This window comes from Molossus molossus, unplaced genomic scaffold (assembly GCF_014108415.1).
Source record: "Molossus molossus isolate mMolMol1 unplaced genomic scaffold, mMolMol1.p scaffold_m16_p_14, whole genome shotgun sequence".
In the NCBI taxonomy this organism is placed as follows: Eukaryota; Metazoa; Chordata; class Mammalia; order Chiroptera; family Molossidae; genus Molossus; species Molossus molossus.
In genome coordinates, this window is record NW_023425349.1 from 57,825,189 (window position 1) to 57,897,277 (window position 72,089).

General features: G+C 38.5%; 1 protein-coding gene and 1 pseudogene across 2 annotated transcripts; one reads left to right on the top strand and one right to left on the bottom strand.

The window, feature by feature from the left end:
• Window positions 1-29,824: 29,824 nt before the first annotated feature.
• Window positions 29,825-49,581, top strand: IL33 (interleukin 33). Of its 2 annotated transcripts, XM_036261281.1 has the most exons (7): window positions 29,825-29,917; window positions 38,929-39,048; window positions 39,792-39,935; window positions 41,748-41,855; window positions 42,631-42,681; window positions 47,318-47,415; window positions 48,806-49,581. In XM_036261281.1, exons 1-7 carry the CDS (start codon window positions 29,833-29,835, stop codon window positions 49,004-49,006), a joined length of 807 nt encoding a protein of 268 aa, XP_036117174.1. In that variant the 5' UTR covers window positions 29,825-29,832; the 3' UTR covers window positions 49,007-49,581. The 2 variants fall into 2 exon arrangements, with proteins under 2 accessions (XP_036117174.1, XP_036117175.1); XM_036261282.1 differs by lacking the exon at window positions 39,792-39,935.
• On the bottom strand, window positions 34,869-37,563 carry LOC118629947 (annotated as a pseudogene).
• Window positions 49,582-72,089: the final 22,508 nt, after the last annotated feature.

Here is a 72,089-nt window from a genome sequence, read left to right on the forward strand (position 1 = left end):
GCAGGGTTGAAGTTTGAGCAGTTTTTTTGTTGTTTTGTTTCTAGTCTTTACTGAGGAGACAGTAGTTATAGTGCATGACAGCTAGGAGAAAATTTCATAATTTTAAAAATGGATTTATCCAGCAGATGCAAGAAAAGAAAGAAAATAAAGCATAAACCAGGGAGACAAAATAGAAGTGGGGGAGCAAGATAGTAGAAATAAATTCAAATATCTCAATAATTCACAATAAATGTAAATATACTATTCCAATTCAAAGACAAATGATAGTCAAACTGGTGGTGTTGTTGTTTTTTTAAACCAATCATATACTGATTATAAGAGACACTTCTTAAATAAATAGTGTTATTTTATAGTAATGAAGAGTTCAGCATACATGATGAAGCCACACTATTTATCCCTTCTGATCTCAGTATTTGTAAAAATTCCCAGAGTAGAGTATGCTGACATTCCTTTCCTTGTTACTTGTAACCTCTCCCTCCCATTTACCTCCCACAGTTCAATTTCTTATCAGCACTGGTCATCTTGGCTTCCTGCCTGCTGCTGTTCTGTCCGCTCGCTCTGCTTTATCCCGAGAGGAGAGTAGACACAGCCCTCTTTCTTCATTCCTGACAAACACAGCACTATGGCTCGTAGCAGATAATTGCTCAGGTTTGGACTTTACTACACAGAAGAGGAAATGCTTTAAAATGGATAATATATTTCAGTGTTCCTCATTTTCTCAGTTGTTTTTACCAAAGGAACTCGATCACAGTGAGTTTCCCAACTCCCAATTAGCAACCTGTTGCTATCTCATCTCCATTTTTCCCTGGATTCTAGAACCCTAAAGTTTTATTTGTCAGTGTGCCGGAGTAAAATATTCCTTTTATTTATGTATGTATGTATGTATGTATGTATGTATGTATTTATTTTTGGTACGTGCCTTTAGAGGGAACCAAACCCTGGACTCTCTGGTCCGCAGGCTGATGCTCCAACCGCTGAGCCAAACTGGCCAGGGCAAGATTCCTGTTATTTAAATTTACAGAACATTTTTTTCTGCCCCTTTGTTTCAAGTTCACCCTTTTAAACTTGTGGTTGGATGCCTGCATGTATTTAACAAATAGCCCCATCACAATATCCTTCTAAGTACAATAGCAGTCTTTCTTCTGACATATGATATTAGAATGCAGAAACGGCCCAAGTTTTTAAAAAGCATCTCTTCACACCATTTATTTCCTGCTATGGTTCTATTACATATGCCAAAAGAGAGGGAGAGTGGGCATGTAGGAGCAAAATTTCTCATGAGGTAATTAGAGCTAGGATCTACAGTTCAGTATTTCCTTTTGCAACAAAAAAACACAACATCTTCTGTGAGATTTGGGGGATAAATGGAAATGGGGAGCAGAGAGGCAGGTCTGGTATGTTAAGATGCACGAAGTATCTAAGAACTTTTATTTACAGATGAGCTACATATTACTGATATACAGTTGAGGATGACTCTATACATAATGGAGTTTGGAAAATAAACTGACCTCTCAGTGAAGGTTGCAAATGAAGAAGCCAATTGCCAAAAGTGAAAATATAAATGGCAAAGAGTTTCAAAATAAACAGCACTGAAGGTGAAGTTGTGAAGTTGAACTATGAAGGGAGCCAAGTTGAAATTGGGGGGCAGAGGAAGATTGTATATTGGACATGAGATGAGGGTTGCATGTGAAATGATTCTGATGCAAGTTGAAAGTAAAAAGACAAACAAAACAAAACAAAAAGCAACAAACATAAAATCCATAATTGCTGTATTAATTTTAAGATGAAGATGGAGAGAAAGCAGTGACTCTTAGATGTTAACAGGATTGATCACTCTGCTGGCTCTTTAAATGCAATTCAAAACCTAAAATCTCACCACTCAGATGAGATTTGCGGCAATTTGGTTCTCTGCCAAATGTTGAGTAATATATAGTCTGCAAGCTCTCTGAACACAGAGCTGCAGCTTCTCAGAGGGGAAATCAAAACAGGATCAGAAGGTAAGAATGAAACCACTATTTTGATAGATTTTTGTCAGCTTTGCAAAATACGGTCTTCGGAACCATGAAGAACCGTTTTATATTTGTATAAAATAAATTAGGCTGATTTGCTATTATTATTGCAAATAGCAGTATAAGTTGATGGTGATAGTTGCTACCAATTTATAATTCCATTTTAATTAGCTTTGGGTGCTTTGGAAAATTAACTAATTGTTAAAATAGATTGTAATAGTCTGTATAGTAAATGTTCCCCTCCCCTACCACAGAACTTCACAAAGGAAGTTAATAATTCTATTTCATACTCTTAATGCTTATTTAAGACAAACTTACAGTTGTTTAGTGCCATCTTCTCCAAATCATCTGCTAAAAATTAAACCATCTGTGGAAAAAATAAGGAATTGTCATCCCAACAGAGTAAAAGCCAAAGCTCATTAGTTTTCTACTTTTCTTCATTTAGATTTTCCTTTAAAGTTTGTTTTGCTCTCTTTATTTCTTGCTGTATGTCTCTTAGCACTTTTTTCCTCCTTGTCCTTTTCTCTGCCTTATCTTTCCATGCATAAATATATGCCTCCAGCATATTTTAATAATGAAGGTAAAACAAGTCAGAAGCAGTCACTGAAGGAAACTTTTATTAAGCACTGAGCATGTACTGAATGTGAGATATGTTTTCCATATTATCCCATTTAATCCTTATAGCACTTCTGTAACATAAGTATTATCTTTTCCAGTTATAAAATAAACAAGCAAGATTTAGAAAGATTGTACTAACCCAGGATGACATATCAGTAAATTTTAGACCAGAAATTAAAACCCAGATTCAAGTCTCACGAAGGAAAAAGAACCATGAAGGAAACTGAATTCCAAACCACTTCATTTTATGCATCTCTAATCCTATTTGAGAAGCCATCATCTATTCAAAGTTCCCATCATTCTCAAAATAAAAATATTAGTGAGATGACATTAAAACCTGACACCTATTTTCTTTTTTTTTTAATCCTCACGTGAGAATATTTTTCTATTTATCTTCAGATAGAGTGAGTAGAAGAGAGAGAGGAAGAAAGAGGGAGAGAGAGAGAAATATCAACGTGGGAGGGACACATCAATGGGCTGCCTCCCATGAGACTCCAACCCAGGCCAGGGACGAAGTGCAACTGAGGTACCTGCCCTTGACCGGAATTGAATCAGTGACTCATTGGTCCACAGGCTGAGACAAACCGGCCAGGGCTGACATCTGTTTTCTTCAGGGCTAATTTCATTGCCATCTGAAGGAAAGGGTACCCTGCCAGCCACCATTCTCGTAAGTAATTTGCATTTGCCATTTCCATTGGTACTGGCAGATCTAAGAGGAGTCCACCCACAAAATTGGCTGGGTGCTTCACTTTAAATCAGCACGCTAGTCTACATCTAATTTCCCTTCACTTGGAACACTTTATAAATTGGATGGTTGTCACAATTTTCTCTAGCAATACTAGTGCATTTGAGACCTTTAGCAATTGTACAAATATTTTGCTCATTACATCTTAGGATTTCCTAGCAAAGATTCAATATTTTGTGGTTTTTTTTTTTTTCGGTATGTGCCCCTAGTGGGAACCGAACCCCAGCCTCTCCAGTCCACGGGCCGACATTCTAACTGCTGAGTCAAACCAGCCAGGGTTTGTTTTGTTTTTTAAATCCACACCAGAGGACATGCTTAGAAGCTTAGAGAGAGGAAGGAGAGAGAGAGATAGGAGAGGGAGGGAGGGAGAGAGAGAGAGAGAGAGAGAGAGAGAGAGAGAGAGAGAGAGATGAGAGAGAAACATGATCGGCTGCCTTCTAGATGTGCCCTGACCGGGGATCAAACCTGCAAACCGGGTATGTGCCCTGGCCAGGAATTGAACCATCAACCTTTCCGTGCACAGGACAACACTTAACCAACTGAGACGACTCCAGCAGAGTTCAATATTTTCTTAAAGAGTTTGACAGAACTACATAGTTTTTCATGTTTGCTGGGTTCAAATCTAAACCACTTTAACTTCTTAGCCTGCAGGCTCTATCAATGGCAGTTGTTTACGAAATACTATTTAAGCAGTTCTATTTTCTTTAAAAAGAGATTATATGCCTTTACCATCTACATGAGAATGTCCATACCTGTAAAAATGAATTCAATTATTTATATATACATATACATATACATACATATATATATATATATAGAGAGAGAGAGAGAGAGAGAGAGGAAGGGGGAAAGAGAGAAACATTGATTTGTTGTTCCACTTTTTTATGCAGTCATTAATTGATTCTCTTCTGTGCCCTGACCCTTGTAAAGGATTTTTACAACCATTTAATTAAACCAAAATGATAACAATGCCCAGAAGCAAGATCTCAAATGCTCCAAAGAATGTTTTGCAATTTCCTTTGTACCTTTGGAATTAAGGAAGGAATTTGAGGAAGATTACAACATGAAGCTGGAAGAAAGCCAGTGGGGATTGAATTACAGAATAGTTAACAAGATTATATGCTCCCCTGAGGGTAGTTACACCTTGAGAAGGGTGTTACTTCTGGCATTTCTAAAGTGTGTTACCCTAACTGCCTAAGAACAATGGACAGAGCTGGTTTAAAACTTTCATTAAAGAAGTTCTAGGCCTGGATGAGACTACCCACCATGACCTACCTTGTTAGGAATTTATAATCACATCACCCTATGAGGTTACTTTAGGTTACATTTATTATAGCTCTCCTTTTTTTTTGTCCACACCCCCCATGTTCTTTCATTTGGAGGGCTTATTACACCCAAACATGAATTTTTCTCTAACCTGAATTTATTAGTTCTAAAGTTTTCCCTCCTGAGATTTTATATTTTCCATTATTTTTTATACATATATCATGTATTATTTTCCACATTTTTTAGCAATCTTGTTTAAACAATACTTTATCAGTAGTCAACATGATTGCTTCACAGCAGTAAATTAGTAATACAGTCGGCCCTCACATATCGCGGTTAATCAGTTCCAGACTCTACTGCGATAAATGAATTTCCGCGAAGTAGGATTCTTTCTTTATATACAGTCGTCCCTTACCACTTCGCACTTCCACTTTCGTGGCTTCACTCTATCGTGGTATTTTTCAAATACTATACTGGAAAAACCACGGTAGAGTGAAGCGGCGAAGGACGACTGTAGTATTGTTATTTTGGGTAATATTTCCTTCTATTTTTAAAAGTTTCAGTCACAGACATAGGTGCCAGCATTCATTCTAATATAATTTTGTGTCTATCTTTAGCTTCCTCGTTTAAAAAAATTTACAATGACTTGTATAAGATCCATAATACCTGAATGTATATGTAGTATTACTTCATCAAAGAGGGTGCATATTTTTCTTCACTGACTTACTCAAGAGCCATATGGTTTGTGAAACCATAATTGTAATTGTCATTATGTGGTGGCTGTTTAATAGAACAAAGTAGATGTCTTCAACTCAAAGAAACATAAGCTGTTTTACTAAGAAGTTTTGGAGGGTTCCATGCCTAGGATCTGACACGTAATATTTACATGTGGCTGACCAATTATTACCATTTATTATGTCAAGTGGATATATTTGTCCTCAGTAGTATGGAGTCCATGAGATCAGACTCAGCATTTAGAAGCATTCAAATCATTTGCATTGTGGGGGGAGGGGGGATTTATAAATCCTTATATCTCTTAATTTATTATAGTATAAAAATTAGATAGAAGTCCATTATTCAGCAGCATTCAATTTTTTTTTTTTTCTGGTTATTTGTGGCAAATGCTCCTAAAAGAGCATCTGGGTTTAGACTCATTGACTCTCCCTACTATTTAGACAGAACCACACAGTGACTACTATAGCCTCTAGAGTAGTAGTTCATTGTTAGTTCCAGATCATTTTCATACCTATAGATAACTTGTATTCCTTCTTGGCAAAGGAAGAGACACTAGTTACATTCTTTTGCTGTGCATTATTTGGTATACTCAGGAAGAGGTCTGTTCAGAGGAGGAAAATGATTTAAGTCTTGCCTAGCCAGTGTGGCTCAGTGGTTGAGCATCGACCCATGCACCAAGAGGTTGCCAGTTCCATTCCCAGTCAGGGCACATGCCCAGGTTGTAGGCCCAATCCCCAGTGGGGGGCGTGAAGGAGGCGGCTAATCGACGTTTCTATTTCTCTCTCCCTCTCCCTCTTTCTCTAAAAATCAATAAAGAAAAAAAATTAAAGAAAATGATTAAGTCTTATCTTGGAGAAAAATAAGACAGAAGATTGTTTAGCACAGTTTTCCCACTTTAGTAGTTTTTAACCTCAAACTCAGCTACCCAGGTTACCAAGGCTGAGCCTAGTTAGAATCCCATGTAAAACTGATGAAATCAGCAATTTGGGGGAAGAAACAGCTGGAGCAGTCCATGAAACAGACAAGGTGGGAGATAAAGGCTTGTCATACCATGGTGGACACGTTTCCAGAGCTCTGTGCTGTATTTTCTTTCCATTTAGAGCAGCTTTGTTTAAACTTTTACAGGAATTAAGTAACCAGGGGTGGATTGTGGCTTAGTTTATTCAGGTCGATGTCCAGGAACTCTCACATCTGTAAGTGGAAAGCTTCCATACTCTTAAATGTCTTCTAAAAATCAAATTCAATATTAGCTAATTATGATGCAGTGGTGATCACATTTTTGGTTGTGAAAAAAAAGTCTCATGGTCCATCCACAGATAATGTTCAAAATGTTTAATAGCTGGTATGGCATGAACATAGATAAATTAGAAAGAAACCAGTCATATGGAGCATGTGTCCATTTCTGTCTGGCCATTTTCTAGTCAGCTCAATTCATTCTTTAAAAAAATTTTTTGTAATTTTTAAATTATAGTTGGTATACAATATTATATTAGTTTCAGGTATACAGTCCAGTAAATTAGACATTTATATAACTTATGAAGTGATCACCCTGATAAATCTAGTATCCATCTGATACCATACATAGTTATTAAAATATTATTGACTTTATTTCTTATGCTATACTTCACATCCCAATGATTATTCTGTAATTACCAATTTGTACTTCTTGTTCCTTCACCTTTTTCACCCATCCCCCAACTCCTCTCCCATCTGGCAATGGTCAAAGTGTTCTCTGTATTTATGAGTTTATTTTTGTTTTGTTTGTTCGTGTCTTTAGATTTTGTAGAATCCACATATAAGTGAAATCATATGGCATTTGTCTTTATCTATCTGATTTATTTCACTCAACACAATACCCTCTAGGTCCATTCATATTGTTGGAGATGGCAAGATTTTATTTTATTTTTTAATGGCCAAGTCATATTTTATTGTATATATGCACTATTTCTTCTTTATCCATTCATCTACTGGTGGACACTTAGTTTGCTTCCGTATCTTGGCTATTGTAAATAATACTGCAATGGACATATATATGGATGCATATGTCTTTCCAATTTAGTGTTTTGGGTTTCTGAAGTGGAATTGCTGGGCACATCTTTGCCTCTTGTTATAGTCTTTGTTTTAAAGTCTATTTTGTCTGATCTAAATATTGCTACCCCAGATTTTGTTTGTTTATTTTCATTTTCATTAAATATTTTTTCCAATCTCTTTACTTTCAATCTATGTGTGTCTTTTGATCTGAAGTGAGTCTCTTGTAGACAGCATATGTAAGGGTCTTGTTTTCTTATCCATTCAGCCACCCTTTTGATTGGAGCATTTAATCCATTTGCATTTAAAGTAATTATGTATTTATTGTCATTTTATTATTCATATTTTTTATTTTATTTATTTTTTATATTATTTATTTTTCTTAAAGAAGACCCTTTAACATTTCTTGTAATATTGGTTTGGTGGTGATGAACTCCTTTAGTTTTTTTTCTTGTCTGGAAGCCCTTTATCTGTTCTTCAGTTCTAAGTGATAGTTTTCCTGGGTAGAGTAATCTTGGTTTTAGGTCCTTGGTTTGAGTATTTTGTGCTAATCTCTTTTGGTCTCCAAAGTTTCTGTTGAGAAATCAGCTGACAGTTTTATGGGAGCTCCCTTGTAAGTAATTAACTGCCTTTCTCTTGCTGCTTTTAATATTCTATCTTTGTTTTTTAATCTTTGGCATTTTGATGATGATGTGTCTTGTTATGGGCCTCTTTGGGTGCACATTGTTTGGGACTCTCTGTGCTTCCTGGACTTGTGTGTCTATTTCCTTCACCAAGTTAGGGATGCTTTCTGTCATTATTTTTTCTTTTTTTAATTTTTTTTTCTTTATTGCTTTTAGAGAGAGAATAAGGGAGAGGGAGAGAGAGATAGAAACATTGATGAGAAGGAACATCAATTGGCCGCCTCCTGCATGTCCCCCACTGGGGATTGGGCTTACAACCTGGGCATGTGCTCTGACCAGAAATCAAACTGGCAACCTCTTGGTGCATGGGTCTACGCTCAACCACTGAGCCACACCAGCTAGGCTGTCATTATTTTATTAAATAGGTTTTCATTCCTTGCTTTCTCTCTTCTCCTTCCAGCACCCCCATGATGCAAATGTTGGTATACGTAAAGTGTCCCAGAGGCCCCTTAAACTATCCTCATATTTTTGGATTCTCTTTCCTTTTTGCTTTTCTGATTGGGTGTTTTCTGCTACCTTATCTTTCAAATCGCTGATTCAATACTTTATTTCATCTAAACTACTGTTGATTTCCTCTAATGTATTTTTTATATCATTTATTATATTCTTCATTTCTGACTGATTCTTTTTTATGGTTTTTTTAATCTCCATTTTTATGTTTCCTATCCCTTTGTCAAAGTTCTCACTGAGTTCATGTACTCTTTCCTGAGTTCACTGAGTATCCTTATAACCAGTATTTTGAATTCTTCATCTGGTAGTTTGCTTATCTCCATTTTATTTAGTTCTTTTTCTGGAGTTTTGTCCCATATCATTTGGGACTTGTTTCTTTGTTTCCTCATTTTGGCTGCCTCTCTGTGTTTGTCTCTATATATTAGGTAGAACTGCTACATCTCTCAGTCTTGGTAGAGTGGCCTTATCTAGTAAGTGTCCTGTAGGTGCAGCTTTCCTGGCTACCGGAGTTGGGCACTGCAAGTGCAAATCCCTCCCCCTTCCCCTGCATGTGGCTATGTACACATTCCTATTGTAGTTGAGCCTTGATTGCTTTGATTGCTGTTGGCATGTCAATGGGAGGGATTGAATCTCAATTCATTTTTTTAAAACTGATTTTGAGAGAGAGAGAGAAAACATCAATGTGAGAGAGAAACATCGATCAGTTGCCTCCCACAAGTGCCCTGACCAGAGATCAAACTTGCAACCTGGGTATGTGTCCTGACCAGAAATCAAACCTACCACCTTTTGGTATATGGCATGATGCTCTAACCAATTGAGCTACACTGGCTAGCGCTCAGTTCATTCTTAAACACAGATGTTGATGCTCCTTTAATTGTTTTAACCATGAAATAGAGTACTTATTTAATTCTGACAATGCATCTCCTTGACCACCAGTCTTGAGAATGTGGATTCCATGTATTTTAGAATCCACTGACAGTCTCTCTTTCCTTTAATTTAAATTAAATTTCATTGAAATATAAATATAACACACACACAGAAAGTTGCACAAATCATTACTGTCCAACTTAATGAATTGTCACAAAGTGAATAAACCTATATAATTGTATAAAGAGATAGAACAGTACAGAATTCCAGAAGCCTCTTTAGGCTACTCTCTACCTCAAGAAAGACCATTTTATGCATTGCAATACCATATACTCAATTTGCCAGTATGGTTTCTGAACTATTTATAAATGAATTCATACATTAATACCCTTTTGTGTATTGGCCTCTTTCACTCAACATTATGTTTGTGAGTTTCATTGGTATTGTTGCACATAGATGTAGCTTGTTTATTCTCATTACTGGTTAGTTCCTCTAAATAAATGTGCCACAATTTATTTATTATAACGTAGATGGACATTTGTGTTGTTTCCAGCTTAGAGTTATATGACTAAGATGCTTATAAATATTACCTTACATGTTTTTTGGAGACATTTTTATGCCTTTCTATTGGGTATACACCTTCAAGTAGAATTGTTGGGCCAAAGGCATGCATATGTTCAGCTTTACTATATACTATCAAATTATCTTACAAAGGGGTTGTAGCAATTTATACTCTCATCAGCCATGTATACAAATTCCAGTTGTCCTGAAACCTTGCAAAGACCTGGTATTTTCTGTCTTCCTCATTTTAGCCATTTTGGTAGGCAGGCATTGTGGTTCTCTTAAATTTTAATGCATATATACATATTTTTTTCTTTCTTTTTTAACCTTTCCTAGAATATGTTATGTTAGACTGTTTCCCCAGGCTCGAATTAGCAAGCAAACACACTTTAGAAAAAGAAAATCTTTCCTGGGATTGTAACTTTGGAGCTGAGGCATTCCTCTGTTGTGTCCCAATTGCAAAGCAACTTTAATTAGAGAAGAAAACAAGCTATCTTACTGTGTTTGGATTTCAAAAAATAGTCAGAAATCATTGTTTTAAAAAATGTTATACTAGCCCTGGCTGTTTAGGCTCAGCTGTTAGAGCGTTGGCTCTCAGACCAAAGAGTCCAGGCTCAATTCTGGTCAAGGGCATATACCTCGGCTGCGGTTCAATCCCAGCCTGGTTGGGGTCGTGCAGGATGTGTCCAGTGGAGACCAGTCGATGTGTCTCTCTCACATTGATGTTTCTGCCTCTCTCTCTCCCCACTCCCACTCTATATGAAGATAAATGGAAAATTATCCTCAGGTGAGGATTTTAAAAAAATGTTATACCATAGTAGAAAAAATAAAAAGGATTATTCCCTTAACCCCATGGTCACAAATTGAGTTTTTTAACACTACAACATACATTAAGAATTTAGTCAAGTTATTGTTGAATCATCATGAGCTAATAATAATTTACCCTTGTTCATTTTCTTAATTAAAACATTGTTCAAATAACATATAATTCAACAAAGTATCTGTTTTGTGTGATGTATCACAAGCATTTGATAAATTTGATCATTAAGTGTTCTACATGTGACATCAAAGTATTAAATGCTGACTGGTTGACTGGTTTTTGTTCTTTTTTAGCACAAAGACAATTCTTATCTTCTGGTTGGATGTCCAAAGCCTTAAAATAGAAAGTTCAGGCAAAGCAAAGTATGCTTTTGAAACTTACCTTTGGTCTTCATAGTATAACTCGCAAGCAGTTTACAAACCAGTGGTTCAATCTCATTCTTAAGGAGAAAAAAAATTTTTAAATACGTTTTTATTTTTATCCTCACCCGAGGACATTTGTGCATTTATCTTGAGACAGAGCAGAAGGGAGAGAGGGAGGAAATGAGAGAGAGGGGAAACATCAATGTGAGAAACATCGATCAGCTGCCTCCTGCATGCCCCCTTCTGAGGATTGAGCCCACAACCCGGGCATGTGCCCTGACTGGGAATCAAACCAGGACCTCGCAGTCCATGGGATGATGCTCAATCTACTGAGCCACACCAGCTGGACAAGGAGAAAAAAAAATTTTTTAATGTTATTATTTTTGCCCTGGCCTGTTTGGCTCAGGTTAGAGCATCGGCCTGCAAACAGGAGAGCCCCGGGTTTGGTTCTCGCTAAGGGCACGTACCTCGGTTGCCGTTTGTCCTTGGCCCCCATTGGGGTCATGTGGGTGGCAACCAGTCAATGTGTGTCTCTCTCACATCGATGTTTCTCTCCCTCTTTCTTCCTCCCTCTCTCCCTCCTGCTCTATCTGAAAATAAATGCAAAAATGTCCTTGGGTGAGTATAAAAAAAAAGTTATTATTTTTAAAGCTGGTACATTTATCTTCCACCAGTGCAAAATTCTGCTACCTCAATTGGTACTTTGGGCTTCCTTTTCTTGGTCCTAGATTTTAGAGACTAAAGTCCTTCTTTCCCTATTTCCATAAACATCTGGCTCATTCTTTTATTTTCTATTTTTAAAAAATTTGTTTTCTTTCTTTATTTTTAGAGAGAGAGGAAGAGACAGGGAGAGACAGAAACATCCATGAGAGAGAACATCTCTTGGCTGCCTCCTGCATGCCCCCCACTGGCAATCAGGCCCTCAACCTGGGCATGTGCCCTGACCGGGAATCAAACCGGTGACCTCTTAATGCCTGGGTTGACGTTCAACCACTGAGCAACACTGGCTGGGCTGGCTTATTCTTTTACAAACTCCTTTGTTATTCCTTAATTTTCCAAAGCTGCCTTCAACTGAAATCTACAAGTTCCCAGAATCAATTCCAGAAGTCTCCAGTGGCATCCCTATGCACTGGGAATGAAAATTAGGTATATTTTCATGGGCTTTAACCATATTGTGTGAAATCTGAAATAAATTTCTTATCAGTGTATTGTGTGGTTGAAGAATATACCCAAATCAGCCTTCTTTTTTTTTTACAAATGAGCCAATATATATCACTCTACCTTGAAGATGATCTTCAAAATCTAAAGATCTTTCTCTCTAAAAATCTCTTGTTTCTCTTAAGAAACAAACAGCAAGTCACCTGATAGAATTTAGGATAGGTAATGCCCCAAAAATCATATATTTTGTTAGGAGTTAAAATTGTGCAAATATTAAACCACTTTAGGCTTTGGAATCTGGTCAGCATTCCCAGAATCAAAGCTGGTATTAATGGACAAGTTCTGATCCTCAGCTATGCGATCTGTTTTGATTGTATTGTTGCCAATTCCAGATGCTCTCACACTTGATGGCCTATATTTGTGGAGAATTAGAAAATATTCATAAATAATTCATACAGACAGACATATCGATGCAATGACTATCTTTTCACGAATAAACAGAGATGATACATTTTGATATATCAGCACTGCCTACTCTTGCAAGTTGTGGATCTAGGTATAAAAATTTAGAAAGAAAAACAAGCCATGTTTAAAGCAGGGAACTAGTCTTCTGGTCAAGATGGAGGCGTAGGTAACCGCGGTACTCACATCTTCCCACAACCATATCAAAATTACAACTAAACTACAGAACAACCGTCATTCAGAACTGCCTGAAATTGAGCTGAATGGAAGCCCTACAACTATGAAATTAAAGAAGAAGCCACACTGAGACTAGTAGGAGGGATGGAAGCATGAATGGGCTGGTCCCACACCCATGTGTGACAGATAAAAATCAGGAGGACACCTAGGCTGTGAAGGTACTCCCTGAGAAGTGAGGGGTCCCCGTCCCACACCAGGCTCCCAGCTCAGGGTTCCAGTGCCAGGAAGAGAATCCCCATAACTCTGGCAGTAAAAGTCCAGTGAGAACTGAGGCTGAGGGAGGCTGAGGCTGCTGTAGCCCCTCGTAAGGGACCCGCACATGGACTTACTCAGACTCACACCCTCCAGGCTCCAGCATAGGGGAGGCAGCTTGAAAGGCACCAGAGACATATGGTGACAAACTGAGTTGTCTGGCATCGGGGTGAGAGCTGGAGGGGCAGCTCTCTCCTGGACAGATGTGCTGACAGAGGCCATTGTTCCTTTAGTGAGCCCTTCTCCCACAGGACATGCAAACAGCCACCATATCTGGGACTCCAGCAACCTGCCTTGCACTGTTTGCCCCATCCAACTGTCAGGCCCACTCAAGCTGTTTCCAATGGCTTTACCGTAGGATCAGCCTGTCTTGGATCCTGCTTCAGATTTTCCTAAAATCTCTCAAACAAGCAGCATCTGGTCCCAGTGAGCCCCATGCCTCTTCTTACGTGACCCCAGGCCTGCACTAGAAGCAGCCAGCCTTGGTTCACAACTTGGATTTTCCTGGGCACCTCCAACCCAGCACAAGAAGCAGCCATCAGCAGATTACTTTGTAGCTTATGGCGGGTGCCCTGGGTAGAACACAGGCAGTGGCTGACCTTGCCAAGAGCCAGCACACTCAGTGGACAGCTTCAGACCACATCAAAGCACCACCACCCAACCACTTCCATAGGTGAAACATTCAATGAGTGGCCTCAGTGGGTACCAGAACCCTGCTGAAGTAGGTCTTGCTTTGTGTGGTGGGCCCCTACACAGCTGATTATCCAAGGTGGTCAGAGGCCAATGGTCAGTGGGCACAGCTAGTCCCTATAGCTAATAAGCCTGAATAAATCCCTCCCATTGACATGCCAACAGCAATCAAGACTCAATTACAACAGAAGGGTGTATAGTCCACATGAGGGGTGCACCTCGAGGGCCCAGCTGGGGTGATCAGGGAGGCTGTGACACTAGATCCTATAGGACACGTACAACAATAGGCCACCCTATTAAGTCTAGGAGACATAGCAACTCTACCTAATACATAGAAACAAACACAAGGAAGCAGCCAAAATGAGGAGACAAAGAAACATGTCCCCAAAGGTAGAAAAGAACAAAACTCCAGGAAAAGAACTAAACAAAATGGAGATAAGCAATCAATCAAATGCAGAGTTCAAAACACTGGTTATACGGATGCTCAAGGAACTTAGTGAGAACTTCAAGGAACTTAGTGAGAACTTCAAAGAACTTAAGAAGACCTCTAAGGAACTTAGTGAGAACATCAACAACATAAAAAAGGACCAGTCAGAAATGAAAGATGCACTAACTGAAATAAAGAATAACTACAGAGAATCAATAGTAGAGTAGGTAAAGCCAAGAAGCAGACCACTGACTCGGAATGTAAGGAAGCAAAAAATACCCAATCAGAACAGCAAAAAGAAAAAAAGAATCTAAAAGAATGAATATAGTGTAAGGAGTCTCTGGGACAATTCCAAGCATGCCAACACTCACATCATGGGGATGCCAGAAGGAGAAGACAAAGAACAAGAAATTGAAAACCTATTTGAAAAAATAATGACAGAAAACTTCCCTAACTTGGTGAAGGGCACTGACATACAAGTCCAGGAAGCACAGAGAACTCAAAGAGGTCCACACCAAGACACATCATCATCAAAATGCCAAAGGTTAAAGACAAAGAATCTTAAAAACAGCAAGAGAAGCAGTTCATTACCTACAAAGGAGCTCCCATAAGACTGTCAGCTGATTTCTCAAGAGAAACTTTGCAGGCCAGGAAGAAGTGGTAAGAGATATTCAAGATGATGAAAAGCAGTGACCTACAACCAAGATTACTCTATCCTGTAAAGTCATCATTTAGAATTGATGGACATATAAAGAGTTTCCCAGACAAGAAAAAACTGAAGGAGTTCATTACCACCAAACCAGTATTATATGAAATGTTGAAGGGTCTTCTTGAAGGAGAAGAACAAAAACAAGAACAATAAAATGATCATTAATACATATCTACAAACAAAATGAGCAAGCAGACCAGAAACAGACTCATAGATACAGAGACTGTTTTGTTGCTTGCCAGATGGGAGGGGGCTGGGGTATGGGTGAAAATAATTAAGAAGTATAAATTGGTTTTTAGACTGATGAACCTCAAAGGGGGGTATGGGGGAGGTGGGATGAGATAAACCAAAGAACTTCTATACATATATGCATAACCAATGGACACAGACAATAGTGTGGAGAAGGCAGGAGAGGAGCAGGATTGGGGAGGAGGGGGTGAAGGGGAAAAATGGGGGACATCTGTAATACATTCAACAATAAAGATAAGTTTTAAAAAAAATAAAGCAGGGAACTAATCTAAAATAGGTTACATTTTATCTCCAGTTTTGAGTGCTGATTTATCAGACATACATACACATGCTGTGGCACCTACTTTTTTCTTGTCTATGTCTCAGGAAAGCCTTTGTCCAGGCTGAGATTTTGTCCCTACTATTTGTTTTCTTGCCACCTTCTACCGTGGCAGAATGCTGTGCCAGAACTATTTGCTGTGACTCAGTTTTAATCACATCTTCTAAAACCTTTCTCTACCCTCATGTTGTCTTACAAGCTAGAAGGAAACAAATCAAAGGTACAACTCCTAACCCCACCCAGAACAGTGAGCAGTTTCATTGGTTCCTAGAGATGGGACATTGCACTGTGTAAGAATGTATTCAAGCAGTTATTAAATTCCATATATGAGACATAAGGACAATACCAAATAATTTCCTGATAAACTGGAATTGTTCCCTGTACTTTCTTCACATTTTGTTTCTCTTTGTTGTTATTGTTCAGTATTTTAAAGAAACAGTAGCAAGATACAGAGGAAAAAGGCAGTTATAGCTATTACTCTGAATTGGGAGGCCTGAGTTCTGGTCCTGGCTCCACCCTGTACCCACTCACTAACTGTGTGACTTTGAGTAAGACTTGCTCTGAGTGCCACTTCCCTCATCTATAAAATAAGGAGTTTTAACCCAGCTCTGCTGTTTTTTGTTGTTGTTTTTAATTTTTTAAAATCCTCACTCAAGGATATGGTTATTGATTTTAGAGAGGGAGAAATATTGATGTGAGAGAGAAACCTCAATGGGTTACCTCCCGCACATGCCCCAGGGATCTAACTTGCAACCTAAGTATGTGTCCTGACTCGGAATCTAACCGCCACCTTTTGGGGTACAGGATAACGCTCCAACCTACTAAGCCACACCAGCCAGGGCCAGCTTTGCAATTTTCTCTTTCTCTCTCCCTCCCTCTATCTAAAAAATAAAAAATAAAAATAAAAAATCGATGGAAAAGTATTCTCAGGCAAGGATTAACCAAAAACAAAACAAAACAAACAACAACAAAACGTTTTGAAAATTCCCTCTTCCAACCAGAAAGTATAATGATTTCTCCTGATAATGCTGCTAAATCTACTCACTAGCTAGACCATCACTGATTGTATATGAACTGGGCCTCCAGCTTACTTTCCATTACAAGATGATATAATACAGGTGGCATGAACGTGTGCCATATTTTCAAACTTTTAATTTTATTTTCTTAGTAGCAAAATATTTCTGACCTCAAAAAGTTTAAGCAGAAGCCCACTATGGACAAGGGGTTTCTGCTCTGGATGTGGGAGGTAGGAAGGAAGGTCTGAAACCCAACAGGTTTGGATTCTTCACCTCTTTCCAGGCACACCTCAGGAATTTTGAAAATTTTTTGGAGGTTTTAGCTATGAGACCATGGCAAAGTACTTGATCTCTATATGCCTCAGTTTCCTCATGGGTAAAATAAGAAAAATAAGAGTACCCCCGACAAGGTTGTTATGACAACTGAATGAGTTAAATATATAAAGCACTTGGTACAGTACTCAACATCTATAAGGGTTAATTTTCTAAAATACAGAACTTTTAACTCTGTTCACTCCTATTTATTTTTTTATACTCCTCTGACTTTTTACAAAATTAATCATTTGTATATTACTTACCCAGTTTTACTTTAAAAGAATTTTAAAAGTAAAAGAAAAAAAATGATCTCTTGTCTCATCAGTGTGGCTCAGAGGTTGAGCATTGACCCATGTACCAAGAGGTCGCCAGTTCAATGTCCAGTCAGGGCACATGCCCAGGTTGTGGGCCAAATTCCCAGTGGGAGGCATGCAGGAGGCAGCCAATCGACGTGCTCTCTCATTGATGTTTCTCTCTCTCTCTCTCTCTCTCTCAAATCAATAAAAAGGAAAAAAAATTTAAGTGGTTATTTAAAAGAAAACTTATCTCAACTTCAAATATCAGAGTTAAACTAAAACCAAAGACCTATGTGTTATATGTGATTTATTTCCCATACATTGTTTTCTTCTAGCACTTAGAGCTTTCCGAACACACACACACACACACACACACACACACACACACACACACACATCTATAGACTTTCTTTCATTGTAACATTTCCTAAGACAAAATGTAGCCAGGTCCTTGGCTTACTTGGATTTCAGATTCTCCTCCACCTAAAACATGACTCCAGGTTACTTAATTCCACCCTCGTTCACCTGTCTCATCCTGTCTGCTGTAAGGTTAGTGAAGTGAGAGGAGAACACAGGGCTGAGGCAAAGCTCATGCATTTCTTCAAGGGTGGCATCTTTTGCGTGGGCAAAGGGCTGATGCAGCTGCTTGTATAGAAGCAGGCCCAGGGAGAGGGGACAGAAAGGGCTGACTGGGAGCCTGTATAGGAGTCCAGGAAAGTGAGTCAAGGGATAGGAAGACTCTGGCTTTCATGCACTCTCTTCATTTTTTAGATAAGGAGACTGAGACCTGCAGAGATCCTGGGTCCAAGCTTGGGGATGGGAGGTTGCTCATTCTACCTCTGCTTCTTCAAAATCACTAAAGACACGGTCCAACACACAGCTGAGTCTCTAAAGTATGTGAGGCATGAGGAGAGGCGCTAGAGGGGAATAAAACAACACATCGAAATGAGTAATTAAAAATGTTTAATCACATTAAAACCACAGGGCCAAAAGCCAAACAGAAAGTCAGTTTCTTTAAATGTTTTAGAAAGAGCACTGATCCAAAAATGAGAAGATCTGAGATCTATTAGGCTGATTCACATAAAACTGTCATTTTTGTAGGTCAGAATGACCCATCTGGGGATTTGGACAGCATCTCCATTTCTGTCCAGTTATACTAGCCTTATCTGATTTCTAGGATTTGGAGAAGAACTGACTCAAATTATGGAACATTTATTGAGTGCCTGCTATAGATAAGCTTTGGGAAACAAAGATGACTAAGGTATAAGTTGTTCCCAAATTGCTAGTAGTCCAGCAGAAGAGATAGTGAAACAAATACAGGTGGATATGATAAGAAACTAAGAGAGGAAGCAATAAATTCTGCTTGGTTGTTGGTGTTCAAGGAGACAAAGGCACTTGAACTGGGCTCTAAGGGTTAACTAGCAGCTTTTTAGGCAAAGGGGAAGAGGCGTCTATAACAAGAGGAACAGCATGAATAAAGTTATAAAGATGTGAAAGTGTGTGATGAATTGAGGAACAGTAAGCAGTCCAGTGGATCTAAATGTACAGGGTGTGGAGGGAGGGGCTGTGTGAGGCTAGAGAGGCTGAAGGGGCAGCTAGTACCAGTGTATAAAAATGACCGGATAAGACTGCATCCTGGAAAACTGTGGGAAAGCACAGACGTGCTTTACAAATGCGAGGTATTTTTCACCTTGACAATGTAAAAGGAGTTTTTCCTAAAAGTTCATACTATCCCACCCTCCTCTCAGAAGGAGTTTGGCTTGAGTCATAGATTGATTCACTAGATTTCTTTATTCAATGTTGCCCTAACAGAAGTGGGGAAGCTTTTTCTGCCAAGGATCATTTGGATATTTATAACATCATTCAAAGGCAATACAAAATTATCAGCTTAAAAATTAGCCTGCTATATTTGGTCAGGCTTATTTGGTGAGGTCCGTAATGCTAGCTGGTGTTGATTTCCACATGCCAGATGTGCCAGATGTTTATACTGCCCACGTGCCAGATGTTTCCCACCCCTGCCCTAGGAGAATGTTATCTCCTGGGTCCAATTAATTGACACAGAGGAACTTTCAGAGTAGTGAAGAGTCAGGGGACAGGAAGTGATTCAGTTTGGGTAAGGAGAGTGCTCTCTCACTTCCCAAAACTTCAACCTCCCCTTCTTCCACATCACTTACTCTGATCTGCCCTAAGAAAGAAGAGAAGCCACTACACCAAGGGAGCAGAGGATCAGTGTGAGCACCCTCCCCTCTCACCCTCTCCTTTCTGATCCCCTGCAAAATCTCTCAGAATGAAGTCATATCATGTTGCCAAGCTTAGTCATACACCCAACTTCCTCTCCTTCCTGCCAGCCAGGACCAGTTTTGGGGTACTGTCTTCTTCCAGTAATTTTTTAGTACCCACACAATGGGTTTGTATGATCCCAACACGCCCTCATAGATACTCTGCAAATGCAAGAGCATGCAAACTTGACAAGGTGTTGAAAGGATTTTAAGGCCCAGGAATTCAATCCCACCTCATTTTCCAATGGCTCCCATGGAATAAAAGAAAGAACCAAATGGTCTTGATTTCAGACTCTGGCTTTGCTACTTATTAGCTATGTGGTCTTTTGCTAGACACTTAATCTCACCTCCAAAATTAACCTTACCTCCAAAATGGAGACAATCAGCTCTGGCCGGGGTGGCTCAGTTGGAGTGTTGTCCCATACACCAAAATGTGGTGGATTCGATTCCAAGCTAGGGCATATACTAAGGTTGTGTATTCAATCCCCAGTGAGGGTGTGTGCAGGAGGCAGATCAATGTCTCTCTCTCTCTCTCTCTCTCTCTCTCTCTCTCTCTTTCTAAGACCAATTTTTTAAAAAAGCAGATAGGACAGTTTTTTAAAAAAGAAAATGCAGACAATCATACTCAAATACCAGGGTCATGGTGGCAATTAGAGATAATGTATATAAAGCATCTGGCCTGCAGAAAAGGCCCAAGACATTGTAATTGCTGTCACCATTATCATCACCAATAACACCATTATTTAGAACTTAATGCAGACTTGTCGATGGTTTCATTTCTTCCCTCTTACTATCCTCCATTTATTCCTTCCATGGCAGCCAGAGCTCTTTTTTTAAAACCTCCATATTACTTAAAACACTTCTTTGGCTTTCCATTGCACTTTGAATAAAATCCAAGCTCCTCTTGGTCTCCAGGATGCAGACTCCCCCCACCCCTTTCATCTTCACCTTCATTCACCCATTGCCCACTCTGCTCTAGCCATACTGGCCTTCTCAGTTCCCTAAACATTGTAAGTTCTGTCAGGTCCTTTGCCCCCTAAGGTTTTATCTGCCCAGAATGTACCCTCTGTTCCCTCCCTTCCATATGTTCTTCATACCCTTTGGTTACAGCTTCAATGCCACCTCTGTGACCACACTACCTTAGTACCACTCTACTCCTCTGTCTTCTTTACCAGCCTAATTCTTATTTATCACTATTCATAAGTGATTTGTTTGTGATAAATGATTATTTGCTCAATATCTATTTCCCCAAAAAAGAATAACCTCTCAGAGGGCAGGAAACAGTTAGCTATGTAACCCCAGCCCCTAGTCCAACAGGAGACAAGTGTTTGAGTTATTTTGTTGTTGTTGTTAATGCTAACCTGAGTATATTTTCCCATTGATTTTTAGATAGAGTAGAAGAGAGGGAGGGGGAGAGGGAGAAAAAAGCAAACAAAACATCAATGTGAGAGAGACACATGATTGATTGCCTCCCTCATGACCCCAACCAGAGCCAGGGATCAAACCTGCAACCCAGCCCTGGCCGGTTTGGTTCAGCGGTTAGAGCGTCGGCCTGCGGTCCTGAGAGACCTGGGTTCGGTTCCCACTAAGGGTGCATACCTCGGTTGCAGTTTGTCCCCAGCCCTGGTCGGTTGTGCGGGTGGCAGCCACTCGATGTGTCCCTTTCATGTCGATGTTTCTCTCTCTCTCTCTCTGTTCTTCTCTCTCCCTCCCACTCTACCTGAACAAAAAATGGAAAAATGTCCTTGGGTGAGGATAAAAAAAAAAAAAAATTAAAAAAAACCCTGCAATCCATGTACGGGTCCTTGACCAGGAATCAAACCTGTGACCCTTAGGTCCTCGGGCTGACACTTTAATGCTGAGCCAAACTGGCCAGGGCTAAACTCTGTAATTTAACAAGACTGCTCATAGGAAATCAATCTGGCTAAATAACTTTATTTTAAAAGCAAAGCCTGGCCAGTATGGCTCAGTGGTTGAAAGTCGACCCATGCACCAAGAGGTCACTGGTTTGATTCCTGGTCAGGGCACATGCCCAGGTTGTGGGCCCAATCCTCAGTGGGGGACATGTAGGAGGCGGCCAGTCGATGTTCTCTCTCATCAGTGTTTCTCTCTCATCAATATTTCTCTCTCTCCTTCTTCCTTCCTCTTTCTCTAAAAGCAATAAAGAAAAAAAAATACATATACATATATAAAGTAAAATTCACATAAGGAAAGATCAACAACTGACAACATTTGTATGGGTATCAATATTTTAAAAGAGGGAAATTGCTAATCAAAGGGCATTGTCCGACATATGAGAAAGTTAGTGATTCAATAAATGATTTTCAGTTGGTCAAATGCAGATAATATGACAGAGTGAAATAAAAATTTTCATAGTGTCCCCTGGGACACTATGATGGAATACATAGTCCCTGGCAAATAATGAACACTCAGTAGTTGTTGAATGTAAGTTTCTGGAAGCCTTTTCCAGTCAGAGAGGCAACCACACATATTGCAACTTTGGAAAGGACTATACCTCCATACATTTTTCTTGTTGTTGCTCAGAGGTGTATTACTGATTACTGAATTTCTATTTTAAATACTAATTTTTGATAAATTAAAATCTTCTTTCAGCTTTTTAAAAAATAATTCAAGCGTATGTCATTTCCTCTGGAATGTTCCCCTCCCACATACATGCATCCTCCTTACCCTCTCCCTCCTTTTTTCTTAAAAAGCTCCTGTTTCCTTTTATTATCTAAAATGTGGTTTTCCCCTGGTGACACCACTATTCTCAGAACCCACTCCGTTTCCTTCTATGTCCATCTCCCAGGGCCAATAGAGAAAGTGACACATTTCTCATTTTCCACTGCCCTTGCTAACCCAGCTCTGGGCCCAATGACTTATGTCCATTTTTTTTTCACTCTGGTTACCAGGGACCCCGATGTTCTTTTCTATTCCATGTTCCTTCTGCTGTCATTACCCTTGATCACTTGAGTGTCTGTTTTGATGACTCTTTAATACTCTTCTACAGCTCACCCACAAAAGCTCATCCTAACTACCATTACCATCACAACATCTCTACCTCCAGTATAGGGAACGTTGGCTAATTCTGGCCTCCCCCACCCACAACTTAGTTTCAGCTCTCTGCTGAAATTTTCATACAACTGCTCTTCAAGAATCTCAAATGCCACCTGCCCCACATCACACTATGCCTGTCCTTGTCAATGAACTCTGCACCTGAGTTTCCTACCCTGAACCACGGGCACCTCTTTTACTTCCCTTCACCCCTTCTTCTCCAGTCCAGAGCTGATACACCTACATCCAAAAAGGGCTGTGGAGGCTCGGTGGCTGACACAATCCTAAATTGGGAGTGAAACTTAGGTTGTAACCTTACCTGGCCACTAGGGCCTGTGATTCAATGCAGCTGGAACAGAGATCTCTGGGACCCTTTCTCATGCTAATTTCTAGTGTGACAGGCTAGTAAACCAGGACAAATAGAATAGAGAAACTGAGACAGATAGTTAAATGACCAAGCAGTTTATAGCCACCTAGTAAATCGCAAAATCCATCTTCCCCAGCCAAGGACACTTAATAGTAAATGGTTTACACTTCTCCTCTCCAACCAGAGGGTAAATAGCTTAAATCACCCTACTCAGGGAGACAGCAGAAATCCAAGTAGTGCCATTTGCCAACCCCACCAAAGAACAGATGAAGTTAAGGGAATAAGCCTCATTTTGGCACATCAATATAAAACTTATGAATATTCTATTGAGATCCTCCTCTAAGACCTTCCCTAAACCCCCAGCCTTAAAAACCCTCAAGATGGCCCTGGCCACTGTGGTTCAGTTGGTTGGGCATAGTCCCATGCATTTAAAGGTTGCTGATTGGATTCCCAGTCAGGGAACATGCCCAGGTTGCAGGTTCAATCCCTGGTAGGGGGTGCACAGGAGCCAGCCCATAGATGTTTTGCTTTCACATCAGTTTCTCTCTCTCCTTTTCTCTTCCTCTCTCTCTAAAAATCAATTTAAAATCTTTTTAAAAAAACAAAACAGAACAAAAAATCCCTCCTAGGAGCACGCTTGTGCCTTTTCTGTCTCCCTCTTCTTCCCTCACAGGCGTGCAGCTCCTAAACTCTAAGGGACCCCACGAGACTTGCAGGCAGAGGAGCAATAGGAAGCAATGGGCAGCAGCAGCTCATCCCAGGCTAATCCCCTGAACCTATTTCCACAGCCTCCTTTCTCTGACTTTCCAGTGAGCTGACAGCAACCCTGCCTAGGCTCACTTCTTTCACTGTGACTTTCATTTCTCGATGAGTCAAAGCATCCCTGCCCACACCCATTTCTTTCCTGTAACATTTCTAGAGAGCCAAAGCAGGCCCACCTAGGCTCCCTTCTGTTTTTCTTCTGTCCTAAGCCCTTCCTTGTTTCATTGTCCCCAGCGCACTCTCAAAATCACCTAGACTAGAATTGTGAAATCTTTCCTGCACAAAGAACCCACATGTTACTGGCCGGCCCAAGGCAGACCTGCTCTGTCCTAGGACTACATAAAATGCCTGCAGCATACATCACCTTTATTACTTCCTTACTAGTCTCACTAGCATGGTCCTCGGTCTGTCCTCACTGCTTTTTTATTTATTTATTTATTTTTTTTATTTTTTATCCTCACCCGAGGATATTTTCCCACTTTTTGTACAGATAGAGTGGGAGGGAGAGAGAGGAAGGGAGAGAGAGACAGAAACATCGATGTGAAGGGACACATCGAGTGGCTGCCACCCGCACGACCAACCAGGGCCGGGGACAAACTGCAACCGAAGTACGTGCCCGTAGCGGGAACCGAACCCGGGTCTCTCCGGACCGCAGGCCGACGCTCTAACCGCTGAGCCAAACCGGCCAGGGCTGTCCTCACTGCTTTTTGCCAGGATTTTCTCGATCAATTTTGAGAGACAGAGAAATATCGATGTGAGAAAGACACATCAACTAGTCATCTCCTACTTGCATCCCAACCAAGGCCAGAGATCAAACCTGCAACTCCGGTACATGCCCTTGACCAGGAATCAAACCTGTGACCCTTGGGTGTATGGGCCAGGGCTCTAACCACTGAGCCCCACCAGCCGGGACACAGCCAGACTATGTTAATTGGCCTCCTAACTGGCCTTCTTTCCTCTCTCTCCCTTCTTTCCTCCCTTCAGACAGTCCTTCACATAGCCATAAAACTACATTCACAAAACACATTTTTGATGATATTTTACTTGCTTTAAAAACTTTCAAAAGATTCCTGTTGGCTAGATGATAAAATTCAAACTTTATACTGTTGCACTCATAGTCCTCTGCTTGCTGGTCCCTAAATAACATGACACTTAGCTTTGTCTAAATTGGATTACATATGTGGTTGGGAAAAGCACTTGAGGGAAAATTTTCTAACTTATTTTTTATAGTAAAGCTAATAGTGAATCAAACATTTAGGTATTAAATAATAAACTATAAAAGTTTTAGAAAATTGCACAATTTATTCATACTCTTGGAAGAGGGGAGGGAGTTCTTTAGAAGAAGGACATAAAATCCAGAATTTCTAAAAGAAAGCATTGATTAAATTTTAGCACATGATATTTGAAAACTCATATATGAAAAAAAAAACCATTAACAAAGTCTAAAAATAAATGATAGTGGAAAAAAATTTTCAACACATATCACAGGCAAGGGTTTTATTTTTTAATTTACAAAGACTTCATATAAATCAATAATTATAAAACTTGACAACACACGTTTTTAAAAAGATGCTCAATCTCACTAAATAATAATAAAAAAAAAATTTGAAGCTATAAGATATTGTCCATTCTTTAAAAAGACAAACATTTTAAAGGTGATGACACCCATTGCTGCTAAGGCTGTAGAGAAAAAGGCATGAACCTGGATTGTTGAAAAAATTATAAATCAATACAAACTACTAGAAATCAATTGGGTAATATCTATTAAAACAGAAGATGCATGCATGTATCCTTTGATCCAGCAATTCCACTGCTAGGAATTTATGCTACCAATGAACTTACAAAGATTTACCAAGAATCACAACACACACACACACACAGATGTCAGTTGCAACAAAGAAAAGAAAAACTGAAACAGTCAAAATGTTAATCAACAAAGATTAGTTTTGGTATATTTATATGATTGAATGCTATTTATAATGCTTCCTGTAAAATATTATTTCTGATATTTCAAGTATTCATAATGTAGTGTTAATTGGGAAATGAGAAAAGGCAGCTTACAAAATATTTGCAGTGTGATTTTACTTTAAAAAAATAGATAAGCACAGTATTTCTACATTGAAAAAAAAGCATCCATATTTACTAAGTGCATATACAACATTTTTATAAACAGAAAAATTACTTAAAAGTCTTCAACTTTGTAGAAAAGAGAAAGACAATTAAACAATTTGTGCCCTTAAATGCTGTATATTGAGCAATAAATACTAACTAGAGTTCATGTCATAGAGATTTGATAAAAATTAGTGATTAACTGAGAATAACTCACTAAAAGTACTACAGTAGCTCAGCTGGTATGGTTCAGTGGTTGAGCATCAACCTATGCACCAAGAGGTCACCGATTCAATTCCTGGTCAGGGCACATGCCCTGGTTGTGGGCTCAATTCCCAGTGGGGGGCATGCAGGAGGCAGCCAATCCATGTTCTCTCTCATCAATGTTTCTCTCCCTCTCTCCCTCTTCCTTCCTTTCTCTCTAAAAATCAATAAAGAAAAATAAATAAATAAAAGTACTACAGCTAAAATAATGTAAAATCTCTGTTTAGGATTTTGCTGTGGAAACAAGATATGTTCCCACTCATTCTAACCTACTCTACTGGCCCTATTTGCATTGCCTCACTAATCAAATGCTGTCACTCAATGTTGCTTAATCCAAGTGTGTGTGTATATAGAGTTGAATATAACTGCATCAACTACTATCAATTGTTAACAACAAGAAATTTCATCATTTGAAACCAGCTTTTCATGTTTATAACTTGGGTGAGTATCATAACCACTGTACAAAATTATGTGCCATGTTATTGGAAAAGCAGCACACACAAAATAAGAGTGATGCTTATATAGTGATATAGTCTGAAATATTTTTATCTCAGACATCATACACAGCAGAATTTTCACTGATACAACACCAAAGGCAAGAGAAACAAAGGAAAAAATGAACACATGGGACTACATCAAACTAAAAAGCTTCTGCACAGCAAAAAAAACCAAACAACCATCAAAATGGAAAGGGATCCCACTGTATGGGAGACCATAATTGCTAATTCTGCATCAGATAAGGGGTTAATTTCCAAAATATACAGAGTGCTCATACGAGTCAACAAAAGGAAGACAAAGAACCCAATTAAAAATTGGGCAGAGGAGCTGAATAGACACCTCTCTGAACAGGACATATGAATGGCCAAGAGACATATGAAGAAAGGTCACTAATCATCAGAGAGATGCAAATTAATACAACTATGAGGTATCACTTCATACCTGTCATCAACAAATCATCAAACAAGTGTTGGCGAGGGTGTGGAGAAAAGGGGACTCTAGTACACAGCTGGTAGGAATGCAAACTGGTGCAGCCACTGTGGAAAAACATTATGGTGTTACTTCAAAAAGTTAAAAATTGAATTGCCATTTGACCCAGTGATCCCACTTCTAGAAATATATCCTAAGAAACCTGCCCTGGCCGGTTTGGGTCAGCACTTGGAGTGCCGGCCTGCGGACCAGAGAGTCCCAGGTTTGGTTCCTGCTAGGGGCACATACAAAAAAAAAAAAAAAAAGAAAGAAAGAAACCTGAAACACCAATCAGAAAGAATATATGTACTCCCATGTTCATAGCAGCACTATTTACAATAGCTAAGATCTGGAAACAACCTAAGTGTCCATCAGTAGATGAGTGGATAAAAAAACTGTGGTACATGTACACAATGGAATACTATGCAGCTGTAAGAAAGAAAGATCTCTTATCCTTTGAGATGGCATGGAAGGACCTGGAGAGTATTATGCTAAGCGAAACAAGCCAAGCAGAGAAAGACAAATATCACATGATCTCACTTATCTGTGGAATATAATGAACTAAACAAACTGATGAACAAAATTAACCCAGAGACATAGAGTTGGGGTACAGACTGACAAGCCTCAGAGGAGAGGGGTTGGGGGAGAGATAAACCAAAGAACTTACATGCATGTATGCATGACCAATAAACATAGACAACAAAGCTGGGGATGGGGCGGGGGGGGAGGGTATCAATGGGGGAAAAATAAGAAACATCTGTAACAAAAGCAAATTAATAAAAAAAATAATAAATAAAAAGTAGGAGAGTAAAGAGTAAAATTTTAAGTCTAAAAAAATAGTAAAAGGAATAATAGAATTTTTTTAAGTAAAAAATTTATAGGTTGTTTAAAGAGAATGCTTTGTTTTTAAAATAGGATTTAGAAATATTTCCTGACTATGCTTTTGAGTTAACATGTGATTCTTTAAAAGTAGCCAACTTTCTCTGTGTCAATGACTCCATCGTAAATGTGGTATTTCAGTTTCTTATCTAACTTGCTTAACTCTGCAAGCTAATAGTCTAGAGCAGAGTTCCTCCAAGTGTATTCTCTTAAACTAGACCATGAGGGTGGGGGTTACTGAGCTGAGCAACATGAAGTTTATAAGAGATTTGAATGGTAACCACTCCTGGGATAATTTGGATTTTATTTGTTTAATATAGAAAAAATTAGGGCAATGCTTACTAAAAGAAGCAATAACTACTTAGAATTCAGCAATGTCAGAAAGATTTTAAGACTAGAGAAGAAGTCCTGCTTCCCCTACAAACCACAGCATCTCTGCCTTACCTTGATATTGAAGCCAGGTTGCAGTAACCTACTGAAAGAATATGGAACACTCTGCAATTTATGACAGAGAACTCCATAGTCTTTCGGTAGCAACCCCACTTGATAATCAAGATATAACATCCATTGATGATCCTTGCCTAAATCAAGTATTAAACTGGAGACTGTAAGATGGTGATTTTTCTAATTTTATCAATCCTTCTGTAATAAATAAATTCCTCATTTATTCTTTCTTTCTTTTTTTTTTTTTGCACTTATTTTCAGATAGAGCGGGAGGGATAGAGGGAGGTAGAGAGAGAGAAATGTCGATGTGAGAGAGACTCATCGAGTGGTTGCCACTCATACGACCCCAACTGTGGCCGGGGACAAACTGCAATCGAGGTACGTGCCCTTAGTGGGAACCGAACCTGGGACTCTCCAGTCCTCAGGCCGATGCTCTAACTGCCAAGCCAAACCGGCCAGGGCTCATTCATTCTTTCTTGAGAAATGCTGTAAACTTGTGCGTTTCTTTTTTCATCAAATGCTTTATGATCAATTACCCTCATTATTCTTTTTTTTTTTTTTTTAATCATCCTCACCCGAGGACATTTTTTCATTTTTTGTTTTAGGTAGAGTGGGAGGGAGAGAGAGGAAGAGAGAGAGAGAAACATCGATGTGAAAGGGACACATCGAGTGGTCGCCACCCGCACAACCAACCAGGGCCGGGGACAAACTGCAACCGAGGTACATGCCCTTAGCGGGAACCGAACCCGGGTCTCTCCGGACCACAGGCCGATGCTCTAACCGCTGAGCCAAACCGGCCAGGGCTCATTATTCTTTTTGATACTCAAATTGTGCCAAATTTGGCCAGCAGGAGAACCTTCATGTGTCCTTTTGACACAACTTCACTAGTTTTTTAATGACTCGCTGCTTTCTGGTACAACAAGGTATTGCACGTTCACTTCTACTTTCCCAGCCCACAGCCAGAGTCCTGGTTCCCTTTGGTGAAAAAAGTACTTAGAAAATAAGATATGAGCATACTGATATTGCTGATTCAAATTTAACATCATAGGAATTTCCCCTGGGATTCTTTTCTTCTTCATTTATATCTCCTTTTTCCTACAGTGAAAATCCTATAATATCAATACATCTACTTATCTGCTGTATCCTATAGTATAGCAAACGGTGTCAGAATTCTAATACCAATATTACCATTAACAAAAAAACCACTAAGTAAAGTTTAAGATTTCTTTGCAGTTCTTTTTGTCCTATATTCCAGCATAGATACATATTCAGAATACTATGTTCAAATTTTACTGAAATAATTATTTTCTCTTGGTAGTTATGTTAACAATTTTATATTGAACTAGCCATAGTTGTTTTTCTTTGTTTTCAAGTTGAGACAATTGAACTAATACTATAATTAATCCAACAGAAGGCTGAAAAATAAAGCCTGAAATGAAGTATCGAGCCACCAAAACTTCCCCAGCAAAGATGAACAACTCAGCAGGAAAAGCCCCGGTAAAATCTACTAGGTTGAGAAGTAAGTTTTCAAGCATTTCTGATTATTTTATACATTATTTTTTATCTGTTATCAAATCTTTATTATCTAATGTTCATATATGCTACCTTACCGAAAGTTACTAAGAATACAGAGCTGAATGTGTGTAATACAGCAGCTTGGGTTTAAACAAACTACATACAGACAACTTCTGCTTATTTGATGCATCACAGGACAGGAATGGCTCAGATAATTTAAACCTGTAAATAGTGATAAACAGTTAAAGTCTTTCATATCAATCCCTTCTTTCCACCCATACCTCCTGCCACAAAATCCCAAAAACATTTTTCCAGATTTATTTTATTTTATTTTTATCCTCACCCGAGGACATTTTTTGCATTTATCTTCAGATAGAGCAGGAGGGAGAGAGGCGGGAAGAGAGAGAGAGAGACATCGACTGGTTGCCACCCACAGGACCCCAACTATGGCAGGGACAAACTACAACCAAGGTATGTGCCCTTAGCGGGAACCAAACCCGAGACTCTTTGGTCCACAGGCCGACGCTCTAACTGCTGAGCCAAACCAGCCAGGGCTTCCCAGATTAATTAACAAAATTGAATAGATCCACTTTCATTCAACAAACATTTATTAAGACCTTTGGTGTATCAAGCTTGTGGTCTTAACTTGCAATTTCTGATAAAGGAGAGAATACAAGTGAAAATAGTTGAATAATCCAGGTCCCAAATAAAGCAGAATTGACCAAACAATGCTCAATCCTATCCAGTTATAAATTCAAAGGGTTTGGAATAAGATGAAGGGTAAAAAAGAACCAGGTAGAAGCCATAGCTTTAAGATGAAAGGGCTATATACTTCTTTGATCTTTATATTATCTATCCTAGGCAATAATTATACAAACTTATACTTATATTTTTCATACAATAGCAGTTATACAAAAGAGTTAACAGAACCCTGGTGGACTAGAGCAAAACAGAGGATGAGGAATGATGGTGGGGACCACATATCCTTGTCCTTTGGACTCCTCCCCATTTCCCTGAACATCTTTAAGGCTAGAAAAGAGAAAGCAGTGTTAAAGTGCATTATTTCTGTCCTCCCTAAGGCTCTGGCCCACCCATGGTGTTCTCTGGTAACCAGGGAAAACACTAATTTGACTGTGGCTTTTAAATGGCCAAGAAATCACAGTTAAGTTAGTCCTTTTATCTGAGTCTGAGTCAAAATGCTCTGTGCAGAAATAGTGACTCATTGGAAGTGACTCTGCATCCCCGAATCCCCTCTTAATGAAGAATATACTGTCTTTGTACCTTAGGAAACGTGGGTTCTTTAAGATACTGGAATAAAGGAGCAAGCTGGAGTTTACACCACTTACTGGCATTGATGCAAAAATTAAAATGTAACATCTCCTTTAAGGCCGCAGTGGTTTATTTATACCATTTAGTGATAAAGATATCCCCCAAATCACTTATATGACTTTGGAATGCATCGCATTATTTTAATTGTCCCATAGCAAATCTTTCTTTCCAATAATATTGGCTCAGTTTAATACTAAACTTGTCTTTATTTAAATAAACACTCCTGGCCTAAAACTCAAAAGACAGCTTGTGAGGTGTGACAGGTATGAACCACAGTCAAAACTCAAGGTGCAAGAAATGTCATATCTTTCTAAAGAAAATGCTCTGAGTCCTCAAGCAAGAAAATAAGAAAGCTTACTTTAATTCCTTTTCCTCCCTTGGGCTAGCAGGATCTGATACGATCCACAGCTCACAAAGCTACAAAACTCATTATCTAACCACTATAGGTATCCATACAGTCAGGACCCCTATGAGTTCTGGTCACCACCGGGCCATTTTATTTTTAGTGCCCACAGGATACAGGAGAACTTCATGAGCTGGAGGAAAGTCCCTCCTAAAAATCATTCTATTCCAAGTTTCCAAGAAGCTACTCCCCAGGGTCAGTCCATTCTCTGCTACTTCCTCTCCTCCACATCCAACTATTCTTTCCCTTCCCTGACAATCCACTTGCTTGTGCATATTTTCAGAGGTCACAATATGGGAGTCTTGAGACAGATACACCCAGCATAATTATTATTTTATTTGGCCTGAACACTATCACTGATGTTTTTTAATTGAGGCAACAATGAAAAATTAGAAAATTTTGCATAAAATTTTGAATGTGTGGTTTTTCTAAAAAAAATCTGAAGACCTAGTAACACTGACTTCTATTCCTACATGGCAACAGTTGGGGATAGAACTGAGTAGAGACCACGTCCTTTAATTTCGGTCTGTCCACAGAAAATCTTCTGTTATCATGAAGGGGCTTGTGGATAATACAGAATTAATTGAAAATATTTAATTGGAGGAATTACGAGATATTTTTATTTTAGAAAAGTGACATTATATTGGTGGTGGTGTGACACAAGAGTAAGGGGCAAGAGTAGAAACTAAAACTGGTCAGAAGTCTAATACATTCATCTAGGGGACTGATAATGAGGGCCTGATCTAAGACAACAGAAAAGAAAGGAAGGATTGATTTTCACATACATTCAGAAGATGAAATCATGAAGATTTAATGAGAGAATAAATTGAGGGATGGACAAAAGAGGGAGAAATGAGTGATTCTCAATTTTCTGATTTAATTGGGCAGACAATGGTAAATAGTAGTACTGTTTTTCAAGATAGGGACTTTAGAAGAATATATTGGGGTTAGGAAAATGTAAAGTTTTTTAAAACAATTTTTAAATATGTTTTATTGATTTTTTTAGAGAGAGCCCCCCCTTCCCCCCCCAGGGATTGAGCCCACAACCTGGGCATGGGCCCTCACCAGGAATTGAACCCGTGACTTCCTGGACCATGGGTCAACACTCAACTACTGAGCCACACCAGCTGGGCTAAAGTTTTTTTTAGTCTGAGGATATTTTTATTTGGAGGAGGTGTAGGTCATCCAGTAGAGATGTCCAGAATTCAGGAGGCTCTATATAGAGATGCTTTAAGGAAGCTGAAGTCAAAATGCCTTGTGGAAAAAGAGGAACAGATACAAAGCTCAGGAAAGGGACAAAAAGTAGAGTTACAGTTTGAGGAGTCATCAGCATATAAAAAGATGATTGAAGTCATTGGAGTTGGAGTGATTATTCAGAAAGAAAGTCTAGAGTGAGAGGAAAAGGCAAAGGACAAAATCCTGAGGAATATCCACATTTAGGAGCAGGTAAAGGAGAAAGAACTGAGAGAGAGAGACGGAAATGGACGGATCAGAGAGAAGTAAGAACCTAAGAAGACTGGGGCCACGACAATAAGGGCAGAAGAGATCAAAGAAATACGTGGTCCTCCAAGTCAAATTCCACAGACAGGCAAAAGGTAGTAAGCAGGGAGAAGATAACTTGGTGAAAAAGTGTTTGAGAAATGAAAGACAAAGTGATTCATTTCTGTAGTTCCTGTCAGCTATATTTTGGCTCTCCAAGTGGCCAAACTACAGGCAGATTTCTAGGCCCTTTCCCATTTACTCACCAGGAATGCCTGAGAGATTTCAACATAGTTGGTAACTCTTAGTTACGAGAAATCAGTTGTTTTCTTTTTTTAGCTGGAGAATGTACTTTTATTCTTGTAGTTTTATACTAGGAAATCAGCATTTAATTTCATAATTCATTGCTCACAATTGACTTATAAAATTTTTTTAATCCTTAAATTATACATCGATATCCTATGACTCCAAATTTTATTTATCACTCTCCTTCAAGTCTGAAGAAAATGATTAATTTATTAAAATCCACAGACAGCACAGTCCCAGTGACATAACATTTAGTCTTAAGTCCTACACTCACGTGAGAATTAAGAGTAGCCAGTATCAAACTGGCCTGAAACCTGATTGTGTTCCTGGCTCAGGGTACCTGTAATAAATTTGTAAATCCACATTAAGACATAAAAATAAACTAGAGTGTGCATGTCATATAAAAAGTTTTTCACAGTAGAGTAAAAATTAACATTAAAATGTTACCAAATTTCAACCATATTATATTTTATCCAATTAGCTTTCTAACTGCTTGATTTAACTGTGAATCAAATGCAAATAACTTCATGTATGTTTTTTAAAAAGTTTGCCCAGCATTTCAAAATAGTTACAGAATTAATATAACTTTTAAATGTCAAAGTATGCTATACATATTGCACTTTTCTACTAGGCTGGGCTAGTATCTTTCATGGCAAGACAATAAAACTACTGAATAAAATACACTTTAAAATCAATAGGTATTTGATTAATTTCCCTGAAATTATCAACATCATTACCAAAATCTTCCAGGATTTTGTAAGATTTCATTCCTTAAATACACCTTTAAAGTTTGACTTAAAGAGGGGGAAATACCCTCATATATTTCACTTTTATGTCCTTTTTTGGTCCTTTAATGACCAAAGAGAATTTTAAATAAATTATGCTTCATGTTTCCTGGCTTAATAAAAAAACTACAATTACTCACCCAGCCAGTGTGGCTCAGTGGCTGAGTGTCGACCCATGCACCAAGAGGTTGCTGGTTTGATTTTCGGTCAGGGCACATGCTCAGGTTGTGGTCTCGATCCCCAGTGAGGGGCATGCAGGAGATGGCCAATTGATGTTCTCTCTCATCGATGTTTCTATCTTTCTTTCCTTCTCCCTTCCTCTCTTTCTAAAATCAATAAAGAAAAAAAATTTTTTAAACTACAATTACTATTATCCAAATTAAGAAAAATTATTAAGCAAAAGCTATTCATTTTGAAATGTCTGTCTGTAGGTTCCTTTAGAACCTTCCCAAACTTCTGTAATCAAGAGACTTTCATCAATTATGTGTTAGAATCAAATTAAGGAAAAACTTATTTTACAAAAATAAAATCACTTCCCAATATGCTTGACAGAAATAAGCTATTCATGTTATTTATGTTCCATTGAAGACATTACTGAAATTTGTCCAATGGTTTATTTCCAACTGGTCCACTATGGAATTCTTCAGAATGTTTTAAGATTGGCTGTAGCTACAATTCTGACTTCCATTTGGACCCTACTCTCCTTCACTATTTGGAGGCAGTTTTAGTTTTGGCATCTTACTAAGAATAGTTGCCATCTCTTTTCTCTCATCAAAATTCTTCCACTGTTCATATAGTTTTGTTTTGTTTTATCCTCACCTGAGGACATTCTTCCATTTTTGTTCAGATAGAGTGGGAGGGAGAGAGAGACAGAGAGAAACATTGATGTGAAAGGGGACACATCGAGTGGCTGCCTCCTGCACAACCCCAACCGGGGCCAGGGACAAACTGCAACTGAGGTACGTGCCCTTAGCAGGAACCAAACCTGGGTCTCTCTGGACCGTGGGCCGATGCTCTAACCGCTGAGCAAAACTGGCCAGGCCTGTTCATATAGTTTTAATATAACCTGATTATTTCCAAAATCTCCATGTCCACAGAAAGCTCCGCTAACCACTGTCTGGCATCTTTCTGTTGTACAACAAAGGCTACACATAGAAGAGCTAAAGCTATCATGAAAGGAGGATACAGTAGGCAAAGATCTGTTCTGTAGGTATCATTCACTGTCCTCCATGCAGGGGGAAGCAACATGTCTTCTTAGCTCATGCCCTGCACACACTGGAGCAAAACTCTATAAGGATGATATACTATTGAGCAACAATCCATTAGTTCCAAAAGATAGAATTCACATTCGAATACATGGTTCATCCTATAAGGAAATTCCTTTGGAAATGCATATGAAAACCTAGTTTTTAATATAGAAGTAGCAGCAGAAATCAGTCTTGTATTTGAGACTACTCCAAATTTCTCTACTTTGGATGCCAAAAAATTTACATGTAGGAGCCATTAATACAGGATCTCTATTTTTCAGAGAATACCTGGCATAGAATCTCTTGAAATAGACTGTAGTAGTGACAATAACTTGTCTTAATTTAAGATGTTCACCTAATGCTTGGATGACATTTGTAAAAAATATTTGTAATTTCTAATATTCTTCTTCTGAGAGAAACTTAAAGTCCTTTCGTCATTCCTTCAACAGAGCTTGTTTATCCAAAATCCATTGCCAAAAGTTCCCTGTAATGGAACACAGCTTGCCCTGACAAAAAAAAAAAAAAAGCAGCAGCCGGCTCAGCGGCTGGAGGAGCGACCATAGACTCAGGCCGCCCGGCAGCAGCACCCCTCGACCTGATCTGCTGGGCTCCGCTATGTGGTGGTGGCCCAGTTATTTTTTTAAAAGTCATAGTAAGACACTGCCCTCAGACAGCAAACATGATGGAGACTTAGGAAATGGCAACAGCCCTTACCTAAACTTGACCTGGTCCTTTGACCCCAGTGGAGCAGTCTCTTCTACACAGTTCCCATGGCCATATCCGCTTTGTGCTTTCCTCTTGAGAACACAACTCTCACACCACATTTCCAGCTGCCCGAAACACCAAAGTATACCTTCTTTCAAATACTCCCCATGTAAAGTGTCTTTAACACTTCAACTATAGTCTCCCCCAATGAATTACAGCCCGTGTTTGTCCCACTAGATGCTCATCTGTACATCCATATCTTGAACCCATCTCTTCTTATCCTTCTACAATACTTCCTCAGTATCATGACCCTCACTTCTAAACTACCGGAGTCCCATATCCCACTCCCCACAGAGTCCTCTCTTTATATTAGACATGCCTGTCATGTTCCTGTCGGACATAGTCTCCCTATGAGATACTGATAAATATATAAGGAATGAGCATGCTTAACGTATCATTTTATACCTTTAGCTCTGAAAAGAGAATGTATACAGTAAATAAAATATTATGTGAAATGAACTGTCAGAAGACCAAGTCCAGTGATGGCGCTGGCACGGCTTTGTAAATTATCTTTGTAACTCTAAAAACACTATATAAATGTGAGATGCCATAGTTGAGATTTCTGAATTTTGAAGCAATGTTAGGGAGTTCCAGGTGTGAATATAATTAAGTGATCTTGCCCTGTTCAGACAGTTGAAGATACTTAAAGGTAGATGCCCATCTAAATTGGAGGCAAGACACAAATAATTCAAAATAGTAGCTTACAAATGTTTGTTCCACTTGACTTTGAAAAGCATAGTAGGAAGGCAAATCTTCTAGAGAATAAAAAAAAAAATCACAGAATGGATCCCAAATTCACATGTAATTATTTTAATTTTCTGAAATTGCTAAATAATTCACTTACTATAATGTTGAAAGTTGAGATCTTATGACTCAAATGCTACAACTTTCTTTTCTATTTGTCTCTGAAAGTCTTTTTATGATTTCCAAGTAGCAAATTTAATTTTTTGAGACTTCAATTTTCCTTTGGCTAATTAAATTCTAATAAAATTAGAATTACTGAATAATTAATTTCTTTTACTTCAAATGATTTGAGATTGTATTTTATTAGTTCCTAAAATCACAATGTAGTATTTTCTCAGATGGGGTAGATGGAAAGAGTAGCTCTGATGTTAGACACACTTGAGTCACAACTTCTCACCAGACCTATAATCTTAGGCAAGTGTCATCACTTTTAGATCATCATCTGTACAGTGAGGAGGATAATACTTGCTTTGCTATATTATTGGGAAGGATTAAATGACATAGTATGTAAAATTATTATCACAGTGGTTGGTCCAATGCAGAAACTTTGTAAATGACAGCTATTTTTAAAATCTTTACAGACTACAGCCATGCCTTCAAAAATTATTAAAAGTTTATTCCAGATAAGTAGAAAAGATTATCTACTTCATATGACCATAAGAGTTCCCCTCAGTTAGGCAAAGATTGGTATATGTTGGATGTAGGTCCACACTCCTTTATATGAAATTCTGATAAACATTTTTTCTAAAGACTTAAAGTTTTTCATAACTCATTTGGCAGCAAATTGTGACCTGAACTCACCTGACAGTTAAAGCCTGACCTGACCTACCATGAGGTCTTTTTTTTTCATCCTCACCCGAGGACATTTTCTTGTTTTTTGTTCAGATAGAGCGGGAGGGAGAGAGAGGAAGAGAGAGAGAGAAACATCGAGAGAGAAACATCGACGTGAAAGGGACACATCGAGTGGCTGCCACCACACGACCCAACCAGGGCCAGGGACAAACTGCAACCAAGGTACATGCCCTTAGCGGGAACCAAACCCGGGTCTCTCTGGACCACAGGCTGGCGCTCTAACCGCTGAGCCACACTGGCCAAGGCTACCATGAGCTCTTTATTCCACCTTATATAACATTTACTATATTTCACAACAACACTATTAATTTTTGAATTTGGGGTACCATCCTAGTCCCTGCTGAGAGTGCTAAATATATACCATACATGTTCTACATGACAATTCCAAAATCTAAAAATCTCTCAATCTTGAAACACAAGTGGCCCCAAAGTTTCTGATAAAATACTGTGGATCTGCAGTGCTTTCTTGGTCTGCTATACTCAGGGTTTGTAAAAGGATGGAAATGGATAGAATGAAACAGTATCACAATTTTTTCTTTTTTTTTGATTGGCAAAATATTTTGTATTACTTAGAGATAAAATGACTTAAATTATTTAAAGTTTTAGGCCTGTTATTGTTTTGATTTAAACATAGAATGGACCAAGGAATAGCAAGGCACAGAAACAGTCACATAACATAATAAACAGTTAACATAATGGTTATTAAAATAATGTTTAAAGAAATTTGCTTCCTATGCTACAAAAGGGGAAAACGAGCAGACTTTGGCTATGTTTAAACTGATGACTGGGATTGGATCCCATATAAGGCTCTGAAAATTCTTCCTATGATTTGAGGCCCAACTCAATTTCCCTCATGTCTTTTTTTTTTTTTTATTAATTAATTTTTGTTACAGATGTTTCTCCTTTTCCCCCCACTGATTCCCCCCTCCCCGTCCCTCCCTGCCCTTTCCCCAGTTTGTTCGTCCATGTCCACTGTTCATGCATACATGCATACATGCATATGAGTTCTGTGGTTTATCTCTCCCCCACCCCACCCCCCTATTTAGGGGATTGTCCCAGAGACGCGGAAGTGGGATACAGACTGACAATTTTTTCATTTGTTTAGAATCTCAACAGAAGACCAAAGAAGTTTGCCAGGTGTACTTTATGAAGCTACGCTCTGGAAAAGAAAAAAAGTCATTTTACGTTAGGAAAGAAACCACCACGAGTAGTTCACCAAAAACAGGTAAGGGAAAACTACATTTCCTGGTAATCCTTCAGTATAGTGATGAACATCTACTTGCCTTCAGTTACTACATCTAGATATATTTTTTTTTTCCTCACTCAAATTTTCTTTCTAGAAAAGAGTAAATATAATAAACTTTTTTATGCCATTTAAAAAAGGTTTTTAAAGAGTTTTTAATATAATGGGAGAAATGGTTATGTTGCAATGTTAAGTGAAAACAGGATATAAAATTGTATATGTAGGCATACCTCAGAAACATGCAAGTTCGTTCCAGACCACCACAATAAAGAAAGTATTACAATCAAGCGAGTCATAATCTTTTGCTGGTAAAGGGTCTCTCCCTCTTTGTAAGAACACAATAAAACACAATAAAGCAAAATGCAATAAAGTGAAGTATGCCTGTATATTTACAATATCTTTTAAGAGATTTTTTTTTTTTTTTCATTTAAAGGAAGCACTATAAATTCAAATGTTCATAGTAGTTACCTTTTGGGTGCTAAGACATGGGTGACTGGTTTTCTTCTGCCCGGATCACAACGGGTATGCCTTTCTGGGGTGTTAAGTCTGCTAGGAGGCATTGATCCCTTCAAACCATGGGATGGCAAAAGCCCTGGGGCCAGTCACCACTGTCAGCAAGCAGCCTTGACTGTGACTTTTAAAAGTTGGGGTGGGGACATGGGGGGGGGGAATCCAGTCAAAGTGGGGACTGATAGTCCACTCCTAACCTCACCCCTGACCTACAGCTGGAAATTACAAAGAGCCACATCTGGTGTTCACTGCCTGTCAGAAGCACCTGGAAGACCTTGAACGATCTGCGGAGGCCTTCGCCTTTGATATACCTATGGTCCAGAAACATACTAGAACAATTAATGATTCAAGTATCCAAGGTGTGACTGGTCAAAGGGGTGGTGTGGGGGTGAGGAGGGAGGTAAGACAGAGGACCCTGGCAAGTGCTGCTCTAAGAAGCAGCCCCAATTCTGTGTCCTCACGCATATGCATATTAGAGACTTCTGTCCATTTTCTGCTGATGTGCCCTTTGGTGGTATCTAAAATAGGTGCAGGGTAGCTGCTCCAACAATGCATGCACATTCTATAGTTAGCACTCCATCATTATTTTTACGTGTTTGCTATGGATTGAAATCTCCTATACATTATTCTTGAGGAAAATGTATTATCCTTTGTGGATAAAAACCCAATACATTATCCCCCCTAAATTTCAACATTTGACAATAAAAAAAGAGGTGCTGTTATATTTTTTAATTATACTTTTGACTCAAACACTTTATTTTTTTTATTTTTTTTATTTTTGTACAGATAGAGTAGGAGGGAGAGAGAGAGAGAAACATCGACGTGAAGGGACACATCGAGTGGCTGCCACCCGCACGACCAACCAGGGCCGGGGACAAACTGCAACCGAAGTACGTGCCCTTAGCGGGAACCGAACCCGGGTCTCTCCGGACCGCAGGCTGACGCTCTAACCGCTGAGCCAAACCGGCCAGGGCCAAACACTTTAAATAGTTGTTAAAATTATTTTAAATTGCATCACTTACTTGAACAAATGAAGTCTAAGTTGATGGTGACATCAAGAAGTGAAGAGATCATTAAGAAAGTTGACTGGGAATTGCATGTTGACATTTCAAGCATTATTCCTGACATAAATATCTTAAGTTACCAGAATCATACTGAAATTTCTCACTAAGTATCTTTAAATCATTTTACTTTAGAAGTGTACATACAAATTCAACATTTAACATTCTTACTCAATATTTTGTATATATTCTTAGCATAATTCTATAATGTAAAGAAAATTTAGTAATTTTTTTCTCCAGGACCCATTGAAATATTATCATTTTCCACGTGTATTGGAACATTAAAAAAAAGTTGGAGTACTACTCTAAGTGTCTCTGCTATTTAGCCAGAGGACAGAATGGGACTCACACCTCTATTCTCCAGGACTGGGGGATGTTTCAGAGTAACTCCACACCTTATAGATGGATATTTATTTATCCATGTTTATTTAAATACTGTCCATTCTTGCCAACAATTTCCTAGTCCATGGGGAGTCAGGAAGCAGAAGTTTCCTCAGACAGTCTGTCACTTTTCCAACTTCTTTCTCCCCACCAAAACCTCCCATAAACATACTAGCATGTCTCTGAGGCTTGCCGACAGTCATGTGATCTCACTTCCTCAGTGAACTCATGCGGACCCACTGATTTAAATACCAGTCTCTTGCTCACCTTCAAACCTCGCTCCTGAGCTCCAGATGTGGATACGCACTATTTAATATTTCTTCTTGTGGATTTAATAAGCTTCTCAAGCTGAATATCTTGAAAAGAAAGCTCTTTTTCTGCTTACCCCCACATCTAATTATTAGCAAGTTTTGTAAACTTTATTCTGAAATATAAACGTATCCCCCTCCAAAAAAACAAAAACAAAAACAAAAACAAAAACCATACTAGCATGGTCTCCCATGGCCTTCATGTAGTAAATTGGCATTTTTAATCTCATTCAAGTGACACACTTCAGTCTTTGAACTATGTTAAACTTGCACCAAACATTTTTTCTATCTAACAGTGATGGACAAAGTACAGCTCAAATAATAATTTAAAAAAGTCTTTGAGGAGGCATTTTTTAAATTACTAAATGATTGTTTATGAGAACAAGCTTTTGAATTTTAACAAGATTTTCACTTGTTACAGAACGTTCTTTTTGCCTGAGCACATACAACAATCAAGCCATTACTTTTGCTCATGTGGATGGAAGTTATGAGATCTATGTTGAAGATGAGAGAAAAGAACAAAAGAAAGGTAGACAATTTCCTCTTGTCTATAGTGATATAATGATGACTATTAAGTAAAAAATAAGTTTACCAAACCATAAACAATGGATTAACTCAGACATGGCAAACATATTTTATGCTGTGTGCAAACTTCGATGCACTGGTAATGGATGCCTGAATATCACTGTGTTGAGGAGGATTCAGAGCTTAGTCAGGGTTCATCAGGAAAGAATGCTGATATTGAGAAATGGTATCTATCATGAAAAATGAAAGGAGGACCATACATACTTGATATTGCTAAGTTACCTACTAGATCTCTCCAACCTTATCAATATCACCTAAGTAAAACCTCTAATAAGAGAGTAAAACCTCTAATAAAAGAGCCTTAGCTGGGTAACTCAGTTGGTTAGAGCATTGTCCCATGAGCCAAAAGGTTGCAGGTTTTATTTCTGGTCAGGGCACATACCTAAGTTTCAGATTTGATCCCGGTCAGGGCACGTATATGATGCAACCAATCTCTCTCTCTCTCTCTCTCTCTCTCTCTACCTTCCTTTCTTTCTAAAATCAATAACCATATCCTCAGGTGAGAATTAAAAAAAAGGATATACCAGTGCTATGAACAATATTTTAAATATTTTATGATAAATTCATCGAAGCATACATTTTGAAACCTTTCTCAAAACCACAAATTTAGCTTTTGTTGATATACAATAAAAGAGAAGGATATTTTCTGATATTATGTATATATTGGAACTAAAACCTTTTGATAAATCACCAAAGGAATTTTATGCATTCTCTTTCAGACAAAGTTTTATTCCGTTTCTACGATTCACAACCATCTGAAAGTGAAACAGGTAATTTGAAGGTCTGGATAGCTGTAAAGCTTGAATTCTTAAATATGAGTAAAGATAAATCCCAAAATGTTCCATGTGAAAAGAAAGGTGGTCTCAGAAGCTTTTTTCCAGCCTAAGCTCATAGTAAAACCTTAGATTCTTAGAGGATTTACTCTACCCCAACCATTTTGCTACTTTTTTTTTTTTTTTGAAACCGAACAACAAATGGGTCTAGGCTGCTTGTCACTACTTGAGCCAATTAAGCAGGAACAAGGTTGAATCGTACATGAACCATTTATTCCAATATTGGCGGCAGTATGGGGAGCAGCGGGTCATCCCATGAGATTTGCTCTGCCCCCCTCACTTGCCAGCTGCATTTATTTATTTATTTATTTATTTATTTATTTATTTATTTATATCCTCACCCGAGGACATTTTTCCATTTTTGTTCAGATAGAGTGGGAAAAAGAGAGAGGAACAGAGAGAGAGAGAAACATCGACGTGAAAGGGGCACATCAAGTGACTGCCTCCCACACAACCCAACCGGGGCGGGGGGACAAATCGCAATCAAGGCACATGCTCTTGGCTGGAATCAAACCCGCGCCTCATTTGTCTGTGGGCCGATGATCTAACCGCTGAGCCAAACCATCCAGGGCCCATTTGGTATTTAATAGAATAAATGTTTGGCTACATTTAATAGAGACCCAAAATAATAGTGGCTTAAGCTACACAAAACTTTATTCTGTCTTAGCGAGGGCTGGAATGGCAGTTCTGTTGAACAGGTTGTCCAGGGACTCGGCTCCTTTTCTCGTTGTGGCTCTGCCAGCATACACATGTTTTAAGATTACTTGATAATGTCCATTAACAGAACAGAGGAGATGGATACATGGACTCTCTTTCCCTTTAAGGGCACAACCTGGAAGTTTCACCTGACATTTCCGTTAGCCTCACACTGGTCAGAACTTAGTCACATTGCTACACTTAGCTACAAAAAAAAAAAAAAAAAAAAAGGCAGGCTGAGAAATGTTCTATCACAAGAAGAGAAGTTGAATGTTGGGAGATAACTATCTGTGGCTTTACATGCAGACAAGGAAGTTCACGCCCAGAGAAATACTCATTAGAGTCACAATTCCACAATTAGAAACTACGTAAGAAAACTAACCTGTCTTCTTCAAGGAACTTAGAATTATCCCCTACTTGTCCAATGACTCTTTAGTTTCATTTGGGTGCAAATTTTTAATAGACATTGCTGAATGAAGTAGTTATTTTATAAGACATCGTAAACTTGTTTTCTGGATGTTAAATTCATTTCAATTAAAATGAGTCACCAAGAAACAAAAAGAGAGAAACCAAATACACAAAATCAGAAATGAAAGAGGAGAAGTAACAACTGACACCACAGAAATACAAAGAATCATAGAAACATACTATGAACAATTATACGCCAACAAGTTGGACAATCTAGGACATATGGACAAATTTCTAGAAACACACATCCTCCCAAAACTGAACCAGGAAGAGATAGAAAACTTGAACAGACCAATAACAACTAACAAAATTGAAGATGTAATTAAGAAACTCCCAGCAAACAAAAGCCCAGGTCCGGATGGCTTCATGGGGGAGTTTTAACGAACATTCAAAGAAGTTCTAATACCCATTCTCTTCAAACTATTCCAAAAAATTCAAGAAGAAGGAAGATTTCCAAACTCATTTTATGAGGCCAGCATAATCCTAATTCCAAAACCGGAAAAAGACACTACGAAGAAAGAAAACTACAGGCCAATATCCCTGAGGAACATATATGCCAAAATCCTGAACAAAATACTAGCAAATAGGATCACAATACATCAAAAAAACTATTCACCATGACCAAGTGAGATTCATCCCAGGGATATAAGGCTGGTACAATATTCGCAAATCAATAAATGTGATACACCACATAAACAAAATGAAGGATAAAAACACATGATCATATCAATAGATGCTGAAAAAGCATTCAACAAAATCCAGCACCAATTTCTGATAAAAATGCTCAGCAATGTGAGAATACAGGAATCATATCTCAACATAATAAAGGCCACATATGAAAGACCTACAGCCAACATCATACTCAATGGGAAAAACTAAAAGTATTTCCCTTAAGAACAGGAACAAGACAGGGATGCCCACTTTTGCCACTCTTATTTAACATAGTCCTGGAAGTCTTAGCCACAGCAATCAGACAAGAAGTAAAAATAAAAGGGATCCAAATTGGAAAGGAGGAAGTGAAACTGCCATTATTTGCAGATGACATAATATTATACATAGAAAACCCTAAAAACTCCATCAAATATCTACTAGACTTAATAAATGAATTTGGCAAAGTAGCAAGATACAAAATTAATGGCAAGAAATCGACAGCATTCTTATACACCAATGATGAACTCACAGAAAGAGAAACTAAAAAAACAATCCCATTTACCGTCGCAGCAAAAAAATTAAGATACCTGGGAATACACTTAACCAAAGTAAAGGACCTATTCACAGAAAACTATAGGTCATTAAAAAAAGAAATAGAGGAAGATATAAAAAAGTGGAGGCACATACCTTGTTCATGGATTGGATTAATTAGCATAATTAAAATGTCCATATTACCCAAAGCAATGTATGGATTCAATGCAATCCCCATCAAAATACCAATGACATATTTCACAGAACTGGAACAAACACTGCAAAAGTTTATATGGAACCAAAAAAAGACCTCGAATAGCCACAGCAATCTTAAAAAAGAAGAACAAAGTAGGAGGGATCACATTACCAGATTTCAGGTTATACTACAAAGCCACTGTAATGAAAACAGCCTGGTACTGGCACAAGAATAGGCACATAGACCAGTGGAACAGAACAGAGAACCCAAAAATTGACCCAAGACAATATGCTCAATTAATATTTGACAAATGTGGCAAGAGCATACAGTGGAGTCAAGACAGTCTCTTCCGACATGGAGGGACCTGGAAAGTATTATCTTAAGTGAAACAAGCCAAGCAGAAAAAGACAAATACCACGTGATCTCATTTATATATGAAATATAATGAACATACCATCTGAGGAATACGATAGACCTAGAAACATGGAAGTAGTGTACAGATTGACAACCCTCAGAAGAAGGGATGGTGGAGGTGGGAAGAGATAAACCACAGAACTTCTATGCATGTATGCATAACAAATGGACATGGACAACAAAGCTGAGGATGGGGTGGGGGGATGGGAAGCGAGTTGCCAATGGGGTAAAAAAGGAGAAACATCTGTAACAAAATAAAATTTAAAAAATAAATTAATAAAGAAAAAAAAAGTCTCTTCAATAAATGGTGTAGGGAAAATTGAACAGCTACTTGCAAAAAAAAATGAAGCTAGACCACCGACTTACACCATACACAAGAATAAACTCAAAATGGATAAAAGACTTAAATGTAACTCGTGAATTCATAAATATTCTAGAAGAAAATGTAGGCAAGAAAATTTCAGACATCATACGCAGCAGAATTTTTACTGATACATCCCCTAAGGCAAGAGAAACAAAGGAAAAAATGAACACATGGGACTACATCAAACTAAAAAGTTTCTGTACAGCAAAAGATACAATCATCAAAATGGAAAGGGAAACTACCACATGGGAGACCATAATTGCCAATGATGCATCAGATAAGGAGTTAATTTCCAAAATATATAGAGTACTCATACAACTCAACAAAAGGAAGACAAAGACCCCAATTGAGAAATGGGGGGAGGATCTAAATAGGACATACAAATGGCCAAGAGACATGAAAAAATGCTCAACGTCACTAATCATCAGAGAGGTGCAAATTAAAACAGCTATGAGGTATCACTTCACACCTGTCAGAATGGCTGCCATCAAGAAATCATCAAACAAGTATTGGTGAGGGTGTGGAGAAAAGGGGACTCTAGTACACTGCTGGTGGGAATGCAGACTGGTGCAGCCACTCTGGAAAACACTATGGTGTTACCTCAAAAAGTTAAAAATTGAACTGCCATTTGACCCAGTGATCCCACTACTAGGAATATACCCTAAGAAGCCTGAAACACCAATTAGAAAGAATATATGTACTCCCATGTTCACAGCAGCACTATTTACAATAGCTAAGATCTGGAAACAGCCTAAGTGTCCATCAGTAGATGAGTGGATAAAAAAGCAGTGGTACATGTACACAATGGAATACTATGCAGCTGTAAGAAAGAAAGATCTCTTATCATTTGAGATGACATGGAGGGACCTGGAGAGTATTATGCTAAGCGAAACAAACCAAGCAGAGAAAGACAAATATTACATGATCTCACTTATTTGTAGAATATAATGAACAAAACAAACTGATGATCAAAACTGACCCAGAGACATAGGTAGGGTACGGACTGACAAACCCTAGAAGAGGAGGTGTTGGGGGGTGGAGGGAGATAAACCACAGTACTTAATATGCATGTATGCATAACCAATCGACATAGACAACAAAGCTGGGGAATGGGTGGTGGTATGGGGAGGAGTGTGTCAATGGAGGAAAAAGGAGAAACATCTGTAACAAAAACAAATTAATAAAAATAATTTTAAAAAAAGAAAATGAGTTACAATTTTTAATTTTATAATTTACCTCTTTTTAATTGCAAGGTGATAGTGTTGATGGTCAGAAATCAATGGTAAGCCTGAGTCCTACAAAAGACAAAGCCGTCTTGCTGCATGCCAACAACGAGGAGGACTCTGTGGAGGTAACAGAAATATGCATGTAACTGTCATGATTGATACCACTTATTTGTGTACATTTGGGTGTTTGGGATATTTCGAAGAAGGACTTTTGTTTGTGCTATTATACATAAAACATAATCAGTTACTACCAATAACTGGCTTCTGGGGTAGGAAAGGGAGAGAATGGCATGTGTATAGCCTTGCTACGGAAAGTCTGGTCTCTGCCAGCAGTACAGCATCACCTGGGAGCATATTAGGAACACAGAATTTCAGGCTCCCTCGCAAATGAATTAGAATAAGCATTTTAACAAATCTCCAGGAGATTCATATGCACATTAAAGTTGGAGAAGCACTGCTATATAGAATGATCTCAAATCCTCCCTATTTGGCTTTAGTAACTACAGTGTTCTTCCAGGAAGTGTTTGTCTGTAAAATATATTTTTCTTAGGCAAATGTAAAAATGACATTGTACTCTAAGCCTGCTAAAGGGAAGGTATTAAACATTTCTATATGCCAAGATTTGTAGATAGCATAACAATCTACATTCTATTAATAAGATTTACTACATAGTCTTCTTGAGTTAGTAAATGGCAGTATTTTATTGTTCATGATGAAGAATTATAAACATCTTAAGGAACAAAGAAGCCAAAGGTGGAGACAAGGAAGAAAACATGAGAGTATAATATAGAAGATAAATTATATAAATACACAAAATTATAAAGCTAACTCATACAAGCACATAAGGTATTAACATAAACACTGGATGATAACCAGCATCTCTTAACAAAACATTCCTAAGTATATATAACAGTGTTTGCCATATATAAGTGCTCAATAATAAGAGCTGACCCATACTGAGCTCTGTTATATACTAAGTACCCTGCTAAATGTTTTACAAGTACTATCTCATTTAATTCTCACAGTAACTCTATGATAGAGTTATTGTATTGGTCAGGTATTGCTGTGTAACAAACCATCCCCAACATTTAGTGGCTTAAATAATAATTATTTATATCATTCACATGTCTATGGGTAAGTTAGGGGTTGATTGATCTAGAAAACTGTTTAGACCAGAAAAAAAAAATTGAGGCTTGAGAAGTAAAGCAATGTGCCTAGGTCTCAGAGATAATATGTGGCAAATGAGGGGTACAAATCCAGAACTGTTTCATCTAGATCCAGTCATTCTAAGCCATATGTCTCTCAAAGTACACTATCAGTGAATCAAATCAAATCCTCCTACTTTGACCCTCTACTTCTTCCCCCTTCCACCCCTTCCCATCTCCTACTCAGTAAGCAGCTTTGTAAAAATACCAAGTTATAAATAATTATTCTCCGTTATTTTCTAATACAGGGATGTGAAGTTGACTCTGGACTTCCTACTCACATAGTGATTGCTCTCTCTTGTTTCCTCAGCTACAGAAATGTGAAAATCTGTTGCCAGACCAGACCTTCTTTTTTCTTCATACGGAGCCTGGGCCCTCCACATGTGTTTCATTTGAATGTAAGAGCAATCCTGGAGTGTATATAGGTGTAAAGGATAACCATCTTGCTCTAATTAAATTAAAGGACCAATCTGAGCATTCAAGAGAGAATATCAAATTTAAGGTCTCTTAAACTTAATGTGTTGGAAAGCTGTGGATCCTGGTTTGAGTAGCCCAAACAGCTACCATTAAAGAGATTGTCAAATAAAGAGAAACACATAACATTTAAGGGTAATAGAGAGTACTTAGCATGCTGAGGAATGTTTTTCTCATTATGTTAAAAGCATATATTTTTTGTAATCCTCAGCTCTGTTTTTTATTTCCTTCTGTATCACTGCATACTCAATACAAGTATTGGTATATTAAATAGGGTCTTGGTAAAGAGAACCACCAATATTCTGAAGACATATAGACCTTTACTTTTTTCTACTTTCAGTTCAGAGAGAACTTTGTGTTTAGAGCTAAGACCTCTGGGGAGAAACAAGTCTCATTTTAGACACAGATCTATTTTAAAGAGCTACTTAGGGACATAATTTTCTCTGGTTCTAAACAATGGGCTCAAGTAAAAACCTAACCACATGCTATATAAAGTGACTATTTCACAAACACCAAGTTAGTAGCTGCCTAAAACTTCAGATGCCTACATGGCTGGGTAGGTAATATAAATATGTTAAAAAGGCAAAGATAATTTTTAAATTAAGAAAAATAAATCCAGTGTTTGTAAAGTGAATAATTTCATTTCTAATTGTTTCATTTTTTAAATTCTGATTTTTATAGACTGAATTAACCATAAAGCAAGGCATTCTTACATTAGAAGTAAAATAAATTTTAGTTCAGACATAGAATTGGAATCACTAGGAATATCTAACAAACTAAAACTTAAAAACAAAACAAGCAAGCAAAAAAACCACTGAGCCACAACGTAGATTAGGGCATCCAAATACCATGGTAGGGCCATAAGTCCAAGATGTGATACAAAATTAGTATTGCAATGTCAATAACTGGCTGTCCCTCATGTTTGTGGCGTACAACATGCTTCTGACCCAGGCTTCCAGGGATCAGTGACTTTTGATCTACTTATCAGTTTGGATAAAACTTATAATCCTTTCTTCCTATGTGCACAAGTCTTTTTGTTGTCCAGCTTTCCAAGAACCTCGCTTACTATGAAACACTCGTTTGATTTCTGTTTTACCTTCATTTCTTTGGACCAACTGTGTTCTTGATACACCTTTGGCACCCTCGAACTTCATTTCCAAATCACCTGACATCTGAATGCCAGTACCTTTATTCTGTTCCGTGTATCTGATGTAAAATTTTACATAAATCTATTGATGGCAATATTTTTTATTAAACATCTTTGTGTTTTACTGTTACTAAGGTAGTAAAATAATTTATACTCAACCATACTAATAAAATTTTCAACTACTGATGGAATAGTTTCTTTTTATCCTCACCCGAGGACATTTTTTCTTCTGATAGAGTGGGAGGAAGAGAGAGAGAGAGAGAGAAACATCGACGTGAAAGGGACACATCAAGTGGTTACCACCCACATGACCCAACCAGGGCTGGGGATAAATTGCAACCGAGGTACGTGCCCTTAGCAGGAACCGAACCCGGGTCTCTCTGGACCTCAGGCTGACGCTTTAACCGCTGAGCCAAACTGTCCAGGGCTGGAATAGTTTCTTAAGGCCTTAATTTCTACTACAATTTTGCATAGGTTTAACACTGACAATAAATGATAAACATAATAACAGAATACTTAAGAAATATGACTTTTTCTAATTTGTTGAGATCTATTGGATATAATTGTTGGTAGAACATAAGATACAAGAGGCTGAGAATTACTGCATAGGGGCAAACAAGTGTAGAACAATATAACTTTGTTTCATTTCTTTGTCAATGATTTTACTATAGAGACAAAAATAAAAGTGGAATCTATGTCATCCTCTCTGAAAAACAACTAAATATTGACCATGTGTACCTGTATGATGTACTTAAAGTGATTATTATTAAGTAATCAAATAAATCCATTACATTGTTTGTATTCTTGAATAAACTGTATTTTTCAAAAACATGTAAAGCCATAATGATTTTATCATAAAACGGCTCAATATTCTGAAATTCTTATGTGAACATAAGCATATCACAATCCACTAATGTTGGTTTCTGGAGTAGGTCATTTGTCTGATATTTCTGGTGATTCAAAACTAAGTAAAATTTCCCATAGTAGGAATTGTATTTTTTTTACCTTTGTGCTCCCGGTGCCCATCGTAGTGACCAACACAAGATAGGTATTCAGTGACTTTAACCTAAGATCAAATAGCCAACATGCACCTGCATTGGAACTTTAACCTGAGACTTCGGACTCCATATTTAGATACCTTTCAACCTGGGTATCTTAAAAAAAAAAACTTTCCATAACCATTATAGTCAGTGTTTTTTTTTGTGTTTTTTTTTTTTTATTTAAATATTCAAATGTGTAGTGGCCTTTTGTCACTTACTTGCATTTGTTTTGATGGTCCATAACATTACCAGAAGGATTCTGTCCATTTTATTATATCAGAAATAAAAATTATGTCAAAACTCATTTTATTTATATTTTGGGGGGATTTTTATGTATTTACTGAATACTTTGAAACATTGTCAAGAAAATTTTATTTGAATAAGTAAAGTTACTTGGAACTGAAAAAGAAAACTGAGTATTAAAATTTGGGGAATTTAGAAAGAAGATTGCTAATTTAATTAGAATGCAACCACTGGATCAAAGTCTTAAAAGATTGATTCATAACCTCCACATCTATAGCACAAAACAAGCCAAAAAAGAAAGAAAAAAGAATTTTTTTGAACCTTTGTGCCTCATGTTAAGGAATTGTGTGGTAGAGAAATCTTAAGCTGGGATACTCCAGTGGGAGTTGGGAGAGGCTTGTCCCAAAATTCATTCTCCCCTCATGCTGTTACCTATGTAGCCCAGAAATCTCATCATCCAGTAAATACATGCTATGCATACTGGACTCTGCTAGGCACCATGAAAGCACAAAATAAATCTAGCCCAGCTGGTGTGGCTCAGTGGATTGAGCACATTCCCATGGACTGAGAGGTCCCGGTTCCATTCCCAGTCAGGGCACAGGCTCGGGTTGTAGGTTCAGCTCCCAGTAGGGGGCATGCAGGAGGCAGCTAATCGATGTATCTCTCTCTCACATTATTGTTCCTCTCTCCCTTCCTCTCTCTCTAAGAAAGCAATACAAACATATTTAAAAAAATAGAAATCTAAGCTATGATCCTTTTCCACATGGAACTTAAAACATGTACAATATATATTAAAATTCCAACTCTGCAGCACATAGTTGCACAAAGGTATGAGAGATCAGTGTGAGTTTCTCATTAGGGAAAGAAATAGGACTGAATTCTCTATTTCCATACTCTAGGACACACCCTGATCTATTAATACATCCATTCTCAAAGTCATGTTAAACAGGTTCCTTCTCCAGGTCTCAGGCAAAAGGGAGTAAATTCAGTTGTTCCAAATCTTAAGTTAGGGTTGGGGCTGGGGGACTTAGAAATATGAGGAATGAATGCAAGAGATAAAAGTGAAAACCAAATGGTAAAGATAGAATCTATAGGCTATTTTCTATTGAGGTGCCAAGATGATGAAACACTTGTCCTATTCTATTTACAGTCCCTAGCTCAGAAGACACTCCCATAAAGAGAATGCATGAATCACTAACCAGCATATTAAGAACAGAGGTTTGGTTTACTACTTATAGTCTGTTCAACTTCAGCAAATTATGAAAGCTCTCAATTTCTGTTTATCCTTTATAAAATGAGAAGGTACCCACAGTTACGGTAGCTTATCTAATATCCATTACCACCAACCCTACTTCCTTACCAACAGAACCTCATTTTGTCCTAGGAAGCAATTTGCCCAAGTAAAAACACACTCCTTCCCAGACTCTCATGCAGTTGATATGGTAACCATTTGACATGGTTCTGGACAATAAGATATAGGCAAAATAATGGTTTAAGAAACACTTTTTAAAGAAGATATATTCAACTGGCCCTTTATGTCTTTCACCTTCTCCCCTTCTTCCCACCTAGACCATAGATATAGGGCTGAATATAGAACAGCCAACTTCTGACCATGAGTTGATGAGCATGGGGACAAAAGCCTACACATTAAAAATGACAGGAGGGAAAGATGAAAAACTCTGGTGTTGTGAACAATAGTGGTATTCTGCCAAAATTCCCTTGGATGTCTTTTTGTCTTTTTTTTTTTTTTTTAACATCTTTGAAAATATTTTATGTTTTAAAAAAATTATTTTAGTTTTGTTACAGATGTTTCTCCTTTTTTCCCCCATTGACATCCTCCTCCCCATCCCCCCACCCCTTCCCCAGCTTTGTTGTCTGTGTCTATCGGTTATGCGTATATGCACATAAGATCTGTAGTTTCTCTCCCCCTCCCCAAATCCCCTCTTCTGAGGGTTGTCAGTCTGTACCCTATTTTCATGTCCCTGGGTCTACCCTATTCCTCAAACAGTTATGTTCATTATATTCCACAAATAAGTGAGATCATGTGGTATTTGTATTTTTCTGCTTGGCTTGTTTCACTTAGAATAATACTTTCCAGGTCCATCCGTGTCGTCTCAAAGGATAAGAGATCTTTCTTTCTTACAGCTGCATAGTATTCCATTGTGTATATGTACCACTGCTTCTTTATCCATTCATCTACTGATGGATACTTGGGCTGATTCCAGATCTTAGCTATTGCAAATAGTGCTGCTATAAACATGGGGGTACATATATTCTTTCTGAGTGGTGTTTCAGGCTTCTTAGGGTATATTTCTAGAAGTGGAATCACTGGGTCAAATGGAAGTTCCATTTTTAGTTTTTTGAGGTAACACCATATTGTTTTCAAGAGTGTCTGCACCAGTCTGCATTCGCACCAGCAGTATACTAGGGTCCCCTTTTCTCCACAGCCTTGCCAACACTTGATGCTTGATGATTTGTTGATAGCAGCCATTCTACAGGTGCGAGGTGATACCTCATTGTTGTTTTAATTTGCATCTTTCTGATGATTAGTGATGTTGAGCATTTCTTCATATGTCTCTTGGCCATTTGTATGTCCTATTTGGAGAGGTGTCTATTTAGCTCCTTTGCCCATGTTTTAATTGGGTTCTTTGTCTTCCTTTTGTTGAACTGTATGAGTACTCCATATATTTTAGAAATTAATGCCTTATCTGATGTATCATTGGCAATGTTTTGCGCTCCCATACAGTGGGTTGCCTTTCCATTTTGATGGTTATTTCTTTTGCTGTACAGCAGTATTTTAGTTTGATGTAGTCCCACGTGTTTATTTTTTCCTTTGTTTCTGTTGCCTTAGGTGATGTATCAGTAAAAATTCTGCTGAGTATGAAATTTTGTTGCCTCCATTTTTTTCTAAAATTTTTATGGATTCACAGCTCACATTTAACTCTTTTATTCTTTTTGAGTTTATTTTTGTGTATGGTGTAAGTTGATGGTCTAGTTTCATTTTTTTGCATGTAGCTGTCCAATTTTCCCAACACCATTTATTAAAGAGGCTGTCTTTACGCCATTGCATGCCCTTGCCTCCTTTGTCTAGTATTAATTGAGAATATTGCCTTGGGTTCATTTCTGGGTTCTTTGTTTTGTTCCATTGGTCTATATCCTTGTTATTGTGCCAATACCAGGCTGTTTTGATTACAGTAGCTTTGTAGTATAACCTGATATCTGGCATTGTGATTCCACCTACTTTGTCCTTCTTTTCCAAGATTGCTGTGGCTATTCAGGGTTGTTTTTGGTTCCATATGAACTTTTGAAGTATTTGTTCAAGTTCTGTGAAATAAGTCGTTAGTACTTTGATGGGGATTACATTGAATCTATTGATTGCTTTATGTAATATGGACATTTTAATGATGTTAATTCTTCCAATCCATGAACAAGGTATGTGCTTGCACTTTTTTATATCTTCCTCTATTTTTTTTTTCCCAATGTCCTGCAGTTTTCTGTATATAGGGCCTTCACTTCTTTAGTTAAATTTATTCCTAGGTACCTTAATTTTTTTGCTGCGATGGTAAATGGGGTTGTTTTCTCAGTTCCTCTTTCTGTGAGTTCATCATTGATGTATAAGAATGTCATCGATTTCTTGACATTAATTTTGTATCCTGCTACTTTGCCAAATTCATTTAAGTCTAGTAGATTTTTGATGGAGTCTTTAGGGTTTTCTATGTATAATATGTCATCTGTGAATAATGACAGTTTCACTTCCTCCTTTCCAATGGGGATCTCTTTTATTTTTACTTCATGTCTGATTGCTGTGCCTAAGACTTCCAGTACTATGTTAAATAAGAGTGGCGAAAGTGGACATCCCTGTCTTGTTCCTGTTCTTAAGGAAAATGCTTTTAGTTTCTGACAATTGAGTATGATGTTGGCTGCAGGTTGTTCATATATGGCCTTCATTATGTCAAGATATGATCCTTCTAGTCCCACATTGCTGAGCATTTTTATCAGAAATGGATGCTGGCCCTGGCCGGTTTGGCTCAGCAGATAGAGTGTCAGCCGGGTTTAGTTCCCGCTAGGGGCATGTACCTCAGTTTCAGTTTGTCCCAGGCCCTGGTTGGGTCGTGCGAGTGGCAACCACTCGATGTGTCACTTTTATGTCTATGTTTCTCTCTCTCTCTTTCTCTTCCACTCTCTCCCTCTCACTCTATCTGAACGAAAAATGAAAAAAATGTCCTCAAGTCAAGATAAAATTGGATGCTAGATTTTGTCAAATGCTTTTCCAGCATCTATTAATATGATCATGTGGTTTTTATTCTTTGTTTTGTTTATGTGGTGTATCACATTTATTGATTTGTGAATATTGTACCAGCCTTGCATTCCTGAGATGAATCTCACTTGGTCAGAGTGAATAATTTTTTTGATGTATTGCTGGATCTTATTTGCTAGTATTTTGTTCAGGATTTTAGCATCTATGTTCATCAGGGATATTGCCTGTAGTTTTCTTTCTTTGTAGTGTCTTTTTCTGGTTTTGGAATTAGAGTTATGCTGGCTTCATAAAATTAGTTTGGAAGTCTTCTTGAGAATGGGTGTTAGTTCTTTGAATGTTTGGCAAAACTCCCCTGTGAAGCCTTCCGGGCATAGGCTTTTGTTTGCTGGGAGAGTCTTGATTACCTCTTCAATTTCCTTAGTTGTTATTGGTCTGTTCAAGTTTTCTATCTCTTCCCAGTCCAATTTAGGGAGACTATGTGTTTTTAGAAGTTTGTCTATTTCGCTTAGATTGTTGAATTTATTGTCATGTAATTGTTCATAGTAGTATGAATGTAGTATTTATGTAGAGTCAGTTGTTACTTCTCTTTCATTTCTGATTTTGTGTATTTGGGTTCTCTCTCTCTGTTTCTTGGTGAGTCTAGCTAAGGGTCTATCAATCTTGTTTATTTTTTTTTGAAAAACCAGCTCTTTGTTTCATTGATCATTTGAATTGTTTTTTATTGGACTCTATGTCATTTATTTCTACTCTGATCTTTACTATTTTCTTACTTCTACTTGCTCTGGGGTTTTCTTTTTGTTTGCTTTCTAGTTCCCTAAGTTGTGAGGTTAGATAGTCTATTAGAAATTTTTCTTGTTTCTTGAGGTAGGCCTGTAGTGCTATGGACTTCCCTCTCAGAACTGCTTTTGCTGCATCTCATAGATTTTGTCTTGTTTTCATTTTCATTGCTTTCCAGAAAGTTTTTACTCTCTTCCTTGATCTCCTTGGCAACCCATTTATTGTTTAATAACATGCTATTTAGCCTCCATGTGTTCAAATGCCTTTGCATACTCTTATTGCAATTGATATCAAGTCCCATGCCATTGTGATCTGAGCAGATGCTTGATATGATTTCAATCTTCTTGAACTTGTAGAGACTTAGCTTGTGCCCTAACATGTGGTCTATCTTTGAGAATGTTCCATATGCACTTAAGAAGAATGTGAATTCTGTAGTTTTGGGGTATAAGTCTCTGTAGATATCTATTAAATCCATTTGGTCTAGTGCTTCATTTAGAGTCTGTGTTTCCTTGCTAATTTTTTGTCTAGAGGATCTATCCAGTGGTGTCAATGGGGTGTTGAAGTCCCCTGCTATGATTGTATTGCTATCAATTTCTCCTTTGAAGTCTTCCAGAAGATTTTTAATATATTTTGGTGCTCCTATATTGGGTGCATTTATGTTTATCAAGGTTATATCTTCCTGTTGGATAGATCCTTTCAATATTATGTAGTGGCCTTCTTTGTCTCTAGTTATGGTCTTCATTTTGAAATCTATTTTTTCACATATGAGTATTGCTACCCGAGCTTTTTTTTCTCTCTCTGTTTGCTTGGAAAATTTTTTTCCATCCCTTCACTTTCAACTTATGTGAGTCTTTTGTTGTGAGGTGGGTCCCTTGTAAACAACATATAGATGAGTCATGCTTTCTTATCCAATCAGCTACTCTGTGTCTTTTTATCAGAGCATTCAGTCCATTTACATTTAAGATCATTATTGATATGTACTTATTTATTGCCATTTTTGTTTAATGTGGTTATATTTTTCCTCCTATTTCTTCTACTAATTACAGCTGTCCTTTTCACATTTCTTGCAGTGCTGGTTTGGTGCTAATGTATTACCTTAGTTTTTTTTTTTTTTTTTTGTCTGGGAAGCTTTTTATTTGACCTTCTATTTTGAATGACAGCCTTGCTGGGTAGAGTAGTCTTGGATTCAGATCTTTGTTTTTCATGACTTTGATTACTTCATGCCATTCCCTTCTGGCCTGCAGTGTTTCCTGTGAGAAGTCAGCTGAGAGCCTTATGGAGGTTCCTTTGTAGGTAACCTGTTGCTTATCTCTTGCTGTTTTTAGGATTCTCTCTTTGTCTTTAATTTGTGGCATTTTAATTACTATGTGTCTTGGTGTGGGCCTGTTTGGGTCCTTCTTTCTTGGGACTCTCTGTGCTTCTTGAACTTGAATGCCTTCTTCCTTCACCAAATTAGGGAAGTTTTCTGTCACTATTTTTTTGAATATATTCTTTATCCCTTGCTCATTTTCTTCTTCTTCGGGGACTCCTATGATGCGAATATTATTACGTTTCCAGTTGTCCCACAGTTCTCTTAAGCTGCCTTCCTGTTTTTAAATCTTTTTTTCCTTTTGTTTTTCTAATTGGTTGATTTTTTCTACCCTGTCTTCTAAGTCACTGATCCGGTCCTCATTTTCCTCTACTCTGCTCTTTAGACCTTCCAATGTGTTCTTTATTTCTGAAATGTCACTCTTGATCTCTTTTTGGTGGTTTTTAATTTCCAGTTGGTTCATTTTCAGCATCTCTATGTCCTTACTAATGCTGTTGAGCTTCCTCAAGATCATGGCTCTGAATTCTAGCTCTGTTAACTTGCCTAACTGCTTTACACTGATATCATCTTCATTGCAGGTCTCTTGTTCTTTAATTTGGCTTTTGTTTCTGTGTTTCACCATTTTGGCTCTCACAGTGGGCTTTTGAGCCTGCCAAGTGTTCCTTGTGGGTATTGGTGTTCTGCTGTTTGTGGCTCCCTCTCTTGGGTTTAGATGAGCGAGGGAGGACCCACGTTAAACACCACTGTCAAGTCTTACATTCCTGGTTAGAGTTGCTAGCCCAGGAATGGTACTGTTATCCTATAGCTTTTTGCCTGGAGGCTAGCAGTCCAGGTTACTTGAAGAGTTCTGGGTTGTCAGTGGATTGAAAAACTCCCTCAAGTGCTCAGCATAAGGCGATTTCCTGAGGGTGGGGCAGATGCTGGTTATTAGTGAGCCTCAATTTGCATTTCAGTGGCCCACAGGGTGGGGTTGGATCTCTGAGGGAGAGGCTGCTACCTCTCCCCAGAGCCCTGGGAAGGAGCAATATGGCCACCGTCCTGCGTGGCTACAACTCAGCAAAAGCTCTGAGCGCCCTCCAAATCCCGAATGTCCCCACACACTTCCAGTCGAGTCTGCCTTCCCTCTGCCAGAGCCCAAGGTGAGTGGCTGTGGCCATTTTAGCCTCTATCCTGGCTCTGCGCTGTAGAGCAGCTTGGGAGAGTAACCCAAGGGTGCTGCTCACAGCTGAGGCTGCTGCTGAGCTGCTGACTGTGAGCTCCCAGCCCCCGTCTCGTGCCTTCGCAATCCTACCAGGATCGAGTCAGTGTCCCTGGTTATATGGTTTTTGCAAGCTGCTTTTCTGTTGCTTTTTCCCGTCACTTTGCCTGTGTTTTAGTTGTAATTCCAGTTTGGTCCTGGGAGACGGTCTGTGTAGCTTCCATTCACTCCGCCACCACTTTGCCATCCCTGTCTTCCTGTTTTTAAATTGTTTCTTCCTTTATGTTTTCTGATTGGTCGATTTTTTTCTACCCTGCCTTTTAATTCACTGATCAGGTCCGCAGCTTCCTCTACTCTGTTGTTTAGACTTTCCAATGTGTTCTTTATTTCTACTATGTCATTCTTCATTTCTTCTTGGTGGTTTTTAATTTCCAATTGGTTGATTTTCAACATTTATGTCTTTACTGATGGTGTTTATGTCCTTACTCATGCTGTTGCACTTCTTCAAGACCATGGCTCTGAATTCTAGCTCTGTTAACTTGCTTAACTGCACCTCTTTTATCTCATCTTCGGTAGAGGTCTCTTGTTCTTTTATTTAGCATTTGTTTCTTTGTTTCACCATTTTGGCTATCTCACTGGGCTTTAGAGCCTGCCATATTTTCCCTTTGGGTGTTGGTGTTCTGTTGTTTGTGGCTCCCTTTACTGGGTTTGGATGAGTGGGGCGGGGGACCCACATTTAACACCACTGTCAAGTCTTACTTTCCTGGGTAGAGCTGCAAGCCCAGGAAGGTTCAGTTATCCTTTAGCTTTTTGCCTGGAAGCTATTAGTCTAGGTTACTTGAATAGTCTTGTGTTCTCAGTTGAATGAAAAACTCCCTCAGGTGTTCAGTGTAAGGAGATTTCCTGAGGGTGAGGCAGATGCCGGTTGTTAATTAGCCTCAATTTGCATTTCAATGGCCCACTGGGTGGGGTTGAATCTCCAAGGGAGGGGCTTCCGCCTCTCCCCAGAGCCCTGGGAAGGAGTAAAATGACCACTATTCTGCATGGCTGCAACTCAGCAAATGCTCTGATTGCCCTCCAAATCCTGAGTGTCCCCACAGAGTTCCAGTTCAGTCTACCCTCCCTCTGCTGGAGCCCAAGGTGAATGGCTGTGGCTATTTTAGTGCTCTGTCCTGGCTCTCTGCACTGTGGAGCCGCTTGGGAGTTTAACCCTGAGGGTGCTGCTCACAGCTAAAACTGCTGCTGTCTGTGGGCTCTCAGCCCCCCTCTCACGCCTCCACAATCCTACCAGGATTGATTCAGTGTCCTTGGTTATATGGTCCTTGGAAGCTGCTTTTTTGTTGCTTTTTTTTTGGACAATTTGTCTTTATTTTGGTTGTAATTCTAGTTTGTTCCTGGGAGATGGTCTGTGTAGCTTCCATTCACTCTGCTGCCATTTTGCCCACCTTCCTTGGATGTCTTATACTGGATTCTTTGATAATACTTCTATGTGTACTACAGACCCACACCACCACCTTCCTTGTACTTTCAAATATCCAGCACTTGCAGCTCTTCTTACAAGGATTGTTCTTACGTATTGATGCTGTTCTGCCCTCTTACATAGAGAAGTAAATATTTCTGTGAGTCTGCATTCTTCCCATCAGCCTCCCAAGGTTTTGAAAGCCTAGCTCCCTTGTCTTGGGTGAAAAAACTCTGTCCTAAATTTCACTCAAAAATTCCCCTCCAGGGTCCATGCTGAAGCTACCCTCTGTTATACTTCAGCATAAGATCACCTTCTTGCTTAGATTTCTGTCTATTCTTGCCCCGTACAATCCCTTAACAGTCTTTCTTGGGAACATTTCCTTAGCAGATCATATGCTCATGAGCCTGTAACTCAGGGTCTGCTTCTAGGGAATCTACTATAAGACACCACGTCATATATGTCACTGTTTTGCAGCCATACTAGTCTTGCAGACTTTCTTGTTGAGAGAGAAAAATAAGTCTATGTGTGCTTAAGTTAGTGCTAAGTTTTCTGTTGTAAGTGGCTTAAAAGAAGTTTTGCCCATAGAAGAGATAATAGTAACATCCGCTTACTAGGACACAGATAAGAATTGCTATGGACATAGCAAGCACTCAGTGAATGTTAGATTAAGAAGACAGGCAAACCTGACTTCTGGTCAAGATGGCAGCATAGGTAAACATGGTACTTGTTTCCTCCCACAACTGCATCAAAATTACAACTAAACTACAGAACTGCCATCATTCAAAACCACCTGAAATAAACAGAATTGAAGTCCTACAACTATGAAATTAAAGAAGCCACATCGAGACTGGTAGGAGGGGCAGAGGTACACATGGGTTGATCCCACACCTACAAGTAGTGGATAAAAAATCAGAAGGGATACTCTGGCCATGAAAGTCCTCCCTGAGAAGAGAGAGGTCTCTGTCCCATAACAGGCCCTCCAGTTCAGTGTCTCAATGCCAAGAAGAGAGGTCCCCATAACTTCTGGCTGTAAAAACCAGTGGGAAGTGATGATAAGGGAAGCTGAGGCTACTGGAGTCCCAGGTAGTCCCTCTTAAAGGGCCCATGCATGGACTTACTCAGACTTGCTCCCTCCAAGCTCCAGCACAGGAAAGGCATCTCAAAAGGCTCCAGAGACTTAGGAGGAAAATCTGAATTGTTTGGCGTCGGGGCGAGAGCTAGAGAGGCATCTTTCTTCCAGACAGACATGCTGGCAGAGGCTGTTGTTACTTTGGTGAGGCCTTCTCCCACGGGCTGGCAGGCAGACACCCATATCTGGAACTCCAGCAACCTAGCTCACACTGTTTGCCCCACCCTGGTGATTCTCTGAGGCCCTGCCCCATCCAAATTTTGTGGCCACACAAGCTGATTCAGATTTTCCTAAATCCTCTCAAACAAAGAGCATCTGGCCTTGGTGAACCCCATACCTCTTACTAACTGGCCCCAGATCTGACACTAGAAGCAGCCAGCCTTGTTTCACAGCTTGGCTTTGCTTGGGTACCTCCAAGCCCAGCACAAGAATCAGCCCCCTGCAGATTGTTCTGTAGCTTATGCCTGGTGGCCCCTAGGTAGAACACAGGCAGTGGCTGACTTTTTCCCAGAGCCAGCACACCCAGTGGACAGCTTCAGACCATGTCAAAGCACCACCACCCAACTACCTCCACAGGCGACACACTCAAGGAGTAGACTCAGTAGATACCAGAGCCCTGATGAAGTAAGTCTTGCTCTGTGTGGTGGGCCCCTGCACAGCTGTACTCCAAGGTAGTCAGAGGTCAGTGGTCAGTGGGCATCGCCATTCCTTGCAGCTGATCAGCCCGACTAAATCCCTCTGATTGATATGCCAACAGCAATCAAGACTCAGTTACAACAGAAGGGTGTACAGTCCACACGAGGGGTACCCCTTAAGGGCCCAGATGGTAATCAGGGAGGCTGTGCTACTGGACCCTACAGGACACCTACTATAATAGGCCACCCCACAAAGCCTAAGGGATGTAGCAACACTACCTAATACCTAGAAACAAACACAGGAAAGTAGCAGAAATGAGGAGACAAAGAAACATGACCCAATGAAAAACAACAAAACTGCAGGAAAAGAACTAAATAAAATGGAGAGAAGCAATCAATCAGATGCAGAGTTCAAAACACTGGTTATAAGGATGCTTAAGGAACTTAGTGAGGCCCTCAAGAGCATTAAAAAAGGACCAATCAGAAATAGAGGATGCACTAACTGAAATAAAGAATAATTTACAGCCCAGGCTGGTTTGCTCAGTGGTTAGAACGTGGGCCTGCGGACTGGAGAATCCCGGATTTGGTTCCCACTAAAGGCACATACCTCGGTTGCAGTTTGTCCCTGGCCTCAGTTGGGGTCATGTGGATGGCAACTACTCAATGTGTCTCTCTCACATCAATGTTTCTCTCTCTTCCCCCTTCTCTCCCACTCTATCTGAAGATAAATGCAAAAATGTCCTTGGGTGAGGATAAAAAAAAAAAAAGAATAATTTACAGGGAATCAATAGTAGAGTAGGTGAAGACAAGAAGCAAACCATCAATTTGTAACATAAGAAAGCAAAATACCCACTCAGAACAGCAAAAAGAAAAAAGAACCCCCCCCCCCCAAAAAAAAAATGAAGATAGTGTAAGGAACCTCTGGGACAACTTCAAACATACCAACATTGATATCATGGGGGTGCCAGAAGGAGAAGAGAGAGAGCAAGAAATTGAAAACCTATTTGAAAAAATAATGACAGAAAACTTCCTTAACTTGATAAAGGAAACAGACATATAAGTCCAGGAAGCACAGAGAGTCCCAAAAAAGATGAACCCAAAGTGGCTCACAATAAGACACATCATAATAAAAAAGCAAAAGGTTGCCCTGGCTGGTTTGGCTCAGCAAGAGAGTCAGCCTGTGGACCAATGGGTTGTAGGTTCAATTCTGGTCACAGGCACTTACCTCAGTTGTGGTTTGTCCCTGACCCTGGTTGGGGTCCTGCAGAAGGCAACCAATAAATGTGTCCCTCTCACGTGGATGTGTCTCTCTCTCCCTCCCACTTTATCTGAGGATAGATAGAAAAATATCCTCAGGTGAGGATTATTAAAAAAAAACAAAAAACACAAAAACAGCAAAAGGTTAAAGACAAAGAGAGAATCTTAAAAGCACCAAGAGAAAAGCAGTTATCTACAAGGGAGCTCCCATAAGACTGTCAGCTGATTTCTCAAAAGAAACTTTGCAGGCCAGAAGGGAGTGGCAAGAAATATTGAAAGTGATGAAAAGCAAGAACCTACAACCAAGATTACACTATCCTGCAAAGCTGTCATTTAAAATCAAAGAGCTTTCCAGACAAGAAAAAGCTAAAAGAGTTCATCACCATCAAACCAGTATTATATGAAATGTTGAAGGGTCTTTTAGAAGAAGAAGAAGAAGAAGAGGAAGAAGAAAAGAAAGAAGAAGAAGAAGAAGAAGAAGAAGAAGAAGAAGAAGAAGGAGGAGGAGGAGGAGGAGGAGGAGGAGGAGGAGGAGGAGGAGGAGGAGAAGAAGAAGAAGAAGGAGAAATAGCAATAAATACATATCCATCAACAATTTAATCTACAAACAAAATGAACAAAAAGAACAGAAACCGACTCATAGATACAGATAGCTTTTTGTTGGCTGCCAGATGGGAGAGGCTTGGGGGATGGGTGAAAATGGTGAAGGGATTAAGAAGTACAAATTGGTTGTTAGACAGGAATTTCAAAGGAAAGTGGGGGGCTAGGAAGAGATAAACCAAAGAATTTATATGCATATATGCATAACCAATGGACACAGACAATAGTGTGGGGAAGGCAGGAGTGGGGTGTGAGCAGGGGGGTCAATGGGGGGAGGAAATGAAGAGGCATCTGTAATAAAGTTAACAATAAATATAAGTTAAAAAAAAAAAAAAAAAGACAGGCAATCTTGATTGATATTAAACAAGAAAAGTGTTTTTAGGTACAATTAGAAGATAGAAAGCAAATCTTGCCTGGCCAGTGTGGCTCAGTAGATTGAGAATTGCCCCATGGTCTGAGAGGTCCTGATTCTATTTCGGGTCAGGGCACATGCCTGGGTTGCAGGCTTGATCCCAGTGGGGGATGTGCAGGAGGCAGCCAATTAATGTTTCTCTCTCACATTGATGTTTCTATCTCTCTCTTCCTTCCTTTCTCTCTAAAAAATATAACAAATCAATAAAAACATATTAAAAAAGAAAAGATAGCAATCCCTCCATGACTTTAAGAGAAGTTATTCTATAAGAGATAAAGTTGGGTAAAAAAACAGAATAGATGAGATCTGACAGGTATAGAAACAATTCAACAAGTTAATAGGTGTTTAGATTATACTTCTTAACCTATAAATAAGTTACATATATTCTTTCATATGTATCAAATATCACACACTATATATATGTAGAAGAAGATTTAATAGTAAAAACAAAAAAAATTACCTGTATTCCTTCAAAAGATCATTGGATATATAAAAATAGTCATAGGGATGTAAAGTACATCATGGGGAATATAGTCAATAATATTGTAATAACTATGTATGGTGTCAGATGGGTACTAGATTTATTGATCACTTTGTAAAGTATATAAATGTCTAATCACTATGATGTATACCTGAAACTAATATAACATAGTATGTCAATTGTGATTTAAAAATAAATTTAAAAAAATTAAAAAGATCATTGGATAAAAGTACAGACATTCCAAGGTACAGAAATTCTATAACTAAAAAATTATTTAATAATTTATTATTATTCAATAGGTCAGAAAAATAATAGAGAAAACAATAAAACCAAAAGCTGAGTATTGGAGAAAACTCAATAAAATTGATAAACCTCTAGCCAGACTGATCAGAAAAAAAAAGACATTATACAAATTACCAATATTAATAATAAGAGAGTTTGCATCACTATAGATTCTAAAAATATTAAAAGGATAAAAAGGGGACTGTTATGAATTATACTTTGGTAATTTCAGTGAAAATAGACAAATTCTTTGAAAGGTACAAACTATCAAGAACTCATTCAAGAATAAACAGACAGCCCTGGCCGGTTTGGCTCAGCGGTTAGAGCGTCGGCCTGCGGTCCGGAGAGACCCGGGTTCGGTTCCCACTAAGGGTACGTACCTTGGTTGCAGTTTGTCCCCAGCCCTGGTTGGGTCATGTGGGTGGCAACCACTCGATGTGTCGCTTTCACGTCGATGTTTCTCTCTCCCTCTCACTCTATCTGAACAAAATAACGAAAAATGTCCTCGGGTGAGGATAAAAAAAAAAAAAAAAGAAGAATAAACAGACAATATAAATAGCCCTGTTTTATTTATAATAGTAAAAAATTGGAAAAAACACAAATGTTCATCCACTGGTAAATGGATAAATAAATTGTAGTACAGTTATACAATGGCTACAATGTTGAGATCTACTACAACATGGATGAATCTCAAAATAATTAAGCTGAGTAAAAGAAGCCAGATTAAAAAGAGTATATACTAAATGATTCTATTTATAAAAATTTTAGAATGTGCAAACTAATTTATAGTGATAGCACATGGGTAGTTGTTTAGAAATGGAGGTGTACAAGGGTGGGGAAGAAAGAAGTAAATACAAAGTAGTATGAGAAAACTTCTAGGCATGATTGATTTGTTCATTGTCTTGACTACTGTAATGGTTTCTCAGGTATATTCCTATTTCACAATTTATCAAATGGTCCATCTTCAATATGTACAGTTACTGGCTGTCCATTATGTTTCAACAAAACTGTTAGAATTTTTAATGATATTTAATAAGTCTACAGTATCAATAGTTAATAACCATATTTTTGAAATTTGTTTTACCTCATTCAGTTCCTTATTGACTGGTCCTTATAGTTATTCACCACTAATTGTGTAAAGTATGTAATTAACTGAGTTAATAAAAACTGTAATAGAATAGTCCGGCTGGTGTAGCTCAGTGGTTGAATGTTGACCCATGCACCAAAAGGTTGCCAGTTCAATTCCCAGTCAGGGCACATGCCTAGGTTGTGGGCCAAATTTCCAGTGAGAGGCATGCAGGAGGTGGCCAATCGATGTTCCCTCTCATCGATGTTTCTATCTCTTGCTCCCTCTCCCTTCCTCTCTCTCTAAAATAAAGAAAAAATTAAAAAAAAAAACTACAATAGAATAAAGAAGTAACTAACCAAATGATGTTGCATGTTGAAATTGAACCAGAAAAAATTATCTTTCAGTTGTCAGACCTAGTTGGCAATTCATGAGCTTAAATTTATTAAAAGTTACTTTTTAACATCATTCAGCCTCCATTACAGTCTGTGGAGTGAAATGATAATAAGACCATCCTCAAAGAGCTGTTTTGAATTAAATAAGGTAATACAATAGAGGTGTCTTAATAATGTGTTTGGCATCTCATAGGAGTTCAATCACTGATTATTTCTTTTCTCACTTTTAAGGCATTATCTAGATGGCAGAAGCACTTGACTAAATACAACTGTTTCTAAGCAATTACCTGAACATTGTGTAAACAGAAGGTGGGAGAAGAGAAGGGTGGGCATTTTCCAAAAAATTAGTCAACATTTATTCAGAACTCTGGGAAACAAGAACTTTAGTCCCTACAGACATATATATTCAACAGTGGAGCTATGGCAAAGCCTAGCTGAAATAGCCCTCAAAACAATTGCCCTTCTTCAAAAGTTAACAGTGGCTATCACTGGGGTGACAGAGTTATGGACAATTTTGATTTTCTTCTTGATAGCTGTTTGTATTACCTGAATGCATTACAATGAGAAAAGATAGAAAAATAATAGCTATTTCCATTTTGAAAATAAAATTACTTAAAAAGAATATTAATTTAAAAAAACTACAATGAGATATTACTTCATACCTACCAGAAATAATATAATTTTTAAAATAGAAATAACAGGTGTTAGCAAAAATGTAGAGAAATTGAGACCTTTATACAATGCTCATGAGAAGGTAAAATGATACAACCAATGGGGAAAACAGTTTGGTGGTTTCTCAAAAAGTTAAATATGGAGTTATCTCACCCCAAATTCTACTCTTAGGTATATACCAAAGAGAAATGAAAACATATATTTACACAAAAACTTGTACACATATGTTCATTGCATCATTGTTTATAATAGCCAAAAAAAAAAAAAAGAAGAAGAAACAACCTAAGTGTCCATCAATTGATAGTATCTATACAATGGATTATTATTAAGCCTTAAAAAAGAATGAAGTATTTATACATGCTACAAAGCAAATGAACCTTAAAAGCATTGTGCTAAGTGAAAGAAGCCGGACACAAAAAGCCACGTGATAAAAGAAAGCTTGACTTGGGGTAGTGAGCACACAATTGTACCACTAAAACCCATATAATTTTATTAACACATCTCAATAAATTCAATAAATAAATTTAAAATATCTTTACAAACTGAAAAAAAAAAAAGCCACATGTTGTATAATTGCATTTATATAAAATATCCAGAATAGGCAAATCCATACAGACAAAAAGTAGATTAGTGGTTTCCAGTGATGGAGAGAAGAGAATGAGAAATGATTGCCAGCAGGTATGAAGATTCTTTCTGAGGTGATAAAAATGTTCTGAAGTTCGATAATGATGATGGTTGCATATGATAAAAACATCTGAATTATAGTTTAAAACTTAGAATTTTATGGTATGTGAATTACAGCTCAATTTTTAAAAATTAAAACAGGCAGGTTTATTTGCCAACTAAAAGTTGATGGAACATATAAAACCAAATACAGAAAACTGTGATGGAGAAGCAGAGAATATTAGAGAAACAAATTTGAAACAAAATAAAATATTCCAAGAGAAAAACTATTAAATCGTCAAACAAGTTACATAAAAATATACATATTTGATGACAAGTCTGAAGAATATAATTATCTTATAATAACACCCTTTAATGTATTTTTATTAAATTTATTGGGGTAACATTGGTTAATAAAATTATATAGGTTTCAGGTATACAACTCTGTAATACATCATCTGTATCTTGTATCAAGTCAAGTCTCCTCCCATTACCTTTTATCCCTCCTTTACTCTCTTCTACTTCCTCCCAGACCCCTTTCCCTCCAGTAATCATTATATTGTTGTCTGTATCTATAATTTTTTTTGTAAATTAATTTCTTCACCTTTTCACCCAGCCCCTCCACCTCTCTCCCCTCTAACAGCTGTCTGTTTTCTGTATCTTTAAGTTTGTTTCTATTTTGTTTGTTTGTTCATTTTGTTCGTTAGATTCCACATATAAGTGAAATCCTCATATTTGCCTTTCTCTGACTGATTTATTTTACTGAGCATGATGCTCTCCAGGCCTATCCATGCTGTTGCAAAAGGTAAAATTGCCTCCTTTTTTATGGGCTAGTAGTATTCCATTGTGTAAATAGACCATGGATTTTTTATCCACTCATCTACTGATGGGCACTTGGGCTGCTTCCAGATCTTGGCTATTATAAATAATGCTGCAATGAACACAGGGGTGCATATATTCTTTCAAATTAGTGTTCCGGGTTTCTTCAGATATATTTCCAGAAGTAAAATTGCTGGGTTGTAAAGCAGTCCCATTTTTATTTTTTGAGGAAACTCCATACTGCTTTCCATGGTGGCTGCACCAACTGCACTCCCACCAACAGTGCAAGTATACCTCAATTTTTTTTTAAAGGCACTGCTTAGAAGTAGGAAAATGCCTAGAATAGCTTACTTGTATAAGTGATGGAGTAAGGGTTAAATATTATAAATGTAAAAATTAAGGCTAAGTGGGATTAAAAATTGAGTTTATACCCTTTAGAGCTGGTTTGCTCACTAGGAATAAAAACATTCTCAAAACTGTTCAACAAAAAACTGGTATTGGTTCACATTCATGAGAAGGAATCAGATTGTCCCAGCATATCTATCTATCAAGCTGTTCTTGATTGCTGGTCCAGTCAGCTGTGGTTATAAGGTCACATAGTATAAATATGAACCCCTTCATCAGGGACTACCAGTGGGAACAGCAGAGAAATAGGTTGTAGATGTAAGGTATCTCACCAAGGAAGAAAGAGAAATGGAGCCGCAAAGGCGGGCAAAAGTTTTATTGAAGCATCCCGGGGCAAGGTCACTGGTCCACGTGGTGGGGGCCAGGGAAGTCGCGCTGCTACTTTCACCCGGGGAAGATTTATAGGAACGTTAGGGCCCTGGGTGGGGTGATTAGGTGTGGCGTCAGGTGACTGGCTCGCTGCTGGGGAGATTCGAACATTGCGGATGTTGATTGGCTGGGAAGGGTGGTGGGACGTGACCAGGAGTGTCACCTCAGCCACATCCAGGTAAGGCGGAGCCTCCCGAGTTAGGTTTCGATTTCTCCTCTGGCCATCTATTTCCAGGTCATGCGACTTCCCGGTCATGTGACTCCCCGGAGCTGCCGGCCTTACAGTAGGCATCCCAGACATCTCAGGACACATCTCCCACATTTTACCAAGCCCCACATTCGGTGAGTGGTAGAGCCGAGGAATCTAACAAGAAGGAAAAATCAGTAACACATATCTCCCACTTTGTGCCAGTTTACATAGCCAGTCAGTGGTAGAGCCAGGGAATCTAATGAGAAGGAAAAATCATCAGAACATATCTCCTACCTTGTGGCAGGCCCAATAGTCAGTGAGTGATACAGCCAGGGAATCTCATGAGAAGGGAAAATCAATAGACTCGATGCCTGAAGAATCTAGATTAACTCCTAGATTTTGAGCCTGAGACTGGGAAAATGATGCTGTCAGAAAGAAAAACAAGGTAGAAAAAAGGAATTCGTGGGGAGGAACAGGATGAGTTTGTTGGGACAGGTTAGTTTGAGCTGATAAGGGGATCATGATGTGAATATACAGCTAGAAATATAACTGATACAATCCATATATAGTTGGTGATCAAAACATTAGTTGTCTCCTATTATCCCTTGATTCAACGCCTGCATCTTATACTTTTCTACTCATTTTTAATAGACAGTACTACTGTCATATTAAGTTGCAAAATCTGTCTCAATTCAATAATTAGTGTGTCCAGTTCCATGAAATAGTCAAACCTCTGAGTTTAATTTAGCATCAAATCTTCTCACCACCCCCACATTTCCTACCTCCACCCCCAGTCCTGCTTCAGGTTGGAATCCTGCAGTGAGGAAAGGGGTTTGAGCTTTTTGCTCACATTCTCCTTCATTTGCTTTCTGAAGATTTGCTCCACTTAGGGTTTGAAGTTGAGTGGGGGAAGGAGAACAAAGGTAATCAGGTATACAAGTTTTTATTGCATGGATGGCTTGGGCTTGCCAGGTTTAGCAGGCAATTAAAATTGATAACCTTGCATAGGTCTGGCAGATGATTAAAGTAGATGCTTTATCTCAAGGCCTTTAAAGATCCCCTACTGGGCGCCTCTCTCCTGCAGGGGCAGAGGAGATGCCTTAGGGTTAGAAAGGTTGAAAACATTCCAACGTTTCTTCCTTAGTCTGTTGTCATTAGCCTGTACACCTTTATCTTCTTTCCACTGAGGTCTGCTTGACCTCTCACAAATGTCCCCATTTTTTTCCTGCATGGCCCTTACTGGTCCACAGGAAACACTCAGACTTTTATTATGGACCTTTTCAGACATCACAAGTTAGAGAAAATCGTCTAGCAATAGGATAGTGAGGCCAATCAGAGAGCTCCAATAATTGTCAAGATTCCTCTGTTCTTTTTTCATTTAGTCCCCAATTAAACTTCACTAATATTTGTTGTAGTTATTGTTACTGGAATACTTTAAGGCCATAATTCGTCCCCTAAATACTTCAGTACCCATTTCCTCTGAAATCACTACTACTGGCTTCTATTCTCCTATCCCCACCCCTACCTTTTCCCCATACATATCTACACACACACACACACACACACACACACACACACTCCCACACACATTCTATTAAAACTGTTCTGGCAAGGTAGCATGAATACCTCCTACATGACAACTCCAATACTCACTTTTCAGTCTGTTTCTTCAGGAGCTCCCATCTGCATATGTCCTCAATCACACTATTCCTATTTCTTTTACTTTGGTTTCCATGATACAACTTCCCTGTTTCTCTTACCACTCTTCTTGGCTGCCTATACAGGGTGGGGCAAAAGTAGGTTTACAGTTATGAGTACGTAAAACAGAGTTGACTCTTGTATTATTATTTATTAATTATTGTATTATTTTTCATATAAATAACTGTAAATCTACTTTTGCCCCACCCTGTATAGGCTCTTTTTTTCTCTCTGCCTTCTCAAATATTTGTGTTCCTATATGTACATATTTGGCCCACTTTCCTAACTAAGAAAGGGCTTAGGGCCCTAGACCCAGGCTAGGACTGCCAAGTCTGGGTACAGGGCACTATCCTCTACAGCTTAAGGTCCTGGGGTGGTCATCTGACTGGAGCTGAATTCACAGCCAGGAGGTGTGTCCAAATCTGTTGTCAATACAAAAGGACCTGTAGAGGTGGGGGAGCAGTAAGAAAAAGAGAAAATATCAGGCTGTGGGATGAAAAACTAAAGAGAACAAGAAGGCTTTAGTCCAGAGAAGCTCCCTTAAGAAAAGGGCAATTGCCCTGGCCAGTTTGGCTCAGCGGTTAGAGCATTGGCCTGCGGTCCAAAGAGACCC

Coding starts and splice junctions, on each gene's coding strand:
- IL33 (XM_036261281.1), top strand. CDS start 29,833: ATGAAGTATCGAGCCACCAAAACTTCCCCAGCAAAGATGAACAACTCA. Junction 39,049..39,791: donor GAGTAGTTCACCAAAAACAG/GTAAGGGAAAAC, acceptor CCTGACCTACAG/CTGGAAATTACAAAGAGCCA. Junction 47,416..48,805: donor ACGAGGAGGACTCTGTGGAG/GTAACAGAAATA, acceptor TTGTTTCCTCAG/CTACAGAAATGTGAAAATCT.